We start from the raw sequence: 67,232 nt of genomic DNA, 5'->3' as shown, positions 1-67,232 counted from the left end.
AAATTGTAACCTAACAAGAAATACATTTTACCATGTACCTTCACCCATTCTCTTTCTGTTATATACACACCCAAAACGGAAGCAAAACTTTATTTAATTATTTAAAGATTTATTTATTTATTTGAGAGAGAGAGAGAGAGAGAGAGAGAGAGAGAGAGTGCAGGGTGGGGGGAGGGAGAGAGGGAGAGGGAGAGAGAGAATCAGTCCTCAAGCAGATTCCCGCTGAGTGTGAAGCCCTATGCAGGGCTCCATCCCAGGACCCTGAGATTGTGACCTGAGCAAAAAATCAAGAGTCAGCCATTTAACCAACTGAGCCGTCCAGGCGCCCCACCAAAACTTTCTTGAAATAATTCTTACCGTACTGTGGGTGATCTCTTCTCATATTTTATATTCTGTTCAGGTTCATTAAAAAACTATGCAAATTATCTCCCAGTACAATGACTAATGAGTCATGACTTGCTCTTTGAAAAACATAAACCCAAGTACCTTAATCAATGGTGTGAATATGCCCGTCACAGCAGAGGGACCTCAGATGGGGGTGAACTTGGACAAGAAATCCTGAGCTTCATTTCCCGCCTCTATAAAATAGGCATACCCACTGACCTGGCATGAAAGATGAGGGGCAAAGTGCTTGTCACATAATTGATGCTCAAAAATGGGAATTCCCTGTCCTGAGGCAAAATGTGCTTTGAATGGGGCTACGGACAAAAGTACCCCAACACGTCATCTGGTTTGCAGATCACTAGAGTCTGCCTCCCCTAAGACCATTTAGAGTTTCCCTGGGTACAGGTCTCAGACACTTTCCTTCCAGACTTACCTCCATGCCCTCCCACACCCATGCCCTACCCCCTGTCTCAGCGTCCCTGATGATGGTTTCTCCTGCTCCAGCTCCTGGGCATGGACTGATTCCAAGACCTCCCAGAGAGCAGGCCAATGGACAGCTGAGACATGGCTGGGGCTTTGGTCTCTAGGGGGTAGAGGCATACTCATTTGCTCTCCTCTCTCTTCTAGGAAGAAAGGGGGTGGGCAGTGCCAAACTAAACTGGTGCCAACTTCCTGCCTCTTATCTTCCAGATTCTTGGTGCCACCATCGAGAACTCCAAGATTGTCCTGCAGATCGACAATGCCCGTCTGGCTGCAGATGACTTCCGAACTAAGTGAGTATGTGTTTGCCTCAGAGGGCTGCGGAAGCCAGGACAGGGAAGGAGGGGCAATCCCAGACCCTTTGGGGGCTCAGTGCAGTGGGGGGACTAGACTCTGTCCTCACTTACCCCAGCTGGCCCGAAGCAACCCCCTCATGGACTCCTGAACCCTGGGGGAGATGGGGGAAGTCTTCAGGGGTTCAGAGGAAATTCTGGTCTGACTACACCTATTTCCTCTGAAAGGTTTGAGACGGAGCAGGCCCTGCGCCAGAGCGTGGAGGCCGACATCAACGGCCTGCGCCGGGTGCTGGATGAGCTGACCCTGGCCAGGACCGACCTGGAGATGCAGATCGAGGGCCTGAAGGAGGAACTGGCCTACCTGAAGAAGAACCATGAAGAGGTGGGTTTCAGGCTGGGCCTTCTGTTCATCCCACCCCAACTTCCCAGGGCTAAGGACACTTTTAATTTTTTTTTTTTTTTCTTATGTTAATCCCCATACATTACATCATTAGTTTTAGATGAAGTGTTCCATGATTCATTGTTTGTGCATAACACTCAGTGCTCCATGCAGAATGTGCCCTCCTCAATACCCACCACCAGGCTAACCCATCCTCCCACCCCCCTCCCCTCTAGAACCCTCAGTTTGTTTTTCAGAGTCCATCGTCTCTCATGGTTCATCTATCCCTCTGATTTCCCCCGCTTAAGGACACTTTTATTTTTTTTATTTTTTATTTTTTTTAAAGATTTTATTTATTTATTTGACAGAGAGAGACACAGCGAGAGAGGGAACACAAGCAGGGGGAGTGGGAGAGGGAGAAGCAGGCTTCCCGCAGAGCAGGGAGCCCGATGCGGGACTCGATCCCAGGACCCCGGGACCATGACCTGAGCCGAAGGCAGTCGCCCAACCAACTGAGCCACCCAGGCGCCCTTAAGGACACTTTTATATCCTGTATCCTCTTGACTGTGACCACACTTGCTGTACCCTTGATATGGCCCTGGGTGTGGAGCAGGGCTCCCAGGGCTCCAGCAGGGGATGGTGGCCACCTGGTCTATCTCTCGGTGCTGGCTCCGAGGTCTGCACCTGAACCAGCCCCTTTCCCGTCTGGGGGGTTGGGGAGTGACCTGGCCCAGGCCCAGCAGGCTCTGGGCTCTGACATGCCCATCTCTGCTGTGTCTTTCCAGGAAATCAGTGCCCTGAGGGGCCAGGTGGGTGGCCAGGTCAGTGTGGAGGTGGATTCCGCTCCGGGCGTCGACCTTGCCAAGATCCTGGGTGACATGAGAAGCCAATATGAGGTCATGGCTGAGAAGAACCGAAAGGATGCTGAAGCCTGGTTCACCAGCCGGGTACGTAGGGGGAAGTCCTTTGGAGAGGTGGCAGGGAGAGAGAGCTTCATGCCCTCAGGCAGAGGTCTGCCTCACTGCTTATTCCTTCTGCCTGCTCTCTTCTTGCAGACCGAGGAGCTGAATCGGGAGGTGGCTGGCCACACAGAACAGCTGCAGATGAGCAAGTCGGAAGTCACTGACCTGCGGCGCACCCTCCAGGGTCTGGAGATCGAGCTGCAGTCTCAGCTAAGCATGGTCTGTACCCCCGCCCTGTGGGGCGCACCCTGGTGCCCTCGCAACCTTGCGCAGCCTGGGCCGTGGCTGTGCCCTTGCCCTCTCAGGAACCAGTCTCCACTGAGTCTCTTTCCCTCTCCCTGCCCTCAGAAAGCTGCCCTGGAAGGCACATTGGCGGAAACAGAGGCCCGCTTTGGAGCCCAGCTGGCCCAGATCCAGGCTCTGATCAGCAGCATGGAAGCCCAGCTGAGCGAGGTGCGTGCCGACACTGAGCGGCAGAACCAGGAGTACCAGCAGCTCATGGACATCAAGTCACGGCTGGAGCAGGAGATTGCCACTTACCGCAGCCTGCTGGAGGGCCAGGATGCCCACTACAACAACCTGCCCACCGCCAAGGCTCTCTGAGTCCAGCAGCCTCCTGGGCTTCCTGCTCTCCTGCAGAGGGAATCCCCTGGGTAGGGCCATGGAGGGGAGGGACCCTACCCCTGTCTCTTCCCCCTGACCTGCCAATAAAGTTTTATGGCTCGAGGAAGGATGTTGGGTTTGTTTTTTCGGCCCATAGAGATGGTTCTGTTTGGGTTTTATTTGGATCAGAGTGCACCCTGTCCCAGGAGAAGGAAGAGAGGGTGCTCCCCAACTCCTACTGGTAGGCTAATTCCTGTTTGCAGAACTCTTCGTTTATCTAACCTCTTCCTTAAAATAAGCTTGTGAAACAAGCATTGCTCCCCCCTCCTTTCTTTTAAAGATTTATTTATTTATTTGAATGAGAGAGAGGGAGAGCTCGAGAACAAGCGTGCACAAGTGGGGGGAGGGGCAGAGGGAGAGAATCCCCAAGCAGACGCCCCGCTGAGCGTGGAGCCCAACGCAGGGCCAGATCCCAGGACCCATGAGATCATGACCTGAGCTGAAACCAAGAATCGGAAGCTGTTGAGCCACCCAGGCGCCCCGCATTGCTCCCTTTTTACCGAGGGGTAAACTAAGGGTCAGACAGGTGAGGTGGTTTGTTGTAGATTTAACTCTTCTAACATGGCAAGGATGGGATTTGAAACTGTGGGTTTTTATTTTTTTTTTCAGATTTAGTTTTCTCTCCACTTTACTCCCTCAAGGGTTGAAGTGTATTTGTGTGTCCGAAATTAATGTTTACTTGAGCACCTAGTATGCACCATTTGATCAAACAACCTTAAAAGCTAGTTAGTGTGAGTAACATCTTATAGAGCAAGAAACAGGTTCAGAGAGGTTGAGTAACTTGTCCGAGGTCACACAGTGACTTCATGGCAGAGCCAGGACCAGAAACTAGGTTTCCTGAAGGTGCCACCCTGTATGTACCCCATTCTCCTGGGATTGCTGCTTCTTTTTTTTTTTTTTAAGATTTTATTTATTTATTTGACAGAGAGAGACCCAGCGAGAGAGGGAACACAAGCAGGGGGAGTGGGAGAGGGAGAAGCAGGCTTCCCGCTGAGCAGGGAGCCCGATGCAGGGCTTGATCCCAGGACCCTGGGATCATGATCCGAGCTGAAGGCAGTCGCTTAATGACCGAGCCACCCAGGCACCCCAGGATTGATGCTTCTTATGCCAGGTCCTCAGTACCTGTCAGTCTTGCTCCAGGTGAGGGCTCAGGACTAGGATCCCCTGCGGCAGTTCCTTTCGATGCATTTCTCCACCTAACTGAAGGAGAGCCTAGGGCTTTGGGGGTCAGAGCCTGAGTAATGGGGGCAGGCATCCCACTCAGAAGGCTGAAGAGGGTATACCGGTCATTGTCAGTGTGTGTGCATGCACTAACACATTCATCCATCCCCGGGCAGCCCCACATAAGCCCCTTACGCCCACCAGCTCATACCTGGGCCCAGAGCCTGGAATGGGACCCAGCGGTGACCTGGACCTCCCGTACGGACCCCCAACCTGGCTTACCAGAGGCTGGTCCTAGGCCAGCAAAGGAACGTAAGTCCCAGCTTCCTGGTCTAACTCTGCCCTTGTGTGGGTATGGTCTTGCCCCTGTGGTTTACAGTTCAGCTGCCAAGAACTGAGGCCAATTAAAGATAAATAAGTAGTCCCACTTCCCCTTGGCTGAGAGGTGCAGGCTGAGTGGGTCTGTTAGGTCCCACGGATCTGCCTGATCCTGTGCTGGAGGGGGGCCAGCGAGGAGCACTCTACCCTGTGCCCCCAGAAGGACTGGAGGGGAACACGTGGCCGCCATGAGTGCCCAGCGCTGTGTGAAGGAGGCTGTGACCCAGTCATACCCTGTGCTAAGAATCCTGAAGGAGGTGCTCTTTCTGCCAGTTTCCTGTGGGTCTTAGAGACCTTCCTTAACTTGCTTCAGGTCACAGAACTGGGGAGCCCAGAGCACAGCGCTTCCTCCTCTCCCTGGGCCGGGAGCCCCTTCTGCCACCTCCCGAGCTATTCTGCTGTGGCCTCCAGCACCCACAGCCCCCCTCTCCCACTTAAATTTAGAGGCCTGGCTCACCCTCAGGCTGAGACTGCCCAGGGATTTTTGTCCCCTGTTCATGAAAGCCTCTGTTGTCACAGCTGAAACCCTCCCCTATGCCCCAGAGGCCCCTGGAAATGTGGCCATGGGGTGGGGTCTGGGCCCAAACAGGTGGGGCAGGTGACTGGGTCGCAGGTCTGGGTGTCAGGAAGGGAGCCTTCCTTTGTGTGTGTGTGTGTGTGTGTGGCATGGGGAGGCAAGGGCAGGGACAATTTTCTGTCTCAGGGAGCTGAAACCAGGGGTACTGTGTTAACAGAGAGGCTGGGATGGAGGAGAGGGAGAGGGAGGGAAGGAGAGAGAAGGGGAGAGGATTCACGGGGTGAGTCTTACCCTCCCTGCTGGTCCTTGTGACCACTTCAGTTCGCAGAGCATTTCCTGTCAGTCATAGGCACAGCTCCATCCCTGGGCGGCAGGCTGGGCAGGGGTTATTTCCATTTTCCGGATTGGTAGACTGAGGCTGAGAGAGGCGGCTGGATTACTAAGAGAGCCACATACCTAATAGAGGAGGAATTATCCAGGCCCCAGGGCTTGTGCTTGCTCCGCTCTGTCCCTAGCATCTCCCTGGGGAGCGGGGAGGTGAGGGGTGGATGTAGGGAGACCACACCCCCATGTGTCATCGGATGCTGTCCCGGACCCTGTAACAGGACTCAGTGTTAATGGCTCCATTTTTTTCTTTTTGTGTCTTCTGGTATAATACACACATAATTTACCATCTTAGCCGTGTTTAAGTGGACCGTTCTGTGGCATTAATTCCGTTCACCTTATGGTGCCATGAGCATCACCACGCGTGCTCAGGACTGTTTCCATCTTGTAAAACCGAGACTCTAAATCTGTTAAACGGTAACTCCTTCTGTGATTCTGACTACTCTAAGTACCTCATGTGAGTGGAAAAATGGCCCAATGTTAAGTTGGGAACCTGGCTCAGAGAGGTCGAGTCACACCCAGAGGTGGAGTCCAGCCCAGGCTTTTCCACTGGGCCGCACATCCCATCCCCTCCCATCCCAAGGAGAGAAGGCCCCGGGGACAGCCTGTCTGCAGCAGGCAAAGGACAGAAAATGGCACAGCGTCATGGGTGTGCTGCCCGGGGCAGGGCCCTGGGCTGCAGCCTGGGCCGGAGCCAAACAGAGCTGGGTCCCCCCCCTTGCCCTGCCTCCCCACCTGGTGCTAATGAGCAGGCACCAAGTGGCCCAGACCTTGAGCTCACAGGAGCTGTTTGCACTTGAGCTCACAGGAGCTGTTTGCTCACAGGAGCAGGGATTTGTGACTGGGGCAGCTGCTGCGCCTGCATGGGCCTGATAGCATATGAAAGCCACCCCTCGAGGGGCGCTGCAGGGGAGTCAGGGTGCAGAAGAGGGGCTGGCTGGGGCCCAGGCCTCCCTCAGCCTGGGGTGATGGCATGCGATTGTTCCCCTGTTAACTGCTGGGGCCATGATGTCTGCAGAGATTTTAATGAGCTGTGGCTGATCTGAGTTTGATTATTTTTCTTTCGGAAGAAAAGACAATACCCTCCTACCCACGAGCCGATCCCGCACTGTCTGTGCCCAGCACTCAGAGGCCCGGCTCATCCACCCCCATCCACCTAGGCCTTTGGTCCTTCTCGCACCACCCTGGCTCAGTGGGGAACCTCAGGTACTGAGCCCCACTGTCTGCTTCCTTAGAAGATGGGGAGGCAGGAGGAAGCAGGCTGGGGGCTCTCGGGCCTCGGGTGGAAGCTGAAAGTGCCCCTCGCCACGGGAACACGTCCAGGGTTTCATAGGCAGTAATTGATGGAGCCAGGATTTGAACCCGAGCCTGAGGGACTCCGGAGCTCCATTACCTCACTGTGATTCAGCCCTGGACTAGGTATCCTTCTGACTCTCCAGATTGGCCTTGCTTCCCTTCCCAACCCCCCCGCTCTCCCGAAACCCTGGAGCCCGGGCCGGAGGGCCAGTCTGTGTCTCCAAATGGCACTGCCTGCATGTATTACGTATCCCCAGAAGCCGGCCCCTGGGTTGGCGGCTGAGAGAAGGGCTCTCCTGAGTGTTCAGCTCCCCTCTCTGGCCTCAGCATCCTGCTCGAGAAGAGGTGTCTTCCCGTCTGTCTGCCAGGCCTCCCTGAATCCTCCTTCCCAACACTCGGGCTTGGGTCCCTCCCCGGTCCCAAAGCACTTGACAGGACAAGTTACTCTGGCCCTGCTCTGCAGGGACATGCCCTCTCTCTGGAGAAGGCAGGGGCTTTCTGGACTGTGCTCTGTTCTTATCTGCAGACGTTTGCCCCGACGTGTCCCAGGAGCAAGCAAAGGTCCAGTGACATGTGCATTCGGCGGGTGGTGGGATTATCAATCAGCCCCTTGTCAGCCCAGAGCCTCCTGGCCTTTGTGAGAGCGCCAGTGCAATGGGGCTGGGGGCTGGGAGGGAGCTGGGGGGAGGGGACAGTTGGGGGGACGGGGAGGCATGGAGGAGGAGGGTCCTGCCGCGTCAGGGAAGAGACAGACGTAGGCTTCTCTGATCACCTTAGCTGGAACTTGACTCATGACCCCCCTCTCCTGTCTTCAGCCTGTCCCCTGTGGGCCCTGCATGCCTCCCTGTGCCTCCGCCCCCTCCCCTCCCCTCCCCCCTGCCGAGCCATGGCTCTCCCTGGGCCCTGCAGGCTCACACGTGGGGTCTGTGAGTGGGACAACACAGAGCAGTGATGGGGAGTGGACTCTCAAACTGAGAGTGGGGAGCAGGCCGCCTTGGGGTGAGGGCCCTGGGCCGGTGGCAGCAGAGAAGTCCAGCGAGGGCAGATCTGTCTCGAGCTGCGCCCACCCTGCGGGCCGAGGCCTGGGAGCTGCGGAGTGATTGGGGTTTGCTCCCTGCTACTCTTGGTATTCTCCCAGAGCCAGAGATGAGCCTGCATTGGAAGTGTTAAAACCATGGCCCTGGGGCAAAACACCATTCATTCGGAATCATCTCTTTTGTTGCACTGAAAAAAAAAAAGAAAGAAAAGAGAAACTCCACACCAACCACGCAGAGGTGTGCAGGCAGTTGCGTTTGAACACAGGGGTGGGCTTCCCGGGGGGGGGGGGGGGGGGGGGAGGAGGAGACGTGGTCCCACAACACCCTCGGAGGGGTATATAAGGAGCCCCAGGCTGGGGGATGACCGGCGTGCTAAGCGCTCAGCCCAGCCTGCGCTGCCCACCAGCACCTCTGTGCTTGCGGAGAACTCACCCGCTGCCCGGCCATGAGCACCACGTTTCTGCAGACCTCTTCCTCCACCTTTGGGGGTGGCTCTATCCGGGGGGGTTCCCTCCGGGTTGGAGGAGGCGGCTTTGGTGGGGGGAGTCTCTGTGGGGGCGGTGGAAGCCGCAGTAGTTTGGCTTCTTCTGCTAGGTTTGTGTCCTCCGGGTCAGGAGGGGGCTATGGGGGCGGCATGAGCTGCAGCTTCGGTGGAGGGGCTGGTAGTGGTTTCAGCGGTGGGGGCTTTGGAGGTGGCTTTGGAGGTGGCTTTGGAAGTGGCTTTGGTGGGGGTTTCGGCGGTGGCTTTGGTGACCACAGTGGTGGCGATGGCAGCCTCCTCTCCGGCAACGAGAAGTTCACCATGCAGAACCTCAACGACCGCCTGGCCTCCTACCTGGACAAGGTGTGCGCCCTGGAGGAGGCCAACGGCGACCTGGAGGTGAAGATCCGCGACTGGTACCAGAAGCAGAGCCCCAGCAGCCCCGAGCGGGACTACAGCCCCTACTTCAAGACCATCGAGGAGCTGCGGGACAAGGTGAGTCCTCGGGTGTCAGAGAGACGGAGCAGGCGGCTGGTCCTGCACACGTCTGTAACATCAGTGCTCCAGCTGCCGCAAGGAGACCCTTTCCTGCCCGGGCCGCGACTGCCGGTGTGTAGCTCGGAGAGCAGGGAATGCTTTCCAGGTGTGATGCCAGCACATATCCGCTCAACTTAGCAGTGTGGGAGGATCCTGAGATTCTGGTCAGGACGGGGCGGGGGGGGGGGGGGGGGGGGGGGGGGGTTCCGAGGTGGGGGCAGTGACACACGCCCTGCAGGGCTCTGCATCAGGTGCCCCTTTGCTTCTTTTGCAAGAATGGTAAGTGTCACCTCAGGAGCCCTGAGTGCCAGGACCACCTGCCTCACCCTTTGAGGGTATCTTTGGTGCCAAAAGCAGTATTGGGACTCAGGACACCTCGAACTCATGATGTGCTCTGCCAGCCACTTACCCTCTCAACTTACCTGGACCGCTTTCCTCAGCCGTAGCGTGCCTTCCTGACCGGCCCTCCAGGTTCCTCCTGGCTGTGGGAGGTTCTGTGGGTCCATGGCTGTGTCCAGGTGTGCTGGAGGCCAGTGACCAGGGCAGGCTGGTGGACTATCCCCGGGAGGGCTGTTGACAGAGTTCACCAAACCCCAGCCCAACCCCTTCTGGCAATTCCCACAGGGGAGTCCAGGCACTCCGGGCTCCTTGGTCTTTCACGCCCTGGAGCCAGGAAGGGTGGCATGGGGGCAGACCTCACGTGGGCACTTGAGGGGGCGCTGAACTCTGCCCTGGGGAGCCTACAGGCTTCTGTTGCTGGTGTCAGCCAGGGGTCTGACCTGGGGCACAGGGTGGGGAGAGTAGCAGGGAGGACGGAACACTGCTCTAGGGGCTGACTCCCTGACTCCTGCAGATCCTGGCGGCCACCATCGACAACTCCCGTGTCATCCTGGAGATTGACAACGCCCGGCTGGCGGTGGACGACCTCAGACTCAAGTGCGCTCCTGCTTCCCTCTCCCCTTCTGGATTCCCCACCTTTTCTGGGCCTTCTCTCCCTCCTCCAGCTCCAACAGACCAGACCTCTTGCCCATCCTTACTCTGGGCTCCCTCTCTCTTCCCAGGTATGAGAACGAGCTGGCCCTGCGCCAGAGCGTGGAGGCCGACATCAACGGCCTGCGCCGGGTGCTGGACGAGCTGACCCTGGCCAAGACTGACCTGGAGATGCAGATCGAGAGCCTGAAGGAGGAGCTGGCCTACCTGAAGAAGAACCACGAGGAGGTGAGGGCCGGCAGGGGCTGCTGGTGGCGGGAGGCAGAATAGGGCCACTGGCACCTCCTCCTAGTTGGCTGAAGGGCTTAGTGGTTCAGATATGCTCCCCTCCACCAAAACAGGGGTCCCCATGGAGAGCAAGGGGTACTATCCTTTGGGGACCCAGACTCCTTTCCTTCTCAGATCCATAGCCAGGCCAGGTGGTCAGTGTGACCTGCTGTCCTGATTTGTTTCATGAGCTCAGACAAGGCCCTACTGTCTTGAAGTCCTCCTGTAGCACCTGGCAAGGAAGAGAGGCCCTCAGAGCCAAGGGGCCCATGTGATTGAACCTCTTCATGTTCAGTGGGGAACAGAGGCTGGGGTGGGTGTGCAGGAACGTGAAGCCAGGATGGGCCTGTGGGAGCCCAGGCTCTCAGCTCTCTCTTCTGCCCTCTGTCCCTAAATGGGCCTGCCCACCCTGCAGGAGATGAAGGAGTATGGCAGCCAGCTGGCAGGCCAGGTCAACGTGGAGATGGACGCGGCACCAGGCGTGGACCTGACCCGCGTGCTGGCGGAGATGAGGGAGCAGTACGAGGCCATGGCGGAGAAGAACCGGCGGGACGCCGAGGCCTGGTTCTTCAGCAAGGTGGGCCTGACCTCGCAGCCCCGCCCCAGCTCCCCAGGTTTCCCAGGACGCCTGTGGGCCTCACTTGCCTTGTGTGTGACCTACAGACAGAGGAGCTGAACAAGGAGGTGGCCTCCAACACAGAGATGATCCAGACCAGCAAGACGGAGATCACAGACCTGAGGCGCACGATGCAGGGGCTGGAGATCGAGCTGCAGTCCCAGCTCAGCATGGTAGGGCCACCTGCCCCCCAGCCCACCCCAGCCCACCCCAGCGTGGCCCGGCCTTTCCCACCAACCAGGGCTGGTTAAGTCTTGGGTTCCCAAGCCCCGTCCGAGGGGTTCTCTGCCCTCCATTCAACGTCGGTCCGCATGCCCGCGACAGCTTCCTTCCTGGCCTGACGGGGTGTCTCTTGATCTGTTGCCCCTCCAGAAAGCAGGGCTGGAGGGTTCACTGGCGGAGACTGAGTGCCGCTACGCCATGCAGCTGCAGCAGATCCAGGGGCTCATCAGCAGCCTGGAGGCTCAGCTGAGCGAGCTCCGTAGTGAGATGGAGCGGCGGAACCAGGAGTACAAGACTCTGCTGGACATCAAGACGCGGCTGGAGCAGGAGATCGCCACCTACCGCAGCCTGCTGGAGGGCCAGGACGCCAGGCAGGGGCGAGGGTGCAGGGGGAGGAATGAGGGAGGGGCCGGTTGGGGTTGGGGTGGAGAGTCATCTTACCCGGACAGCAGTGGGACAGCATAAAGGAAGCAGATGGGGTGTTACTGTGTATCAGAATCTGTCTGCTTAGGGGTGGCAGGTCTGGACAGGCTCTCAGGATGTCCCAGCCTCTAGAGAAATCAGATGTGCGGCTGGTGGTGGGGGGCTCTGGAGAGGATTGCTTAGCCAGCCACCGGGGCCTCCCTTAAGGAGCTCTGGGCTCACGCCCTTCTCTTATATCTGCTTCCCCTCTCTTTTAGGGTGGCTGGCATGGGCACCAGAGGAGGTAAGAAGGCTTCACTCTTCCTTCGTGGGGTGGCAAGGGGAGCTATTGATGCCACCATTCCCCCGGAATGGGCTGGAAGGAGAAAGATGCCAAACAAGCCAGTAGGGAGGGGACACACCCATTCTAGGCAATACCTCTTTCGCAGGGACCCTCTATCAGCCCCCGTAGAGTGGGGGCTGAAGATTTATTGAGAACCTTCCAGGTTGAGCAGGCTTTGTCCGGGGAATAGCTTACCCCAGGCCCCACCTTCCTGCACTTAATGGTAAGGAGCCCCCCATCACTTCCCGTTCACCTGCCGTTAAATCCCTGACTCTCTTGCTTACTGCGGGGCGTAACTGTTGCTACCACCGCCCACCTCTATGATGAGTGATTCAGCACCAGACCTCCTGGCCAGTGGCCATTCTCAGGGGTGCTGTCCAGTTCTCCCCGAGCTCAGCCAAGGTCCTGGCTGCCTTGGGAGGGAGAACAGCGAGGGCCCCCCGCTCTAAAGTCTGCTCCTTCTTTCTACAGCTTCCCTGGGAGGTGGTGGTGGCAAAGTTCGAATCAACGTCGAGGAGGCAGTGGAGGGGAAGGTGGTTTCTTCTCGCAAGAGAGAGGTCTGAGTGCCCGGTGCAGGAGAGACGTCCCTCGTCTCCTCCTCTCTCCCCAGGCTGGGTGGAGGACTGGCCAGAGGGGCCAGAAGAGCAAACCCCAGTCCCTGCTTTCAGAGGATCCAGATCTCTTTGTTGGGTGCTTGGCATGCTCCCCTTCGTGCTCCCCTCCAGCTCTCCCCATCCGCTTTTGAGCAGGGACGGGCAAGAAGCTGCTGGATCGTGTAACAAGCTCGTTTGTACCGTGTCTGTCTGTACAATAAAGAATTGCTTTTCCTTTTGCAAATATCTCTTGGTAGTATGTCCAGTTTTTCTTGTTGGGGGCCTCTGTAGGCCTAGGACCCACAGGTTGGCATCTCTTCTTACTTTGGCCCTTTTCTCTGCTTTCTCTTTGGGGTGCCCAGGGCACTGAGGACCAACTCAAGCTGCTCAGGTAACTTGCTGTTCTGGCTTATTCCATTCAGTGATCATGGAAGCAGGAGATGGGGATCTTCCTCAGAGCATTTTGTGTGCACCCAGCACAGTACTTGTCGCATTGAACAGTTATTTACCCAACAATTGACTGTATAGATATTATTGGTTCACCCTTGTGTGGCTTGGCACTGTGCTAGGCAACCCCACCCATGGGTCTTGTTTAATGTGACTGTGGGCAGTCAGGATTTATGATTCCCATCTGAGAGATGAGGAAGTCAGGGAGGTGAATGACTTGCCAGGGATAGATAATGAACAACAGGGCTGGGACTGGGCCCCACATCTGCATGATTCAAAGTCCAGTGCTTGTTCCGGGAGCCCAGGCCCTGGCCCTTCACAGCTCATTGCCAGGACCTTCCTCCTTATTTCTGGTCCTCCCATATGTGTCCCTAGAACTTCCCCTTTTTTCCAGTCCGGCACACCTGACCTCCAGAGTGGCTGAGCCAGGTAACATCTCTGCCTCCTGCAAAGAGGGACCTTATCCACCCCCTTATCCCCTGAAGCCACCATCTCCTTTCCAGAAGGCAATTAAAGTGCTCAGAGGGACAGACACCAACTCCAGGAAGCCCTCCCTGATTTCTGTAAGCTTAAATCCAAAGAAACATCAACCCCTGTTGCCCTCCTCACTCCAAACCCTGCTCCTGCTCCTGTCCCCAGCATCTCTGCCCTTGGGCTCATTAGGGCAGAAATATCCACACACACTTAATTTGTTGCCTCTGCTCTGAGGCTGGTTCTTCTGGGATTCATAACCCCAGACAGAGGGCAAGGAATGAGGAAGCAGAGAACTCTGGGTTCTGTGGCTGGACTGGGCTCTGGTGAGGCCTGGGGGGAGAGGGAAAACCGGTTTCTTAGTCCCGCTGGGAAGAGGAGGTTGGAGGTGCCTCTGTTCTCCTGAGAATCAGATCATTTGCGGGGGGAGAATCAAGCCCCCTTGAGGCACCTCCATGAGTCTTGCTGGATGAAGCTCCTTGCCCAGCAATCCTGGTTGGACAGAGGGTGGCGCCTGTTTTTTCTGAGGGAGATTTAATCTAGAATGTGTCTCCTGAGTACACACTTTGAAGCCAGACTTCTCTGGGGCTGGAGGAATGAAACAGAATTTATTAAGTGTCTATACTTTGCAGGGCTCTGGGCAGGGCATTCAGTGGATGGTCTCTCATTTACTCTCCCAGAGGCTTTGTAAAGGTGGGATCAGCCTACAGCATCAGTTTTCAGAGAGGAAACTGAGGCTCAGGAAAGTTCAGTAACTTGAATGGAGTCGCCAGCCGGGAAGCAGTGAGGTTGGGCCCGGGACTGGTCTCTCTGGTTTCAGACCCTTGCTTTTCCCTTGATGTCTCGAGGGTGACGGAAACCAGCAACACCTTTCTGAAGAGGGTGTGTTAATCTGAAACCCCTTTCTTAACCTCTGTGGGAAACCTGTTCAAATGGCATCCAGCCATTACTGTCAGCAAGAGTATTCTCATGTCTAACCATAGTTGCTCATACCAGGGCTTGAGCTCATGCTGAAGCCCAGGGCACAGGGACATCCTGAGAACAGCCAGGCCCCTTCCTCAGTCTCCCAGGCCCAACGGCCTGACTGCCACTCTTGCTTCACTGGCCTCCGGGTCTCTGTCGAGGAGTCTCAGGTCTTCAGAGCAACCCACAAAGGGTTTTCTCAGCCCACAGTTTGTCACAGTAACGTCTGCAAAGGTGCAGAGAAGTAAGGTGGGGCCCCCTCCTCATCCAGTGGGCCTTCTCTCAGGGCCAGACCCTGGGCTGGAGAGGGAATGAGCCCATTTCTGCTCTCCTGGAATTCTGGGGTCCGAGAGAGGTCCTTGGACTTGCCAAATCCTGTTTCCTGCCTGACCCTAGAGTGAGAAGCTCACACCCAGGGATCACTTGTTCCCGGCTCTGAGCCCTTTAAATAGTCTTTGGGCAGAGATGGCCCACCTTCTGCCTGCCCCTGGGCTGAGGCGGGGCTTGTTTCCAACCAATCTGGGAGGCAGGCAGCAGGCCTCCCTTATCCTTTAGAGACAGGCTAGCTTTGGGACCAGGGATTAGGGACTTGGGCTAGTCTTGGGTGAGGCTGGGCTTCCCAGAGCAGGCACGGGGCATGCCTACCCATCTCCCTGAGGACTTTGGCTGGACCCTGTCCCTCTCTGGGTCTCAGTGTCCTCACCTTTAAACTGGGGAACCTGGCTGGACCAGACTCAAGGTTCTCTATGACTTCATCTGTATCCTGGGACTTCCGAGGGGAACCTGGCCTGTGAGATCGGTGACACCACGGGCTGTGTCTCCTCCTTGAACTGCTGAGCCCTCAGAGTGGGAGCTACATAAATATTCATTGAATTAATGCATGACCTTGCTTCTCCTTTGCTTTCCCCCACCTTAGACATGGCTCCGGACATTCACTAGTACTTTGGGTGAGTATGCGCCTGGTGGTCACCTGTCCCTTGGCGGGCAGCAGGCAGCAGAGGGGGAGATCTGGAGCTGGAAGCTTTTCCCGTGAGATTTGCAGCTGGGATGACCCCATTGGATACTCCTCCTGGTCGTCATCCCCTCTCGCCTAAAGCCAGCAGACAGAGCATCCCTGAAACTGCTTCTCAGGCATTTGACAGCGTGCCAGGAGTAGTACTTGGGGGTACTCAAAGGCCTTTTCCTCAGGGAATGTAGAGCTGAGTTGGGGAAATAAGATAGGAATGCCACCGGGCGCCTGGGTGGCTCAGTCGGTTAAGCGACTGCCTTCGGCTCAGGTCATGATCCCAGGGTCCTGGGATCAAGTCCCACATCGGGCTCCCTGCTCTGCGGGGAGCCTGCTTCTCCTTCTCCCCCTCCCCCTGCTGGCGTTCCCTCTCTCGCTGTGTCTCTCTCTGTCAAATAAATAAATAAAATCTTTAAAAAAAAAAAAAGATAGGAATGCCACCAACTGTCACTTGTCTGGTCCTTGTGGGTACCATGCTGGCTGCAGGGACCAGAGATGGAAGCACAACAAACTGGCACAGAATGGAGGCCCAGGACAGGTCAGACCCAAGGATGAGCTTGAATTTCCTCATTTGTAAAAGGGAGGGCCTAGCAACCTCCTGCTTGCCAAGTTTTCCCGCATATCAGGCGCTTTTCACATGCTAACTCATCTAATGCCTGGTGTTCAGTTGTGGCCACCAAACCACTGAAATGCTGAGTAACTTTCCCGGAGTCACAGAGCCAGTCGATGGCAGATAGGGGGTTGAAACTCAGTTCCACCTAATTCAAAGCCTTTGCCGACCTCCCTGGGTTTCTGTGAAGCCCGGGCGGTATAAAGGATTTTAGAAAGCTGGGGACTATAGCCATGTAAGGACTCGGGGCATTGACACTGGGCAGAAGAAGGCTCCTGACTACTGCTTATGTGAAGCAGGGGTCTCTGAGGGTGAGGGGGGCTGACCAGACAGCCCAGGTCCACTGTCTGGGGAAGGTCTGCTTTTTATGAGAGGCTCCTTCCCCGTGGGGGAGCCTCAAAACCCTTTGGGAGGTGGGTCAGCTGTCCTGGGCTCCAGCCCCCATGTGGTCCAGGGAAAGAGAGAAGGAGAGAGGAGCCTGATCCAAGAGCCAAGCGAGGATCCCTGAATTCGGAGCTGGGGGACAGGATTTACGCCTCAGCTGTGCAGGCGAACAATCTGGCAACTCTGGACAAATCCTTGAGAATCAGAGCCTCAGAAAGGCATTGCTGAAGGAAACTCAGAAGTCACTCAACGTAAGGCCTACAGTGAGTTGGTGGTAGAGCGGGAAAACCATGTATTTCTCTTTGCTTCCCACTGCCTTGGGCCTTGGCATTCTGGGTCTCATTTTCGCCACATGTGAATGAGGGCATTGGATGGGAAAGTTCCTAGGACAACTCTGGCTTTGACATTCTGCACTGAGCACCCTCGCAAGTCTCCAAGCTTTGGTGCTCACACCAGGACAGACAGCAACCAGGCTGTGCCGTCAGGCCATCAGATGCACAGGCCCAGCCGCTGTTGGAAACAGGACCATCTACCGGCTGGGTCTGCAGTGGTGGGGAGCCTGGGAGCATGGAGGGCAACCGAGGACGCCCGTGCTTGGGCAGGGTGGTGCTGACACTGGCCTAAAGGGGCTTTGGCAGGCAGTAGCCAGGGTGCTGATCCTGGAGCCAGAGGTTTGGATCTTGGGCAAGGAATTTAACTTTTCTGGGCTTCAGTGTCCTCAGGTGAAAAGGGGATGTGACCAAAAGAGTAGTTCTTTTGCAGTGACACACGCAGAGTGTTTAACACTGCGTTCAAGAAATGTTAGCTCGTGTTAATATATTATCTTTAATAAATACAGAATGGAACACTCAGAGATCATATACTGAGCTCATGGTGAGACTCCAAGGCATCATCAGTTGGGGTAGAGAGAGCCAGAGATGAGGTTTGAATCTTGCCTTCATGGTGACCTTGAGCAAGTAACTCAGCCTCCCTGAACCTCAGCTGTAAAATGGGGCCAAGAAAACCCCTCTCCCGTTGTCGTGGGCACTCAGTGACAGTGTGTGAAGCCCAGCCTTGTTTGCGGGGGCTACTCAGAAATGTGGCTTTCCCTCCCCTTACTGAAGTCGGTGTGATTTTGTCAGAAAGCAAAGAAGGAAGCTGAAGACGTGTGAGCCGTAGAGCCTCCGCCCCAGCACTCTGTCCTGCCCCATCAGGAGCAAGGCCAGGAGAGGTGAAACTGGGGCCCCAGGATGGGTCTCTGCCCAGCTTCCTCAAGGAGGGCCCTGGGGTTCACCATGGGTCAGGGGAAGGCATTCCTGTGTTAAGGCACCATAAGCACCTGCTCGGGGAGGGGAGGGGCGTGGAGGGGACGGGCCGGGCCCTGACCCTGCGAGGGGAGGCATGTCATGGCCACCCTGTGTTTGTACTCCTGGGACTTTGGAGGATCTGTGGCATTGTTCTTCTAAGAGGCGTTGGTCTCAACCTGCTGTCAGCCCTGGGGGGGTGGGGGGTGGGGGGAGGATCGTCACTCCAGGCTTGGCAGGTTTTATTAATCACCTTTTTGTCAGTTTTGATCCTCTACTGAGAGAGAGAAGAGAAAGAAAGCTTGAGAGCTCTTGCTTTGGGCTGAATCACACAGCTTTTCAGAGAGAGAGAGAGAGCAAGAGCGCTGAGCTATCAATTTGGGGCAGGAGGGCTGGGCAGGGTCGGAAGTCAGCCTGAACCCCTGGCCTCCCCATCAGACCTCAAGCACACCCTGGCTCTCTCCCTGGTGCTGACACCCACTGGGTGAAACACAGGCCTCCTTCCCAACCTGCAGAAAACGAAGGGCAGGAAAGCCCTGACTCAGAGCCCTCTTTCCTGGCTTGCTGAGTCTGCGAAGGGGTTCTCAGGATAACCTCAAGTCTGGGTCACCCCACCCTAGTCCTTAGCTTGGTCCAACCCCCCTGGCTGCTGTGGGCCAGCAGGCTCACCCTGAGAGGCCCCTCATGGTAACCCTGGCCCCCTTGATGAGTGGGAGTCGGAGCCTAAGTCCCGAGTCCTCCATTCTTAGCCCTGGAAACTTCTCCTTCTGCCTTGGGCTCTGAGGGGCCACCTCTAGGCCCTTTGATTCTGGCCTGAGGCCTTCTCTGGCAGGGTGACTAAGCAGTCCCTGAGTTTTAGCTATGTCCCAGGCTGCTCGGCAGAGACCCTAGCCCCAGGCCCTGGGTCCCATCCTCCTATGTGGCCTCTTGGTCAAACGCTCACAAGCTGAGACAGGCATCCTGTGACCGGGGGTGCTAGAAGGAGCCATCAGGCCTTGAAGGCAGCTGGTATGATGGTATGATTGACCATAGGGGTCAGGCGGATCCAGCGCTTCTCAACCTCTACACTATTGACCTTTTGGGCTGGAGAGTTCTTTGTTGTGGGGGCTGTCCTGTGCATGCTAGGGTGTTTAGCAGCATCCCTGCTCTCTGTCCTCTCTCTCTGCAGCATCCCCCTGTTGTGACAACCAAAATGTCTCCAGATATTGTCAAATGTTCTCTAGGGAGAAAAAGAGCCCCTAGCTGAGATCTCTGAATCAATCTAGGGGGACAGAAGTGGGAATCGTGGTCTCGTTCGGGGCATAGGGTGTGGGTAATTGACTGGGAAAAGGTACGGAGCTTTATGGAGTGCTGGTAATGCTCTGGGTGCTGGGTGCACAGGCGAACACGTGCTTGAAGCTTCCTACATAGGTAAACATGCATTAAGCTGTTCACTAATGGCTTGTACAATTTACTGTACGAATTACATACCTACCAGACTTGGGTTTCAGTCCTGACTACCCTCAAGCCTCAGTTTCTCCGTGTGTAAAGTGGGGTGACTAGTAGGACCTACCTCACTGGGCGGCTGCAAAGATTGAGTGACACAGGGCGTATACTTACAGCGAGGGATCTGAGTGTGTTAGCTATTATGATGTGCAGGGTTGTTTGTTTCCATATTCTGTGCCTCAGTTTCCCCAGCTGTGTTAGATGGTCCCCAAGGTCCCCGCCACTGTGACTTTATCTGATGGTCTTGGAGCTTCCCCACCCCAACTCCCCAGCCTACACACTTTCAGGGTGGTCGATTCTACAGGACCAAGCCAAGTTTCTCATCAGAGTCGCTGGGAGCACTAGAGTAGGGGAAATGCTAACAAGGATGCAGAATATTCTAGTCCGAGGTTTTAGAAATAGAAAGAAGGGAGCTAAGGTCTGCGGTGACTTTGCAAAGCACAGGGCCACCTTGCAGCTCCGTCCCCCTTCTGGTACTGGGTGGAGCTGAGAGCCTGTGGAGTGAGCTCCCTAAGTGCAGAGCTGAAATGGAATTCAGCTGTCAAAAGGGCAGAACACTGTGCCCTCTGAATCATCCCTTTTGTTAAGGATTAAAAAAAAAAGCCACCCCCAAAGGCACAACCCACCTTGGAGAGCAGAGGTAACTGGGCTTGTGGGAAACAGCAGCGCAGTTGGCACCAGTCGGAGGGTGGGGTGGGGAGGAGAGAAGATGGGGCGATTGTCCGACCTCGTGGAGGGCAGTATAAAAGGGCACCGCTGTGGGGAAGAGCCGCAGTCTTCGGCCCAGGCCAAGCCCAGCTCCTGTGCACACCTGCTCCTCACCTTGCTCTCACCATGAGCTGTCGCCTGCAGAGCTCCTCCGCCAGCTATGGAGGTGGTTTTGGGGGTGGCTCCTGCCAGCTGGGAGGAGGCCGCAGTATCTCTGCCTGTTCAACCCGCTTTGTCTCTGGGGCATCAGCTGGGGGCTATGGGGGCAGCATGAGCTATGGCTTCGGTGGAGGGGCTGGTAGTGGTTTTGGGGGTGGCTTTGGAGGTGGCTTTGGAGGTGGCTTTGGTGGGGGTTTCGGCGGTGGCTTTGGTGACCACAGTGGTGGCGATGGCAGCCTCCTCTCCGGCAACGAGAAGTTCACCATGCAGAACCTCAACGACCGCCTGGCCTCCTACCTGGACAAGGTGCGCGCCCTGGAGGAGGCCAATACTGAGCTGGAGGTGAAGATCCGAGACTGGCACCTGAAGCAGAGCCCCAGCAGCCCCGAGCGGGACTACAGCCCCTACTTCAAGACCATCGAGGAGCTGCGGGACAAGGTGAGTCCTCGGGTGTTGGCGAGCTCTCTTTGGTGCAGGGCAGAGCTAGCTGCAAAGGCCAGGGAGCACGGTATCCCAAAGGACCAGAAGATGCAGCGTGGTGGAACCCTCACCCCGCCTGCAGAGGGAAATTCTCGTCTTTTACTACCAAGCAACTCTACTTCTGATAAGCTTTCTTATGCCACTGCTCCCCAAACACGTTCTTTCTCGCTATCCACTTTTACTGTTCTTACTACTCACGTCAACATTTTTACTGCTTCCCAAACAGTTATGTTATTAATGACTTGATCCCTAGAATTCCAATCCATGGAGCTGTTTGGAAACCATGACAGTTTTAAAAGCCGCTAAGAATGATTAAAATCAGCCGAGAAAGGGATACATGTTCATACACTGGTCTGGGAATACTAGTTGATTTTGTAGGGGTCCCATTTAAACTGTTATTCTCAACTGGCTATGAGGTGCGGGAGGAAGCTCAGGCAGTGCTAAGCTGAGCTGAGACTCCTTCTTCAAGGCCTGTCTGTCATGCTGGGGTCCCAGCTTGTTGGAACAGAAATCCACCTGCCTGGGCTGGGTCCCAGCTATGTGGGGTGGATTTTAACTGCTTCGGAATATGAGAGTTTAGATGAGAAGTTCAAATGATGGGAATATTTATTGGCTCTTCCTTCTGCTCAGCCAGGAGGCCAGCTCCAGTGAGGTTACTATGAGCTACGTGGACCCAGGCTGACCCCCTCCTGACCTTAAGGAGAAGGCTGTCACGACGGTGACCTAGAGAGGTTGCTAGTCTGAGGCCGTGAAGACATGACTAACCAAAGATGTCCTGGGCAGGGTCATTCCCCTGAAATGTACATTCCGATCTTCCCCATCACAACCAGGCACAGATAGGATGCCAGGGAGACAGAACCAGAGGAAGGACCTGCCCTGCCCCTCACTTCACCGAGGCCCGGAGAGCAGGGCCTTATCTGCTCACAGGGACAGTGTGGAGGCAGCCTGATGTCTAATGACAACAGTCCAGCCCATGTTTTCTCTTCCTCCTCCCCAAGCTCGTGGACCCTCCAGTGGTTACCCTTTGTATTTTGCAGATCCTGGCGGCCACCATCGACAACAACCAGGTCATTCTGGAGATTGACAACGCCCGGCTGGCTGCGGACGACTTCAGGCTCAAGTGAGTTCATTGTCCTCACTGGCCTTTCCAAACCGTCTTTTATTTGAGAGCAATGCTCATCTGAACAGTGAAATTGGAGCATCCCAGGAGTGAAGGTCTTGGAGAAGTAGCAGAGTCCAGTGCAGAAGTAGGGGAGGGTCTAATATCATTTCTGTGTTGCTTCTCCAATAAAAAAAAAAAAAAAAAAACCTTTAGGTATGAGAATGAGCTGACCCTGCGCCAGAGCGTGGAGGCCGACATCAACGGCCTGCGCCGGGTGCTGGACGAGCTGACCCTGTCCAAGACCGACCTGGAGATGCAGATCGAGAGCCTGAAGGAGGAGCTGGCCTACCTGAAGAAGAACCATGAGGAGGTGAGGGCCGGCAGGGGCCTGCCAGGGCTGAATCACCTCCAGCTAGAAAGGGGAGCAGCCAGACCCAGCCCTCTGCTGTGGGACCTGGAAGCGCTTCCCAGAACATGCTCGTGGCCCTCAGAGCCAAGGCGGGGGTGGGGTGCGGGGGGAGGATGAGGAGCATCACACATCTTCCTCTTCCATCCTTATAGGAGATGAAGGAGTTCAGCAGCCAGGTGGTAGGTCAGGTCAACGTGGAGATGGACGCAACCCCCGGCATTGACCTGACCCGCGTGCTGGCCGAGATGAGGGAACAGTACGAGGCTATGGCGGAGAAGAACCGGCGGGACGCCGAGGAATGGTTCCACGGCAAGGTGTCCGGCCTTCTTACCCCGTGGAGTTGGGGGCTGCCAGGGCCTTCCACGGGGCTCCTCCATAACCTTCTTCCTCCTCTAATTTCAGAGTGCAGAGCTGAGCAAGGAGGTGTCCTCTAGCACCGCCATGATCCAGACCAGCAAGACGGAGATCACGGAGCTGAGGCACACGCTCCAGGCCCTGGAGATCGAGCTGCAGTCCCAGCTCAGCATGGTACACCTGCTGCCCTGTGCCCGGCGGCCCCACCACCCCTAGGCCTCTGCCTGGCCTGGCTCCCTTCATCACTTCTTTGTTGCCCCACCAGAAAGCTGGGCTGGAGAGCACGGTGGCGGAGACTGAGTGCCGCTACGCCATGCAGCTGCAGCAGATCCAGGGGCTCATCAGCGGCCTGGAGGCTCAGCTGAGCGAGCTCCGTAGTGAGATGGAGTGCCAGAACCAGGAGTACAAGACTCTGCTGGACATCAAGACGCGGCTGGAGCAGGAGATCGCCACCTACCGCAGCCTGCTGGAGGGCCAGGATGCCAGGTAAGGCCTCTCAAGTCTCTTGGGAAAGTGACCACAGGACCCTTGGACAGCCGAGCAGGTGGGGCCTTAGGGATCAGGTCCTCATGGCCCCCACGGAAGGGGACCTTCTGAGCTTAAACAGACTGGATGCAGATCCAGGATCAGAGCTCCCTGTTTTCTAGAATCAGATTGTGGGGGCATTTCCTCAAGCAGGCTGCAGAGTCCGTCCCTTTAAGCTTTCTGGTTTGGGCCTCTGGATTAGACGGGCAGGAATCGGGGCCATGGACAGAACATCTCATATTGGAAAAACTATTACCTTGGGTTCAGGTCAGCTGACCAAAGCTATAAACATGGTGATTTAACTCCCTTCAGACCATTTGCAGGGACCAGGCCACCCTTGTGGGCTCAGGGGGAGTAGAGGTGGCTGGGGAGAGTACCAAATGGACCAGAGGGAGGACAAAACTTCTGGCAAACGTCCTGGATTTGGGGCGAATATTATCTCCTCCTGAGGCCTCACAGACAGCAGACAGACCTGGCAGGCACCAGGTGCTGCCCCTTGGGCTTGGGGCAGAGTTGGTAAAAAACCCAACTCAGGGGCTCTGAGTGATGATCTGAGTAGCTCCCTCCGCAGACAGGTGAGCAACTGTCCTCAGGGGGCCTTCTGCTCACATGACCTCTCTTCTCTCTCCCAGGATGACTGACATACCCTCCTCGGGAGGTAAGGAAACAACCTGGGGAGAGGGGCGAGTCCGGCTCCTGTTCGGCGCCCTGGGGGGCTGGGAGAGAGACTGTGCTGGACTCCCCAGTGTAGGGAGGGAGGGAGGGGGCTCTGGTGGACGTGGTCATTTGCTCGTCTGTTTTCTTTGCAAAATAGCTGGCTCTGTCCCACTGAGCCACTGGGATACTTTGGAGAGAGAGAGCCACCTTTGGGGACAATAACCTGAGTCCTTATCAACTAACCTCCAACCTGCGCCGTGGGGGCGAGGGGCGTGGGGCCCTCCCAGGGGACCCTGACCTGCCGAGGTTGGTCTTCTCCAGCTTGAGTATGTCTTGCCCCATCCATTTCTCAGGAAGCACCAGCACCGCGGTCACCACCACCACCTCCACTTTGGGTCGCCGCACTTCAGACACCCGTAGGCTTTAAATCCACTCAGCATCCTCTTCCTCTGTCTTCAGCATCCAGAGGAGAGAGCTGATGGGTCCCCGCAGGAGAGGGAGAGACCACAGGATGCTCCCCCGCCCCACGCTTTCCAGAGGGCGGGCGCTCCGTGCTTCTCTCCTTGTGCGCTTCCTCTTCTCCCTTACCTGGCTACTCTGCCTTCCCAGCTTCTCTACTAACAAGAAAAGATAATTCAATAAAGTTTCCTGCCTTTTTGCAAACGTATTTTTGATTCTGGCCTGGTTTCTGAGGGCAGCACCTGCCAAGACCCTGATTTGGGACGGTGGGAGAATGGGTGCCATTGGGTCAAGTGGCTCCCCCTGACAAGGTCTGGCCCAGGGAGCTCCCAGCTGGGAAGGACACAAGGCACCTGGGTCAACCATCAGGGCACAGACATGGGTGGCTCATGGATGAGGGTGCTCAGCAAACACGGACAAATGGAGCAAACTGGAGACGTGGGGGGACGCATGAGCCAGTTCAACACCCTGTAGGATGTATGGCAGCAACAGGGTTCTTGTAGCATCAGGTGATGGAAAGAGGTACAGAGGGCTCTGGGGCAGGCTTTGAGGGGTCAGTGCAGGGCTGATTTAAGGGGGAGACCCAGGACAATTACCCCAGGCCCAACCTGCTGCCTCCCTGCTTTCTGCAGAGCACCCCCCCTTTTTTTTTGCGAATGTCTTTTTTTAAATTTTTAAATTTTTTTATTCTTATGTTAATCCCCATACATTACATCATTAGTTTTAGATGTAGTGTTCCATGATTCATTGTTTGTGCATAACACCCAGTGCTCCATGCAGAACGTGCCCTCTTTAATACCCATCAGCAGGCTAACCCATCCCCCCACCCCCCTCCCCTCTAGAACTCTCAGTTTGTTTTTCAGAGTCCATCGTCTCTCATGGTTCGTCTACCCCTCCGATTTCCCCCCCTTCATTCTTCCCCTCCTGCTACCTTCTTCTTCTTTTTTTTTTTTTCTTAACATATATTGCATTATTTGTTTCAGAGGTACAGATCTGAGATTCAATAGTCTTGCACAATTCACAGCGCTTACCAGAGCACATACCCTCCCCAGTGTCTATCACCCAGTCACCCCCTCCCTCCCACCCCACCCCCCACTCCAGCAACCCTCAGTTTGTTTCCTGCGATTAAGAATTCCTCATATCAGTGAGGTCATATGATACATGTTTTTCTCTGTTTGACTTATTTCGCTCAACATAATACCCTCCAGTTCCATCCACGTTGTTGCAAATGGCAAGATCTCATTCCTTTTGATGGCTGCATAATATTCCATTGTATATATATACCACATCTTCTTTATCCATTCATCTGTCGATGGACATCTTGGCTCTTTCCACAGTTTGGCTATTGTGGACATTGTGCTATAAACATCGGGAGCACCCCCTTTTTTTAAAAAAGATTTTTTATTTACTTATTTGACAGAGAGAGACACAGCGAGAGAGGGAACACAAGCAGGGGGAGCGGGAGAGGGAGAATCAGGCCTCCCGCTGAGCAAGGAGCCCGACGTGAGGCCCGATCCCAGGACCCTGAGATCATGACCTGAGCCGAAGGCAGATGCTTAACCGACCGAGCCACCCAGGCGCCCCCAGAGCCTTTCCTTTCAAGATGATGGACATCCAGACCTTCAGTTGCCCCTAGCCCCCGGCCTACCCTAAGATCCTGCCATTCCAACCCACTCAAAGTGAGCTGACCTTCTTCCCCAATTCCCCTCTGCACCCCTGTGCCCCCTGCCTCTCTCTGTGTCCCAGCTCAGACTTACAACCTCCTCTTGCTTGGCTCGCTCCTTCCATGGAGTCTGGCACAGGCACACTTCTCTTTCTCCTTTTTACAACCCCCTTGGCTCGTCTGGGACATGTCCTTGGTCACAAGTGCCAATACATTCTGATGACACTCCAGGGAGGCCCCTCTCCTCCACACCAGACTCTCGTGCCCAAATGCACTGGCCATTGCCTCCTCAAATCTACTTGTCGGAAGGAGTGCCCCTCATTCTCCCAGATCTGTGCCTTCCTGACTCCCCATTCCAGAGGACCTGGAAACCCAAGCCAGGAGCCCAGGAGTCCCCTTGGCCTGCTCACTCCCTACTCCCCTTCCCGTCTATCCCATGGATGCTGTTAGCTATAATGTCCTCACAGCCTCCCTGGCCTTCCTGCCTCCAGTTTGAGCTTCCTCTGCATCCTTGCTCCACACTCCAGTGGGGACGATTGCTGGGAATGGAAAGTCTTCCTCCTGGCCTAGCGATGCTTTCAAAGCTACCCCCGGCCACTGAGGAAAACACCGACTCCTCCCTGGCAGAGGGGACCCTGGGCCTCTTCCTGCCTCTCTCCAGCCCTGAATTCTATAATCACTTCCTCTCACCCCCTGCAGTCTTGCCACTGCAAACCACTCTCGGTGACCCAGCCATGTGGCCGGGAACCTCCGGCCTTTGTTCAGTGAGCGACCTCAGTCTGACCTTCCTCCTCTCTTTCTCTCTGCACCCCCATCTTTGTGTTATTGCAGACTACCAGGTTTTAGTTCAACATTCAGACTGAGATGAACACGCCCCCTCTGTGGCCCTCGGGTAGTGTGGGTGTGTTCATGTGTGTGCAGGTCCGCGCCGCACAGCATTGACCATGTGCTTGGAGGGCGGGGCTGTCTTTCTGTCTCCGGGCCAGCCTGCCCCTGGGCTCAGCCCCGCGTACCGGAGGCAGAGATGGATGAATGAACTGGGCAGTGCCTGTCTGATGCTATCTAGTTTCTGCCACGGGGTTTAGGCCAGAGCATAGGTGGGCTCTGCCGCCCCTGCCAGCTTCCCTCTTTTCTGCCTCCTCATTTTCCCCCTCTCCCCCTCCCTAGGCCCCTGCACAGTTTGTTCCCCTCATTCTTTGTCCTCCTTCTCCTCCTCCAATCACAAGCCTGCTGTGGGCTCAGCTGGCTGGCTTAGTCCCACAGGGGTCACTCAGACATGGCCCACCTGGCTGACTAAGCCAGATGGTTCCAGATCACACCCCACGGCAGAACAGGCGGGGCTGGGTTCTAGCTCCCGTGCCCAGAACTGTGCTCGAGCTGAGGCGTCAAAGGGAAACAGGACCTGGCCTCCTCTCCCGAAAGCTTTGTACCTGTCTGTGGTTCGGTTTTGTCAGCAGCTGTTTGTTGAGTGCCCGCTGTGTGACAGGCACTGTGTGGGGGACCTGGACAGAAGGGCAAAAGGTGGCGTCTGTCTTCAAGGCGCTCACGGATGGACTGACGGACGGGGCAGAGGGAGGAGACACCCCCAACAATAAGTGATTGCAACCTTCAAAGCTCAGCTCATGCTTCACCCTCTCTGGTCTCCCCCCACCACTCCCAGCATTCCCAATCTGTCCCCAAAGCCTCCAGTGCCTCCATCTGTCCCCATGTGTTGATGACCATCGCAGCAATTATTGGAGAGCAGGGCGTGAGGGCCCCATGCTCTGGAGCAACATCTGTGTGTCCGGCTCTGCCACATGCTCTGTTCCTAACCCTGGCCAAGAGACTTAGCTCCTGGGCTCACTTTTGTCACCTGCCCAGCCCGGCCTCCCTGGGAGGCTAGAAAAGCAGTCCTCGGCACATAGCAAGGACTCAGTAAGAGAGCTTTCCGACTCTCTTCCCTAACCGTGAGTTCTTGCAGGGCAGTTCTTTGTAGTCCTCATCCTCATACCCAGAATGTTCTAGGAGCTCAATAAACCTGCTGGATGGAGGACGAGAGAGTGGATAAAGGTCAGCCATGGGGCTGAAAGAAGTAAGGAGGCACATTGCACTGAGATCACCCAGAGAAGGGGTGTCCCCCAGGCTGAGGGAGGGACCCGGGCCAGAGGAGCTCCTCAGAGCTGAGCCCTGTGGCTGGTCCAAGGCTTCCAGGGTCCATATCCCAGGCTTGCTGGGCCAGGAGCAGCTCCTCTCCCAGAGACCCAGGCCAAGGCTCTTTAGGGGGCAGCCCCCTCCTTTTCTGAGCTTGTGTTGAAGAGCCTAGTGGGGTTTGAGGTTAGTGGTCCATGTGGAGCAGTGAAACGAGCTGGACCCTGGGACCAGTGGGGGCTCTGGTCTGGGACCCTTTCACCCAGACCCCAGGGAGGACACTGAGAAAGCTGGGCTCCACCCAAGGGCTTCTGTGGCCCTATTGGGTGTCCCAGGGAAGCTGGGAGGGCAGCCCAGGAGGGGCTGCGCAAGCCAACCCAGGAGCCTTCCCGAACTGGGAGCAGGTGGTCACCTCAGTAGTGCTGTCTGAGGGGTGGGACTTTCCATCCGGGACTCAATTTTCTCCCCTGTCATCTGCAGGGGGTGGCCACTGGAGGGGGGACAGCTTTATCAGGGCTGCTGGGTCCATATTTCCCTCCCTGGTTCGCTAGGTGCCCCCACCCACCCCAGGCTCACACCCCTGCTTCCCAGCGCTGCGGCTATGAGCGTCCGGCTAGGCTCTCTGTCATGATTGCCACTGAGCACACGTGAAGGCAAGAGATGCCACACAGAGGGGGTAAAAATAAAGGGGGGAGGAACAATATGGCTAGCACTTGACTCTTTACAGAGCTCCTTTTCATTCTTTATTTCATCTTTCTAACAAGCCCATGAGTTGGCACCGTTGTGTCCATTTTACACATCTGAAGACTGAGGACCAGACTGGTGAAGTGGCCTATCGTGAGAGCGGGGATCCGTGTGCCAGTGTGCTTTCCAAGACTGTGGTTGGCCTTCTTTCAAAGTAGGCAATCAGCCCTGGGAATCTAGGGAAAGAAATGAGGCTCTCTTCTAAGCCCTGATGCTCAGGGGACAAAGGCATCAACCTTGGAATGTTCCTGTGGCGTCCCAATGCCCCAGAGCTGCTCAGGCTCTGGAGGCAAGCACCACCACACGGTAGGAGCTGCACAAGGGTGGCTAATTGCTGTGTTGCCTCCGTGGTTCCAGGGTCCCTGGGCCACCTTGCTCCTTACCTGCAGCAAGAGGTGCCTCCCTCTCCCTCAGGCTCCACCCCTTGGATGCGGCAGTGAACTTCTGCCCCTCCCTGATGGGGTTGCATGTCCTGCCTGGGCCCTGCAGGGGGCAGGCTCACCCCAGGAAGCAGATCAGCTCGTCTTCGGCCGCCTGCTGGGACCCATGGTGGAGGAACAGAGCCCTAGACCTGATCCTATCTGGGCTTGGTCTTGACACATGGCCCTGGCCAGTCCCCAGCCTCATGTTGGGCAGGTGGGCACTCTGGTGAACAGGGCATAGCTCAGGCTAGAACTGTAGCCCCGAGGCCCCTTGGAGGCCTCTTGTCTCTCTGCTTTGGGTGGCAACCTTTGAGGGTCCACAAAAGACCCAGAGTGTGAGACTAAGTGCCTGGGGCTTTCTGGGAAGGGGAATCTCAAGGTCCCTCCCAAGGGAAGCTTGAGGGAAGAGAAGGAAGGGGTGTCACAGGAAGGCTGTGGTCAAGGACGTGTGAATATGCACAGTTTCATCTTTCCCATGTCAGCTGCTGGGGCCCTTCTTGTTTCTCTGCCTGGGTCAGCACATCTCAGGGCTGCCGGGGGACCTGGCTCCTATTGGATGGTGTTCCTGGGCTGTTAGTGGCTGGAGTGGAGCAGGGTATGTGGGTGGCATCTCTTTGAGCAGTTCCTCTGGGAGGTTCTGCAAGAGCCGAGCACGCATCAGACTCCATCCTCCTACAGAGGTTGGGAGGGATCAGGTTGGTGGGCGGGTGCTGAGACCCATACAGGCACCTGTCGGGGGTGCGAATAGGGGGCAGTTGGCAAAGAGCTGGTATTCACTCTTCTGGCCCATTTTTATGAACAGCCATAACGACTCTGTGGCTTCTTTCATCCAAGGATCTCAGACTAGTTTGAAAGTGGAATCCACAGTATAAAGCATAGTTAATTACAACCTGGAGCCCACTGTCTGGTTTGCAGACGTGCTGTCATGAGGAGGAGATACTGAGACCAAGTGCACACCAGGCCCTGTAAATTCGGACAATGGAATCCAATTAAAGAGGGTGTTTGGGAAATTTGCTTTGTAGTTCAGTTAAGTGGCACCTGAACCAAGGGGACACGGAGACTGAGGTACCACTTCCTTCTCTCAGTGGGCTTGGCTGCGCATCTCCCACAAACCACAGGTTCCCTAGGCACATCGGGGAGAGCAGTGACAGCGCTGGAATTTTCCATAAAAGCTGGGTGGGGGGAGTTAGGGGCTGAGTGGATCTGAGCAGGAGGCCCTGGACTCTTTCAGATGGGAGCCGTCAGCCGACGCAGCTGTGGGAAAAGCTGGCTCCAGGTGAGGGAAGTGGGCCCTGGGATGCAAGAGGCAGAGCCTGGCGAGAGAGAACTGGAGAGGTATGGCTGAAGATGGGGGTCAGGGTGGCTCTCTGGGCCTCCTCCAAGGCCACAGCCATTTGGAGCAGAATCCTGACGCCCCGGGCAATTGCCAACATTATACCCCAGGGGGAGAGAAAGTACCTTTGTATCTTGGGGGGGAATGAGAGTTTTGGAAGCATTCTAGGGCTGGTGAAGTGGGAATTTCAAGGCCTAATCTGGGTGAGGTCAGGGCCATGCAAAGAGCAGCAGGCTGGGAAGCCACATCCCCAGGAACCCTGGCAAGCCCTTGAGTCTCTGGAGGAGCTACCGCTCATCAGCTCTCCCGAGGCCTCTGAGCATGGGCTCTGGGCCCTTTAGAGGGCAGTCAGGGAGTGGGGAAAGACCCCCTTGATCACTTAGGGTGTGTCCAGACTGTCCTGAGCCTGGTGAGGGTAGGCAGCTGCAGAGGGTAGGTGGAGGTTTGGGACTCAGGCCGGGGGAGTGGAAATGAGCAGGGAGGGACTTGCCAAATCTTGCCTAAGAAGATCTGAGTCACCTTGCTCAAGGCAGCTGCTCTGAGGGTGGAATGTCACTGAGGTGGCCAGGACGAGAGAGAGGACAACCCAGCAGGATACATTTGAGTCCTGCTCGCTGTTGCCTGTGAGGACAAAAATGGCAGCCCTGCCCAGTTGATTTGGAATTGCAGATAGACGATGAATAATTTTTTTTTTAAAGATTTATTTATTTATTTGAGAGAGCGAGAATGAGAGAGAGAGTACATGAGAGGGGGGAGGGTTAGAGGGAGAAGCAGGCTCCTCGCCGAGCAGGGAGCCCGATGCGGGACTCGATCCCGGGACTCCAGGATCATGACCTGAGCCGAAGGCAGTCGCTCAACCAACTGAGCCACCCAGGCGCCCCACGATGAATAATTTTTAGTACAAGTATGTCCCAATATTTTTATGCATTTTTATTTGCTAAATCTGGCAAAGATATCCTTAGCAGGTCTGGGAAAAGCTCTGAGTCTCCTATCATCAAGACTAAAGAAGCGAGACCTTTCTCTGATTCTTTGGACAAGTCAAATTGGTGGCTCAAAATGTCTTAATTGAAGTTTTTTTTTTTTTTTTCCCTCCCATAATGCTGCCTTCAACTTTGTGTACCTGTTACTGCATGTCTGCCCTAGAACCCAACAGCTGGAGGCAGATTTGGCATGAGCTTTTGATCTGGTTATTAGACACAGAATATATAGTAACTGTGCTTTTCGGGGGTGGGGGCAGGAATCCCAGGCACTTCGTTGCTTGAATAAATGGAAAAAGCAGTTGTGTGGGGGGAAGATATGAAGATCAGTGTGGGTCTCCCCATTTCTGGGTGGGTGGGTGCTGTTGTAGGGTCTAAAGAGTTGAAGCCTTGGGATCAGTATTTTTTTTAAAATTATTTTTATTAAAAATTTTTTCTTTAGAAATTTTTATTTATTTAAGTCATCTCTAAACCCAACGTGGGGCTCGAACTCACGACCCCGAGGTCAAGAGTCACGTGCTCTTCTGACTGAGCCAGCCAGGTGCTCTTAGATGCCTCTTATAGTGGGAAATTCTGCAGGACCTGTGTGTATGTGCATCAGAGATCAAGTAGGTACCAGGAGAAAGCCAGGAAGCTCAAGCTTAAGCCAGTAGGCCAGTCAGAGAAAGAGAGAGAGAGAGTGAGACATTGTGCTTCTGGAATGATCTTATTCCTTTGGGCGCCCATTTGTAGGTGACCTGGCTGCCCCATGGTCCATTGTCTTCTTCCCCTGATGTCTTTGGGGCACTGTGTGGTGGTGGCGATGGGCACCTTTTAACCACAGCCCCGAGAAGCAGGAAAAGAGGGACTCTGCTTTTGTCCTTGGGCACACTGTGATGGGCTGTGCCTGGTCCCTTCCGTTCTGAAAGGACTGGTCCACCGGGAAGGAGACTCAGGCTTGATTTCTTGGGTTGTTGCCCACGGAGAACCCTGGCTTTCAGATGGAAGCTCATTTGGGAACGGAAAAACGTCTTTTTACCAAAAAAGGACCCACAAACTCAGTGGTTGATTTTGAGCTTGGTGGCCTTCCAAGGTGGGCTTGGGAAAAGCCAGGGTGTTTTATGCTCCTGCAGCAGCATCTCCACTTCTCCTCTTGCCCCTGAAACTGGGGCCACGGTGGGCAGAGAGCATCTTGTCAGCTCTGTAGCTCTAAAACCAGCACTTTGTGCCAGCAGGAAGTGGGGGTGGCTTTGGAAGCTGCTAGAATAAGGGTCAGAGGCCTCATCTGGGGGGGGTCCCTGCTGCTCTGGACATAGTCCCAGCCACTGTCTTTCCTTGCACGACTGGGCTAGGCCAGTGTCCCATGAAACCAGGGCGAGTGGTTTGTGCCCTTGGTTATCGCATTTGACTGGGGCTGGACTAGATGGGTTCTTTTTTTTTTTTTTTTTTTTTTAAAGATTTTATTTATTTATTTGACAGATAGAGAGACAGCGAGAGCAGGAACACAAGCAGGGGGAGTGGGAGAGGGAGAAGCAGGCTTCCTGCCGAGCAGGGAGCCTGATGTGGGACTCGATCCCAGGACCCTGGGATCATGACCTGAGCCGAAGGCAGACGCTTAACGACTGAGCCACCCAGGCGCCCTCGACTAGATGGGTTCTAAGAACAGTTTTGATCTCTTAAATCCATGACACCCATTCCTATTTATCAAGCATGTGTCCATTTACTTCTTACGATCCCGTAAATGTGGTGCCTCTTGGGGAAATCTGAGGCTCAGAGTGACTGAGTAGCTTGAACTGAGGTCTGGCTGAATTCAGGCCCAGGACCCCCACTGTCCAGTCTGACACTATCCAAGCCCCTTCTTTTGCAAAGCGATGTCCTGGCTCAGTTGGCCAGAGATGTCGTTTCAGCTTGGACATGCTGGGATGCCCGCTCAACATCCTGGTGATGCTGTACCTCTGAATGGGGGCTTCTGGGGAACAGCCCCGGGAGGTGACTTAATGTGGCTTCTGCCTATGAGGGAAGGTCAGAAGGAAGCCCATGCCATAGCTCTTGTGGTGTGTAGGTGTGGAGGCAAACGGTGACCTGGGGTCCAAGGGAGTTTGCAGAGACAAAACAACAACGAGAAAAGAAACTGTGTAATGACTTGACAATCTGTAACTCTTCTTTACTCCTTTATTCTGTAGGTCAGTGGCAAAGAAGGGATGGTGGCTGTGGGGGATGATGAATGAGTCACAGACATGTCCAGGTGACTCCTGGCTCCCTGCACAGGAAATGCGTATAATGTCTGAGATGGAAGGACCTCAAGCTGGCCTTGTCTAGGCCCTTCCTGTTCAGACTGGGGCTCTGGAGCCCAGAGTGGACAGGGCTCACTCAGGGAGTTTGGGGCTGAGTTAGCCTGGAGTCCAGGCCCTCCATCCTTAGCCCAGTGTATTTTAGATTAACCTTAGAAAGAATGGTCTCGGAATAGGGACTCTATTTTGAAATAAAACCTGATGAGTGGGCACTCCTAGTTTCCTTAACACTGAACAGGTGGATTTTCTCCAGGGTTGGGCCACCAGGGGGAGTGGGGTGGGCAGATCCTTGGACCTATGCTGGGAGAGGAGCAGCTCTGTGAGTCCCGGCTTCTCTTCCCTGATACAGGTAGAGCATCTGTTCATCCTGTGGGCCTCACTTCATCCTGCGATGGTCCCGGCTCCTGTGTGGAAGAAAGTAGAGGAATTCCTCCCATGAGGCCCCCTTCACTTTTCCCTCTGAGAGAGTGGCCTTGCAGTCTACACCATGGAGAAAAGGCAGGGGACCAAGAGGGACCAAAAGCCCTTCTCTGGCCCTCTTGTCACCTGCTCCAGGAGAGGTATGTGCCTCTCTTCATAGCTTGGAAGACCCCTGCCTGGACTCTGATCCATGGTGGTCCTCCTGATGCACAGGCTGAGAGTGATGGGACATCCAGAGCAGCAGTTGCCCTGAAAGAAAACTAGCCTCATCTTCAGATATGGATGGCACAGTGGAAGGGCTTAAGAAGCCCAGAAAATGAGAACATTCATTTCCGATGCCCAGCAGCTCGACACCCCAGAGAAGAGCTGCGCCAGGGCTTAGTGATGGCAGCCCTAAGAATGAGCACCCTGTGTCATCAATGAGGTAAATCGAAGCCTGGGCGCCTTAAGGACTTGCCCAAGGGGGCCCCGGAAGGACAGGCAGACTCAGTACTAGTTTTCCTAGAAAGTAAAGGGGGTGTCTCTAGGAGGTCTGGTCAGAGCCCCATTCCCTGTCCTGATGGTCCAGTGGTTCTTAAGCGAGGGTGGTTTTGCCTCCCAGACATTTGGCAATGTCTGGAGACAGTTTGGGGTTCACACCTGGGGGAGGAGGTTGCTACTGGCATCCGGTGGTGGAATCCAGAGATGTTGAAAACATCTTACAATGCACACAAAGCCCCCACCACAAAGAATTCTGTAGTCTACGATGTTAACAGTGCTGAGGTTGAGAAACCTGGAGGCTCTGCTGGGAGAGCAGGGATGATGGGGCTGCTCTAAGAGCCTGAGGTCCCCGCTCTCGCTCCCAGGAGGGGCTGCTCTCAGGCACCCCGTCGAGGTGTCCCCTGCACTGGGCGAGGCGTGTGCATCACCGCCAACCCTCCTGAGTAATTCCAGAGAGAAGCTTATAAAGAGTTTTAAGAGGTTGCTAAATTACAACTTCAGAAGCACATAAATGCTTCCATAAACGCCAGCCTTGCAAACCAAGTCTGTGTGGGAGAAGAGCGAGCAGGTTGCCCGAGCCTTGGGAAATCCCACTTTGTGAGGCGGAAGAAGGAATTTACCTGTGGTGGTGAATTCTCAGGTGCTCCTCCCAGCTTGCTTAACTACAGTGCTTCGTTTGTTCTTATTCCTTCCCTGTCCAAAGAGTCTGCATGAGCCATCTCTGGTCTTCTGCATCGACCCATTTCTCAGGGACTGGGGGGTCAGTGTAGGCTGCCTCAGGATCCTGATTCTACTCTCCTAGGCTCAGAGACCTGCAGGTCACAAAGGAAACCACCCTCCAAAGCAGCCCCTTTGGGGGCTCACATTCATGATCCTCTGCTGGCCACAACCATAAACCATCATCAAAGACTGTCCCGTGTAAGCAGTATAGTGCACAATGGCTTTCAAAAACACTTTGACTTCTATTCTGTTTGATTCTCCTCGTATCTGTGTGAGGCAGGCAGGGTAGGCTGATGACCTCCGCTGTCCTGATGAGGACACTGAGGCATGCCAGAGAGTGACATATACTCACATCACAGGGCAGATGAGCCACAGAGCCACCATTTGGACCTAGGTCTCGGGTCCCTAAATTCTGTGTGCCTGCACTTGCCCTTGGTTTTATGAGAGAAGCGGTGGGACAAGAGTGTAGGATTTGGGGTCTGAGAGCCCTGGTCTCAGTTCCAGGCTCTGTCACTCAACTGCCTGTTCACCTTGAGCAAGCTTGTTTTTAGCCATTCGGCGTCTCTGTTTCCATGTCGGTGGAATGGAGACAGATTGGCCACCTCCCAGGATTACTGTGAGGTGTAAAGGACGTAACCAGGACTCTGGCACACAGTAGCCCCATGAATCGTAGCCCTCTTTGCTCCCTTTTAACCATCCCAGGGGCCCAGGCGTCCCTGAGCACCTGTGAGCACTGGGGAAGTGGATGGGGGTGACAAGTGGATGGGGGTGACAAGTGGGCAGACCGGGATGCTCAGGGGAAGGCACAGCAGAGAGAGCAGGAACCAAATGTCATTTGTGAGGCCACTCCCGATTTATGGGATCTGGTGCAAGGACTTTGAAGAGGCAATAAAATTCATATTCTGCCAGGAAATGACAATAGACAAGAGTCCTGACTTAGCAAACAAAATTAAAAAAAATTTTTAATAAGGTAAGAAATTCTGGATAGGTACCAAAAATCACATTCTAATGAGATTAGCTTTCCCAAGAGTAACATGCCAACAGCCCATGGAGAGTGTATATAAATACTCCAGAGAGGCCTTGAGAGCCTAGAACCTGAGCTCCTTGCTAAGCTGCAACCTTCCTCTGCTAGGATCATGGCCACCCAGGTCTGCTCCCCCGTCTTCTCCTCTGGATCTGCCAAAGGCCTGTGCGGCCCAGCAGGTGGCCTCTCTTGGGTGTCCTCCGTCTGCTCTGTGGGCTCCTGCAGGGTACCCAGTCTTGCTGGTACTATGGGGTCCGCCTCCTCCGTCAGGCTGGGCCTGTCCAGCCACGGGAGCTGCTTCCCTGGCTCCTACCTGTCCGCTGGGTGCCACCCCTCTGGCTTTGTTGGGAGTGGGGGCTGGTTCTGTGAGGGCTCCTTCAATGGCAGCGAGAAGGAGACCATGCAGTTCCTGAACGACCGCCTGGCCAACTACCTGGAGAAGGTGCGCCAGCTGGAGCGCGAGAACGCGGAGCTGGAGAAACGCATCCGGGAGTGGTACGAGTCTCAGATCCCATACATCTGCCCAGACTACCAGTCCTATTTCAAAACCATCGAGGAGCTCCAGCAGAAGGTAACGGGGACCCGGCCCCTCTCCAGCATCCCCAGCCCTGGGTGGGGGGGTTGTCATCCCAAGGGACTACCCACTGATGGTAGCTCTTGGGGAATTCTCTGTCCAGGGCAAGCTCTTCTGTCTGGGGTTCTGGTTTCCTGGGGGACCCAGACCTCTGTGTGAGTCTTTTGCTTGCTTATAACTATGCCAGCCATCCTTCTCCTCCCCTCACTGTCTCAGCTGTAGGAAGAGCAATAACCTATACTCAGCCCCTACTGGATGCAGGCACTGTGCCTGATGCTTTGTATCCATTGGATTATTTATTCCTCATCTTGGAGAGATGGGTATTACTGGACCCATTCAACAGATACAGAAGTTAAATATCAGGGAGATTCAGCCACTTGCCCAAGATTGCACAGCCTCTGAGTGCTAGATGCAGAATCTGAATCCGGGTTGACCTGTTCTTTCCGCCTTGCTCTGAGACAGCCCACTGTGTCACTCTGGGGCCTACTTCTAGGGATGCCCCTCCTGGACTGATGCTCCCTCCATACCTGGGCTCAGGGCTGGGGCTGCTGAGGGTACTGGTGGTTCTTAGATACATGGCCTCTGTGAGCTGGGTGATTCCCTCCCACCCACTCCACACTGCTGGGCCTTTCCTAGCTCATGGGTTGCCCCTTGTTCCTCAGATCCTGCTGACCAAGGCTGAGAACACCAGGCTAGTCCTGCAGATCGACAACGCCAAGCTGGCTGCTGACGACTTTCGGACCAAGTGAGTTTGGCCGGGGGATGCGGGCGCCTCCTCTCCCTGCACATCTTTGGGGGCAGCTCTCCGTTAGTTTCAGAGAGGCCTGGAGAAGCCCCCGCATTTCCAGGGCTTCCCCGATTTCTGTGCTCAGCACCAGCGCTCAGCTGCTGACCGTGCCCTTGCACAGGTATGAGATGGAGCTGTCCATGCGGCAGCTGGTGGAGGCCGACATGAGTGGCCTGCGCCGGATCCTGGACGAGCTGACCCTGTGCAAGGCTGACCTGGAGGCCCAGGTGGAGTCCCTGAAGGAGGAGCTGCTGTGCCTCCAGAAGAACCACGAGCAGGTGAGGCTGGTGCCGTGCGACCTTCCAGTGTTTCACATCCAGCAGGGAGCCCCTGGTGACCCTTGGGCACAATGACGGTGACCACTGCTCCCGCAGGAACTCCAGCTGGCATTTGTTGACGATGGCGTACTGCATGCCAGGAGCTATCTGAAACACTTTGCATTTTGTTCTCACTTCATTTCATCCTCACACCCGTCCCATTTCACAGATGAGAAAAATGAGGCACAGAGAAGTTAAGTCACTTGCCTAAGGTCACACAGATCCCACACTCCTGCCCATGACACTAAATCTCCCTCTGGATGCTAGTGCCTGATAACACTTATTCTATTTGCCTGACATTTGCATCATCTCATTTTACTCTCCTGAATCTGCAGAGGAGGTAGGTATATGTCCATGAGGGGACCGAGGCTCAGAGAAGTTAAGATCCTGTCTGAGGTTACACAGCCGGCCCCTGAGGGAGGAGGATTTGAACCCAGCCACCTGAACCCTCAATCCAGCTTCCTTTCCACAACCTTATGCCATCGTGCCTCCTCTCTGCAGGAAGTCAACGTACTCCGTTGCCAACTCGGGGATCGACTGAATGTGGAGGTGGATGCCGCCCCCCCAGTGGATCTCAACAAGATTCTAGATGATATGAGATGCCAGTATGAGGCCCTGGTGGAGAATAACCGTAGAGACGTGGAGGCTTGGTTCAACACCCAGGTGGGGCTGGGGCCACTCGGGACCACAGGCTCCTGGAGCAGGGGCTCTCCTTGAAAGGAGCTTCACTCGGTCTGACCGTGCTCTGGGCCCTCTTGTGTTTCAGACCGAGGAGCTGAACCAGCAGGTGGTGTCCAGCTCGGAGCAGCTGCAGTCCTGCCAGGCGGAGATCATCGAGCTGAGACGCACGGTCAACGCCCTGGAGATCGAGCTGCAGGCCCAGCACAGCATGGTGAGTCGCCTCTGCCTGAGGGACCGGCCACAGCCCCTGGCAAGCCCTGACCCACCAGCCTCAGCACAGGGCTTATCCTGGGGCGTGATCACGAGGGATATGCAGACACCCGGAGCTACCGGGCTCTGGGTGGGACTCCTTCCCATGAACAGCTCTTCCTCTTTTCCCCTTACAGAGGAATTCCCTGGAATCCACCCTGGCAGAGACCGAGGCCCGCTACGGCTCCCAGCTGGGCCAGATGCAGTGCTTGATCAGCAACGTGGAGGCCCAGCTGGCTGAGATCAGGTGTGACCTGGAGCGGCAGAACCAGGAGTACCAGGTGCTGCTGGACGTCAAGGCCCGGCTGGAGTCAGAGATCGCCACCTACCGCCGCCTGCTGGAGAGTGAGGACTGCAAGTGAGTGGCTGTGCGCCCCGGAGAGCGAGGTGTGGGGACAGGGCTTCCTGGACCAGCCCTTGGGGCCTCGGAGAGGGTGTCAGTCCCTGCAGAGGCTTTTGCGCAGATGACAGGGATTGATCCAAAGCCTTTCTCTAGAGATCCTTTCTTGTCCCAGCTTGGTCATCACAGGGTCACAAGCCACCCCCCCCCCCATAGTGTTTCCCCAACCATCGTGCTTGGCTGGGGGTTCCTCGTCCTCCTCCCTGCAGCCCTTGGGGGTTTCAGAGGCACTGAAGCCATTCGTTGTTGTCACCCACCTGTAATCACTCTATCCCCTAAATCTGTTGAACAGGAATCTCAGTCCCATGCCCCGATGCCAGATGCACTCTGATCTGATTTCATTTCCTCAGGCTGCCTGTGCACCCTTGTGCCACGGAATGCAAGCCTTTGGTTAGGGGACCTTACGTCTCAACTGGGCCCTGTGCTCCAGCTGGGCCCAGCGGCCCGGCTCCCCAGGTCAGCACCCAGATCCGCACCATCACCGAGGAAATCAGAGACGGGAAAGTCATTTCCTCCAGGGAGCACCTGCAGCCCTGCCCGCTGTAGCCAGCACACTGCAAGGACATGCCTATGGCTCTCGGCTCTAAACGACCCTCCATTCCCTAGAGGGGCTCCCCGCTCAGCAGATTTTTTTCTACCAAAATACTTCTTATATTGTGTTTCTGGACTTAACTGCTTTTATGCTATGCAAAACTAGGTTCCCCTGGACATAGACCCAATAAAGTGTGTTCTCTTGGCATTGCAAACTTGACTGTCTATTCTCGTGAGGTTAGTTAGTGGGGATGTTTGATCAAGCGTCACAGTAAAGCTACGGGTTTGGGTTTCAGGTCTGTCTTCTTTGGGTCTGAGTGGTAGGAAGTGACAGGATGATAACATATTTAAAAATAGGGATACCTTGGGCCCTGGCCCTCAGGAAGAGATGGACATTGTCATTACCCACAGGCTCAGCCCTGCCCATGGGTACCCACCTGGGGCGGCCCCGCAAGGGGCAAAGGCTCCCAAGCCAGGCCTCCTTCGTTGCCCTGCCTGGATCTGGGGGTTCCCTCTCCTTCCCTTCAGCTTCTCCTCCTTTGTCCCGCTTCCACCACCCTGCTGCCTCACCCCCAGGCCTGACACTGGTGACAGTTCAGGAGAGGGGTTTCCAGGACCAACCAGGGAGAGGCAAACCGCAGGCTGCCAGCCTGGGCTGACCACCTCTGGGAGGGGAGCTGGGCAATGAAGGCAGGAGGGCCAGGTGACTCCCTGTCCCCAGTGCCGGGTACAGGGCTGAAGTGAAGGGCGGCAGGGACAATGACGTGTGGGGGGGTCAGACATGGAGCAGGGGGAGGGAAGCTCACTGTAGGGCAGAGGTCAGAGTGCCCCAAATTCTACTGGCCGAGCTGTGACCTTCCAGGCGTCCAGCCTAACTGTGCCGGGCCCCGGACACCCCTCTGAGCAGAGAACCATGGCCTGTGAGAAGTCTGAGGGCCCCACGCCTTCTTTGTCCCCCTGATTTATTCTTTAGTGGAGACCACAGACCCAGAGAGGACAGCAGCTTGCTCCAGGCCATACAGCAGTGAGTGGCAGAGAAGAGGCCATTGTCCGGCCATTCTGATTCTGACGCTGGTGCTCTTCCCAGCACATCATGTCTCACCCCACCCCGCCAACCCGAATCATTACTACCTGCTGGACAAAGTCAGAGGGGCAGCCCTACCCGGCCCTGCTTCTCTCTGTGCTCCACACTCCTGCTCTGGGGCTTGAGGTCTGCCTCTCCCCATTCTGGCCTGAGGCTCCGGAGGGGAGGGGTGGGCGGCCGGGGCTGCACAGAGCGCGTCCCACCCGTTTGCTGGTGCATGGAGACCAGCCAGGGATGGGGCCGTGACTGAGCCTTCCGACTACCACTCAAGCTGCCCTCCTCCTGCTGTTGTAGGCAGACAGACCGCGCAGGGTTGTGTCCCGACAAATAGTCACAGTCAACTCCTCCCACTGCCCAGCGCGTTCCCTTTGTGGGCGCACTCGACAGTGTATGGGGTGCCTCATCTCTGCCCCGTGGGATTGTGGGTGCTTTCTTTATGCAGCTTTGTCTAGGTTTTTATGAAATTTTTAGAGTATCTGCGCTGGTTAAGGAAGCCCTCCTATTCTCAACCTCGCACCCACCCTTGACTGGGTTCCAGCTTAAATCGCTCACTGCTGTGCAGACCAGACCTTAGCGCTGCTGGGGGCCTGCACTTGGCACCGTGAGTGGCAGGCTTAGGACGCCCTCTCAAGCCTTTTGATGCCCATGTCATTGCTCTTTTCTTGAAGGCAAGAGAGAGATGATATAAAACATTACATTTTATCAAATTTCTCCAGAGTGAACATAATCCTTTCTTTCAAGGTGGTTCTGATCTTGTTTATATACTTTGCCAAGATGCCATCTGGCTCATTGACACACACTCAGATCAATTAGTCAGTCAACAGATATGTACCGAGCACCCCATGCATGAAAAACCCTGTGCTAACGCAGGGGCACGTCTAGGGAGAAGTGGGGGTGCCCGGGAAGCAGCTGGACCCAATGTGGGATCACAGGACTTGTCCTCAAGAAACTGATGGCCCAGCTGGCCCAGGCATGGCAGGTGTGGGTATGGCGCAGGCTCTCAGGTTCTCAGGACAGGGAAAGGTCACTGAGAGCTAGGGATTTCGGGGAGATTTGGAATTAATGGGGGCCTTGAAGGATGGGCAGAGCAGGAAGGAGGAAGGCAAAGGGTATTTTAGAGCATGGCCATGGCATGTTCTGGGGACAGTGCAGACCCCATCTCAGCAGAGTGCACAGGTCCTGGAGGGAAAGTAATTCGGATACTTACTAAGCAAGATTGGTTCCTGCCGATAAGGGGTTCCAGGTAATTATTTCATCCTAATAAAAAGAGTGCTAAGGAAGAATGGAAATAGCCCAGAATGATTTAGAGGCTACTTCATAGCTTTAAAAATATTACTTATATGTTTTTTTAAAAGATTTTTTTATGAGAGAGAGAGCACGAGCAGGGGGATGAGCAGAGGGAGAGGGAGCAGAGAGAGAATCTCCAGCAGACTCCCCGCTGAGCACGGATTCAGATATGGGGTTCGATCTCAGGACCCTGAGATCATGACCTGAGCTGAAACCGTGAGTTGGATGCTCAACTGACTGAGCCACCCAAGTGCCCCTAAAAATATTACTTATATGTTTTATAAAATTACCTAAAAAAACTTACCAAGAATTTTTACCCATGCCCTCAGCATAGAATCGGCTTATGGGCCTGTCTCCCTCTGGCAGAATTGCTTTTGGCCCAGAGAACAGTTTGTTAGTGTTAGTGTGGGTGGGCACCGCTCCCCTACACAGAGCTGCCTAATCTCTTTCCATCTCTGAGCCTCAGTTTCCGCATCTATAGCAGTAGGGATAGTAAGACTGACTTTGGAAGTGTCTTTCTCTTCCAGCTCCCTACCCACTTTTTTTCTCCTTCCTTCCTTATTCCCTTGTTTTTTTAATATGTTTCCCTTCTCTGAAAATCCTTTCTTTGCTTTCTTACTTAGCACAATTCACCACAGGTGAGGCATTCATTCATTTGCCCTTTCCTTCTGAGACATCTGGAAGCCAGAACTGTGCTTGAATGATAGAGATTTCCAGAGAAATAGGAGGTCTGTCCTTGCCCCCAAGAATGTACAAGTCTCCCTGGGAAGATAGGGCTCAAACACCAGACAATTTGAGGACATCAGTGAAGGGAGGGCCAACAGATCAACCACCAGTCATTGCCATGGGCGTTCAGAGCCAGGAGGGCAAAGCAGGCCTGGAGCAGGGGTAGGCTCCAGAAACATTCCAAGCCTCAGTTTACTCATCTACTAAATGGGGCTATTGGCAATGCTAGTCTCATGAGATTGTTGTGAGCAGTGAATGAGAGAATGCCTAGAGAGAGCTCAGCTCGGGGCCTGGCAGTCCTAAGTACTTAGTGACTGATGGCTAGTACCATTAGCCTTGTCCTTAATTGGGCTGTGTAGGGGAGAAAATACCGTTCTGGTCAGCACAGGTGTGGAGCCCTGCCTAGGAACCCATGTGACCCCCCAGGGCTGTATAAACAGCATGAGGCTTCCCAGGCCCTGGCTGCTGTGGCTTTTCTGGGTCCTATGGATCCAGGGTAGCCCTCACTGAGCCCAGAGCACAGGAGGCTGCGGCTTAGCAGGGCTTGGGTGGAGCCCTGTACTCGTATGGATGGGAAACATGAACACCAAAGGAGGCTCATCCAGGCTCTCAGCTCAGCTGCGTCCTTTGCACTGGGGCATGGGTTTCCAGAGAGAAGGTGAGGCAGCCAGTGGGCCCTGGGATTGTGTTGGGTGGGTGCTGGTCACACCAGGCTCCCGGGTATGGGAAGGGCATGGTGACTCATGAGAGCTCTAGATCTGAGGGCCCCCAAACACAGGCACCTGGCCTGGGGGATGGTGGCCTAGGTGCTCAGAGCCCATCTACGCTCCCCAGTGACAGCTGCTTAGCCTTGTCAGCTTGAGTATGGCTACATTCCGCCCATGTGGGGACTGGTAATCCTAGTTGTTGCCGTTCCTGAGCACTCACCATGAGCAGGTGCTGTTCTAGACGTTTCCTCAGCTCTGAGGTGGGGGTGACAAGCCTGGGCTCACAGGGCAACATGAAGGTGAAGAGACCATGCATGGCAGAGCAGTGAGGCCCACACCGGGAAGGTTGCTGGCACTCAGCTCACAGCTGTTCTCCTGACGGGAAGGTAAAACCCGTCTCTAGAAGAGTAAGCAGGACCCCAAACGGCAGGGCTGACTGGAAAGCAAGTCGCACGGGGCTCCAGCTGATGAGGCCCCATCTGCAGCACCACCTGCCCTCTGGCTCAGCTCTCGGCCCTTCTCCCAGGCCTCCTCCCTTGGCACATTGGGTTTCCAGGAAAAATAACCCACCCTTGTCAAGCTTTCTGGACATCAGCCCGGACAACTCTGGTAGCAGAGATGAAACGGAAGTTCAGACTGTGTCTTCTGAGGAGGCCTGTGATCATGCCCCCATACTCGGCCTCAGCCCCCAGGCAGCCGGCAGGAAGGGCTGCCCCACTTCTCAGCCAGGGCCTGGGGAGACATACCTTCCTACACATGGTACGTGTCACCACGGGCAGGTGCTCAGGTAGCTGACCTCTAGTCGTTTTGGCTGATGTTGGGGCTATACAACCAGCTAGATTTCCTGGTGAGGGAGGGAGTTGGGGGAGGTCTGTCCACCAGGGCTCTGCTCTGTCTGGGGCAACCAACTTTCCCATTTTGTGTGGGACTGAGAGGTTCCCAGGGTTAGGGGGCTTTTGCCACTAACACCAGAGCAGTACTGCAGAAACTGGGATCGTTGGCCACCATGGCCCTATTTCCAGGGCCATTCTAGAGCCTTCTGTGTCTCCTTGGGCATGAGGTCTCTGCTTCTTGCAACAACCGGGCTTGCTCTTCCATCGCCCAGGGGCCAACCTGGAGGCCTCCTCTACTCCCCTGAGCCCATAAAAGGAGATGATGCTAGAGAACGTCAAGACTGGGGCTGTGGGTTCCCACACCTCCTAAGGCGGAGGCTGAGATCTGGGCTTGGATGACAAGCCCCTTTGAAGAACTGATGGATACTTGGTCTTCTCGGCAACACGGGGCGGAGGAGACGTCTCGATGTAGCCATCAGTTCAACGGGGCTCCTGTTTTACGAGGCCAGGAAATGTTCATGGGAAGCTAAATAACAGGGTAATGAGGGGTTCCTATAGAAAGCGGTATTAACTTTAATGAGGAGAAAACCCTTTGTAAAGGGCAACGCCCACTGGGGCAGAGATATAAACCCGGGGTGAAGAGCTGCTTCTCTGCATTGGGGGGCGCCTAGCCTCGAAGACCCATCACTTGTGTCTGGGCTGCCGAGGCCATGGCTTCCAAGGGCCTCAAGGCCAGCTTCTCTTCGGGGTCTCTCAAGGGCCTGGGAGGGGCCGGTGGGGGCTCTGCTCGAGGGTCCATGATGTACTCCAGCAGCTCTTGCAAGCTCCCGAGCCTCTCCCGCGGGGCCCGGAGTTTCTCTGCGTCCTCCGTCGGGCTGGGCAGGAGCAGCTGCAGGGCGGCCAGCTGCCTTCCTGCTCTCTGCCTCCCGTCCGGAGGCTTTGCCACCAGCTACAGCCTGGGCGGGGGCTGGTTTGGGGAGGGCATCCTCACCGGCAGCGAGAAGGAGACCATGCAGTCCCTGAACGACCGCCTGGCCAGCTACCTGGAGAAGGTGCGCCAGCTGGAGCGCGAGAACGCCAGCCTGGAGTGCCGCATCCAGGAGTGGTGTGAGCAGCAGGTGCCCTACCTGTGCCCCGACTACCAGTCCTACTTCCGGACCATCGAGGAGCTCCAGAAGAAGGTAGGAGGTTCGGAGAGGCTCTGGCTGCCCAGGAGTCTGATGCCATGAGCCCTGGACTGGAAGCTGGAATACCTGTGCCAGAAGGCCTGCTCCCATGGGGCACGTCAGAGGTCATGGAGCGTGTTCACATCTCTGGCCTCGTCTGCTCCTCCCAACGAGGGAGATATCGTTAGCCCATTTCACAGATGAGAACACCGAAGCTCAGGCTGGTTAAGTGACTTATTCTAGCTGGTCCAGCTGGCAGCTGCGGGAGCCAGAGCCGGGCTCTATGAACTCACTGGCTGCTAGCATCGTCTATCTCTATGAGTTTTAATTTCTTCATTTCTTTTTTTAAGGTGAGGGGATTGAGCTTGACTTGTTTGGTGCAGATCAGGTTTTCTGTAAAGAACTCAGGGAAGGAGAAGCCCATAGCCCACATCCCCTGAGGGTCCCTGCTGGTTCCTGGGAGGGACCATTTGCGACCAAGGAATCACAGAGTACTCTTGTTCATGACCTGCCCTGAGCCCCCAGTGGCCTGGGAGACGGGAAGACAAGAGTTAGCCACCATGCCAGTTTTTGCTACAGCATTTCCACACTCCCCCATTCTATGCCAGGTTACGGGTCCCAGAGGCACTGCACTGGGAGGGGCTATAGAGGCTTCCTGGTCTGATCCCTACTTTGTGCCCGTAAGCCTCATGGAGCCTCAGATGCCAGGAATCCAGGGATGGTTGACTCCCTCTCTCAGGAGGTGGCCCTTGCCAGCTTTGGGGAGCTCCAGCCAGCAGATTGTCCTTCCTTTCACTGATGTCACTTCTTTATTTCCCCAGACCCTGTGCACCAAGGCAGAGAATGCCAGCCTGGTGGTGCAGATCGACAACGCCAAGCTGGCCGCAGATGACTTCAGAACTAAGTGAGTGTCCTGCTCGCTCCTTGGTTAGGGGCTGGTAGAACTGGACATTGGTGATGCCAGGACGCAGGGTTTTGGCTGCACTAAGTCCCTGAGGTATTAAGGTGGGACACACAGAACCAGGGCAGCCTGGGGTGGGATCTGACTTGGATGTAAAAAGGAAACGGAGCTTCAAGCATCCTGTTATGTACCTGCCAGATACGAGATGGAGCTGTCCATGCGGCAGCTGGTGGAGTCGGACATGAACGGCCTGCGCAGGATCCTGGATGATCTGACCCTGTGCAAGTCCGACCTGGAGGCCCAGGTGGAGTCCCTGAAGGAGGAGCTGCTATGCCTCAAGAAGAACCATGAGGAGGTGAGCATGGGAAGGAGGTGAACATGGGGAAGGAGGTGAACATGGGGAAGGAGGTGAGCATGGCGAAGAAGGTGAGCATGGGGGAACAGGTGCACATGCGGGAGCAGGTGGACATGGGGAGCAGGTAGGCATAGGGGAGGAGGGTGAGTGAGGCAGCCAGCTGGGACAGTTAGCGCTGACCCTGATCTGTGCCACAGGAAGTGAACTCGCTGCGCTCCCAGCTTGGTGACCGGCTCAATGTTGAGGTGGACGCTGCCCCACCTGTTGACCTGAACCGTGTTCTGGATGAGATGAGGTGTCAATATGAGACCCTGGTGGAGAATAACCGCCGGGATGCTGAAGAATGGTTCAACACTCAGGTAGGTAGCTGGAGAGAGTCAGTGTAATAGAGACACAGGGTGGGTCAGACAGAATTGACCTTGGGGCTCTGAATCAGGAAACTGAGTTTGAGCCTCAGCTCTGTTTTGACCTTGCTGCGCACCTTGGGCAGGTTGCTGTCCTCTAAGCAATAATGTCCTCAAAGATGAAATGAATGGGTTGGACTGGGTGTTCTGGAAGGTCCTTCTTGGCTCATGATTCTGTGCGGCCTCTGTAGACCTCTGAAGCTGAATCCCGGTGTTCCTGACCAGGTCCTGTGTGTGTATGTTTCAGACCGAGGAGCTGAACCAGCAGGTGGTATCCAGCTCAGAGCAACTGCAGTCCTGCCAGGCGGAGATCATCGAGCTGAGACGCACGGTCAATGCCCTGGAGATCGAGCTGCAGGCCCAGCAGAGCATGGTGAGCCCGAGGCTTGAGGAGGGCTCCTGGGGGACCAAACCCAGCAGCACATGAGCCCCCTGGGCCTCCATGCTCTGACCACACAGGCAGGCTTCAGGGGTTCAAGTTCTTGAGCATCAGGGACTTTTTGTGTAGGGTGGAATGAGGTCCCAGCCCCCATTCACAAGTGTCCCAGGGGTAAAAGACAGGAGACCTGTGGCAACCGACATGTCCCAGGGCAGCAGCTCTGTGTACTTGTGTAAGTACATTCATTCTGAGTAATTATCACGTCCTCAGGGATATCCTTAGTAGGGGAGATACTCTCTAGATCAGGGAGGCTATAGGGGCTAATTGGCTATCTCAAATGAGATGTCCGATTGTGGTTCATCTGGGTTCAAAGTGATTCTCTGAGCTTCTGTTCTTGGATTCTGAGGACTTGCTGCAACCCAGATGGATTAAGTGCATCTTCTCCGACTTCTCACCTTCATCTTTTGCTGTCACAGCGAGATGCTTTGGAATCTACCCTGGCGGAGACTGAGGCCCGCTATGGCTCCCAGCTGGGCCAGATGCAGTGCCTGATCAGCAACGTGGAGTCCCAGCTGGCTGAGATCAGGAGTGACCTGGAGCGGCAGAACCAGGAGTACCAGGTGCTGCTGGACGTGCGGGCCCGGCTGGAGTGCGAGATCAACACGTACCGAGGCCTGCTGGAGAGCGAGGAGGGCAAGTGAGTGGCATTGCACGCTCGCTCGTCCTCCTGATGCAGTCTACAAAGTTCTGGGGAGACCCCATGGTGCCTGGGAAGAGCCCAGCATTTGGAGTCAGGAGCCCTGGGGTTTAAGTTCTGGTCTTATTACAAATTCATCATGCAACCCCAGCAAGTCCTTTTTCTCTCTGGACCTCTGTTTTCCCATTGGTAAAACAAGGGGGCAGGACTGGGTGATTTTTAAGGTGCTCTGAGTTATTGAAAACAGTAACTGGAAAATCACAGTAATCTGAACTTTCTCTTTCTCTTAGGCTTCCCTGTAACCCATGTGCTCCTGACCACTCGTCTGCCAAGTCGTGCCTCCCCTGCCTTCCTGCAGTCTCCTGCGGTCCTGGTGTGGTCCACACCACCTGCAGCCCCCGCCCTATGTGCGTGCCCTGCCCGGGGGGCCGGTTCTGAGAGTGACTGGCCCAGAAAGTCCAGGCCAGTATCCAGGGCCTGGACTTGGCCTCTATTCAACCCTAACCCTAGAGCCTGATCCCCTCTCTCTGTGCAGAGCGTGCTGGGGCCTGGCTCTGAGAGGGCTCACTGCAGATGCATCCCTCCAAGTCTCTCCAAGCCTGTCACGAAGGCTGGCCATCCCTGAAAGCCTTAACTCCTCATCATTTCAGTGGGTGCCAGCCAGACTCTCTGTTTTCAGGCTGCCTCTGGGGTCAGGTTTTCCTTCCAGGTGCTGTTTTAGTGGGTTCTGGAATGCAGTAGAAGGCTTCTGTGGGCAGAATAATAAAGTGCATTTGGCTTTGGCTCTCTATGCCTAATGGCACTGTTCTGGTGTCCCTGTTGTATGTCTCTGTTGGGTGAAGAGAGGGGTGACTCCTGGGCAGATGGATAGGGATGTTTGACTGCGTATGACAAGGGGATGACAGGGTCCCTGTGGCCCTGTTTGGGGTGACTAAGGGCCTCCAATGGGGCTTTTTGCTCAGCAGCTCAGCTTTCCTGATGAAGACGCTTCTCCAAGATTCCCATGTGGTGACCCGTATTACCAGACCTCTTCTACTTTGCTCCTTAGTCTATATGGCCACCCTGGGATCCCAGAGGAGGGTGGATAAAGCCAGGGCCAGTACAAGGTGAAGCATTTTAGGCTCCTTTTCAATTCATGCCTCTGGTTCTCATAAGAGAAGCAATGCGGACATCCCACACCGGGGTATTTTCATTTCATTCCTTCCACTGCGATACTTTCACACAGCCCTCCAACTCGGCAGATCTCCCCAAAACCTACACCCCTGCAGGTGCAAGAGTGAGCCCACCATTGTGACCTCCACCTACAATTCAGATATTCTTGTCTGTAAGAGACTCATCATGTTCTCTGTGCCTTTGGCATCTGATGCTGCACACAGAGCCTTTGGGTACCAGAGCATTTCCGCATGGAAGTGGGAGCTCCCAGCCTCTTGGCCCAAAGATTCTGGTTTATGTCCAGACTGTCCTCCCCCAGTAGACCAGGAAAATGCCAAGCTCCATGGATTCCAATGGGAAATGGTGATGAAGATAAAACTTTCTCAGGTAGAAAGGAAGGCAGGTTGTCTCCAGATAGCCCTGTGCTCCTTATAAGATGCCAAGAGCACCACTATGGAATTTTAGTGATGTTAGGGGAGTTGTAACAGCACACAAGGTGGAGAACAGATTGGGGAAGGACAGGTGACCAAGTGGGCCTGAGACCCCCACCCCTTAAGGGGGCCTGGTATCATTCACCCTGATTCAACTTTAGAGTTGTCCCTTTAATAACCCCCCATAAAGGAGAGCCTGGGGCTTTGGTTTCTCCCAGCCCCCTTGCTCCTGGCATCCTGCACTGCCTTGGCTTTGGTCTTCTTGGAACACCTTGGCTGGTTTTGTTGAGGCTCAGTCACTGGAAGAAGATGATGGTCTCATGATCATTCACTTCATTCAACAAACCTTTGCCGAGCACCTTCCTGGGCCAGACAGTGTGTCAGGTGCCAGGAGCAGGATTGACCCTTGTCAGAGGGAGGCCTTGGGGTGGGAAAAGAAGGGCACCCACTCCCTGCCTCAGTGGTAGGAGGAGGCCTGCTGAAGGGGCCGTGGCGTTAGCGTGATGAAGACAGGCTCCGAATGTAGAGTCAGACTGACCTGGGTTCAAATCCTGTCCCCAGCACTTACCGCCTGTGGGAGCTTTAGCAGGGGGTGCCCCATTGCTGAGTCTCACTTTCCTCATCAGTAAAACAGAAGCCATGACACTAAACGTACTCTGAGGTCCGTACTGCTTTCCCGAGCATTTGCTGGGCCTTTGAAAATGGCTCAATATTGTTGACCGTCTATCCTAGCTGGAGGCCTGGATTGCCCTGAGGCTGGGCATCTGCCTCTTCCCTGTCCAGACTTTCATTTCTGAGCTTTCCTTCCAGACAGCAATGCCTAGCAGCCAAAGTAGAGATGCCGTTCTGTGGCTTATCTTTTCTGATTCGGAGAAAAGTCAGGCTTGGGGGACCTGCAGTCAGCAAGCCGTGCAAGGGTTGAGCACACAGCTCTAGTTAACTCCATGTCCCATCAGCCACACTTCCTCCTTATGACATCCTTTGTGGTCCAAACCCCTTCCAAACCCATCCTACTTCCCTCCAAGATGCAGCGAACCAGATCCTGCAGAGCCTTGCCTCTTACTATTATTTACGTCATCTGCTTGTGCTCTTTGAATGTAATGCTGTTCCCATTAAGTCAGAGATTCTCAACCTTGGCCGCACTTTGGAATGACGAGCATATAGATCACTGGTCTGACGCCCAGCAACCCTGACTTAGTTGGTCTCGGATATGGCCTGGGGTTGGGGGTTTAAAAAGCTCCCCAAGTGATTCCAGTGCACAGCCAGGGTTGGGGGTTCCTTTGTTGGTGGGGAGGACCTTCCGGCTTGGCAGCTGGGGCCTCAGGCAGCTCTGCCGTCGCCATCATGCTGGCGGATCCCTGACGGGTGCTTTTGACTATCTCTCAGCTCTGGCTTTTTTCTCTCCTTTAATCTCAAACATCCGCACTGAACTTGAAATTTCAGTTATCATATTTTTAATTCCAGGGAGTTATTTTTTTGTTCTCTGTTCCTCTTTTATAATATCTATCATGACTGCCGGTTCTTAACTCTGAGGTCATTATAAAATACACACACGTATATATATTAGTGTATTAATAGATTGTTTTAGAGTCCGCGTTGTTTCCGTTTCCCCCAGTTTCCTCTTAACTGTTTTGTTTATTTGCTTGTTTTGTTGTGTCTCTGTCTGTGATGCTGGAAACTTCTCTCAAATGTCTGGGGATCCTTCTGCTTATGTTTGATGACACAACACTATGGACGGGTTGGCAAACTGGCTTTTGGATGGTAGAACTACCTAAATTCAGCTTTGATAAATCTTTTGTCTGGGGTCGGTCTGGTTTTTCAAAGAATGGAAGGAAGGAGACAGTCTGGGGCCAGGCCCCTGCTTGCAACCTACCTATCCTTGTTTATTTTTATTTTTTAAAAGGATTTTATTTATTTGAGAGAGAGAGAGCGCGGGAGAGAGAGCACAAGCAGGGGGAGCGGCAGGCAGAGGGAGAAGCAGGCTCCCTGCTGGGCAGGGAGCCCAACGCAGGACTTGATCCCAGGACCCTGAGATCATGACCTGAGCTGGAAGCAGACGCTTAACCGACTGAGCCACCCAGGCACCCCCTACCTACCCTTGTTTATTTTATTTTTATTATTATTATTTTTTAAAGATTTTATTTATTTATTTGAGAGAGAGAGACTGAGAGAGAGAGAGCATGAAAGGGGGGAGGGTCGGAGGGAGAAGCAGACTCCCTGCCAAGCAGGGAGCCCGATGCGGGACTCGATCCAGGGACTCCAGGATCATGACCTGAGCCGAAGGCAGTCGCTTAACCAACTGAGCCACCCAGGCGCCCCCTACCCTTGTTTAAATGGGCCCTCCACCCTGGACACAGTCAGCCCCCAGTTCTCACTGGTGTTTCTTCCGCGTTTGCTTCCACTTCCTTGCCCTTCTCTGAGTGACTTTCCCTTCTCTCCCTTTTTCAAATACACTTCTTTGCCCAGTAGCTGGCTTTGGCCTCAGAGGTGTTGGGGTACAGTGGATAGGCTTTGGACTCAGACAGAACTGAGTTTGAGAACAGGCTGCACATGCTCCTGCGCTGGGTCCACCTGTCCCTGTCCCCATCCTTCACCCGGCCGGGGCTTTGAACAATGCCGTTTTCCTTTTTCACACACACTCTCACGTGAGACCCAGTCCTTCCTCTGTCATGTAAACTGATGCTTATGCCAAGAGTTTGAATTTAGTGGATTTTGCTGAAGGTCTCGCGAACACCACAGAGTGGGACTGCACTCCACAGCATGGCCCCTCAGCTCCTTCCTGGTATCTGTCCTCCTCGCTCCTGCAACCCTCTCCCCTTCACCCCTTGCTTCCATGATTGTCCTGGGAACTTCCAATTCTTCTCCCTTTTCTCCCTCTGATGTCTTGTCAGCCAACATCCAGGCACTTGGGGTCCCATCTTCTACCCCAAGAACTTAGTGTATTTTTTCAAGTAAAGACAGCTCTGGGACGCCTGGGTGGCTCAGGTGGTTAAGTGTCTGCCTTCGGCTCAGGTCATGATCCCAGGGTCCTGGGATCGAGTCCCTGATCAGGCTCCTTGCTCAGCGGGAAGCCTGCTTCTCCCTCTCCCACTCCCTCTGCTTGTGCGTGTTCTCGCTCTCTCTCTCTCTCTCTGGCAAATAAATAAAATCTTTTAAAAAAAAGACCGCTCAAATAAGTCAAACAGAGAAAGACATGTATCATATGACCTCACTGATATGAGGAATTCTTAATCGCAGGAAACAAGCTGAGGGTTGCTGGAGTGGGGGGTGGGGTGGGAGGGATGGGGTGACTGGGTGATAGACACTGGGGAGGGTATGTGCTCTGGTAAGCGCTGTGAATTGTGCAAGACTGTTGAATCTCAGATCTGTACCTCTGAAACAAATAATGCAATATATGTTAAGAAAAAAAGAAGAAGAAGAAGAAGGTAGCAGGAGGGGAAGAATGAAGGGGGGGAAATCGGAGGGGTAGACGAACCATGAGAGACGATGGACTCTGAAAAATAAACTGAGGGTTCTAGAGGGGAGGGGGGTGGGAGGATGGGTTAGCCTGGGTGGGTATTGAGGAGGGCACATTCTGTATGGAGCACTGGGTGTTATGCACAAACAATGAATCATGGAACACTACATCTAAAACTAATGATGTAATGTATGGGGATTAACATAAGAATAAAAAAAAAAAAGACCGCTCTTTATGCAAGAGGAATTCTGGTGGCAGGTATTAAGATCTAGATGCTCCTCCTATACCTTAGTGGTTCTCAAGCCCGCCTGGAGAACTCATTTAACACAGATGGCTGGGCCCCACCCTCAGAGTTTCTGACTCAGTTGGTCTGGGGTGGGCGTGAGGAATTTGCATTTCTAGCACGTTCCTGAGTGATGCTGCTTTCTGGAGGCCACACTTTGAGAACCACTGCTATACCTTCTTTTTTTTTTTTTTTTTTTTTTTAAAGATTTTATTTATTTGAGAGAGAGAATGAGAGACAGAGAGAGAGAGAGAGAGCACATGAGAGGGGGGAGGGTCAGAGGGAGAAGCAGACTCCCTGCCGAGCAGGGAGCACGATGCGGGACTCGATCCTGGGACTCCAGGATCATGACCTGAGCCGAAGGCAGTCGCTTAACCAACTGAGCCACCCAGGCGCCCCTACTGCTATACCTTCTTACAGTAATAATTATTTTACGTTTTTTTGGGTGAGGATTAAGTGGGCAAATTAATGCCAAGCACCCAAAACGGTGCCTGGTACTTGTATAGATTCAATAAATGCTGGTTATGATTTTGTAGGCTGGTCCAGTGAGTCTCATTCCAACTAGTTGGTATCATCATCATAACCTCCTTCCATCTGATGCCACTGTCTTCTCTAAATAGTTAATCCAGACAAAAGAATTGGAATTTATGGTTGGTGCAACAAATTTCAGGGAACCGGGCTACATGGCATTTCCCCTTCCCTGGCCCTCTGCCAACCCTTCTAGAAATAGATGAAAAAATAATACAAGTACTTACACCCCAATATCATATTGAGAAGATTAATGAATAAAAAGTGGCTCTCTAACCCCACATTTAAACATGTGATATGTGAGCCCACAGGTATTGTAGGCAGGACTGAAAACCACTGGTCTTGCCTATTGCCAATTTTTTTTTTTTTTTTGAGAGGGAGTGAGGACAAAGGGAGAGGGAGAGAGAGAATCCCAAGCAGCCTCCATGCCCAGTGTGGAGTCCAACTTGGGGCTCAATCTCACGACCCTGAGATCATGACCTGAGCCAAAATCAAGAGTCGGACGCTTAATCACCTGAACCATCCAGGTGCCCCTTGTCTGTTGCTCTCTTAAGAAATGCCCAAGGCTTCTCCTGGCTTAGCTCACCCCAGGGCTGCAGAGGGTCGCTTCTTAAGGGAGCTGATTCACACTGCTCCCCGTCTTTGAGATCTAGATGCTTCTCCTATACCTTAGTGGTTCTCAAGCCTGCCTGGAGAACTCATTTAACACAGATGGCTGGGCCCCACCCTCAGAGTTTCTGACTCAGTTGGTCTGGGGTGGGCGTGAGGAATTTGCATTTCTAGCACATTCCTGAGTGATGCTGCTCTCTGAGGTCCCGAAATGAGCCCTGCATGGCAGAAAGTAAAAATAGAGCCTGCTGCAGCGGGTCCTCCCCTGTCCTTCAACAAACAATCCTCAGACTGTCGACGTCTGTATATGGAGCAGTGATAATGAAGGGAGGATTCAGAGATGGTCAAGATAGAGCGTCTGCCTCACGGGGATGGTCCTGAGACTGATTTCCTTTTCTGAGAGAGGGGTCCTCACGTCTCTCTTTCTGACTAGCATCCAGCTGACGAGATGCCCCTGATTCTTAGGCTTTCTGTCTGTGTCTTGAGTTTGTTCTCTCCTCCCTGACATCACTTCTTCCCCTGGGTAGGAGGATGATACAGGTGTAGAAGCCTCCGAGGTTCTGTTTCCTATCTCCCTGGATTTATACCACTGAACTATCCATGCAGCTTCTAGCACCCACAAACTTCCTCCTTGGGGGGCAGGCCTCTCCCCATAGGAAATGCTCTCATTAAAAGGAACAGCTGCTGCCCCACAGAACCACGGCCTTTCTCAGGCCCGAGCAGGCGGGGGTGCAGTGGGCAAGACCATTGGTGGCACAGGGCCAGGTGCTGTGGTCCTCTGGCAGCCCCGCCCCGGTAATGAGGCCCCGGACACCGAGCTGATCCTTTGAAGATGTGTTCTGAAGCTCTCCCCTGGTGGTCAATGACAGGAGCCCAGTGTCCTGCTTTAGCCAAATGACTAGCTTCGCCTCTTTTATGGGGAAAGGAACTCCTTATTGGAAACCAATTATGAATTAATTAGCAGCTTCCTCTGGGGCTGAGCAGCAACATCAACACCACCCCATGATGACTTCCTAGAGCGAACCCCCTCATTCCAGGGGTATAAAAAGTCCCAGGCAGGTTGGGGTCTGCAGACACTGGCAATCCAGGTGACTACTGCTGAGGAGAAGGACCTCCCCGACATGCCATCCAACTGTTCAGCTTCCATCAAGAGCTGCCCGAGGCCCTCCTCCGGCTGTTCCAGCAGCCTGAGCTGCCGGCCTGAGCTGTGCCTGGGTTATGTCTGCCAGCCTATGGCCTGCGTGCCTTCTGTCTGCATGCCCACCACCTACCGGCCCACCAGCTGCCTCTCCAAGACCTACCTCTCCGGCTCCTGCTGGCCCAGCAGCTGCCGGCCAACCAGTGGCATCTCCAGCTCTGTGGGCACCTGCAGCTGGTACTGTGAGGGCTCCTTCAATGGCAACGAGAAGGAGACCATGCAGGTCCTGAATGACCGCCTGGCCAGCTACCTGGGGAAGGTGCACCAGCTGGAGCAGGAGAACGCAGAGCTGGAGAGCAAGATCCAAGAGGCATGCCAGTCTCAAGTGGCCACCATGTGTCCCGACTACCAGTCTTATTTCAGGACCATTGAGGAGCTCCAGCAGAAGGTGAGGGCAAGTAGTGAATAGACTCACTGGGAAGGCAACCAGAAGAGCAGAAGAGCTAGCATTCCGGGTTTGAATCTTGTTAATTCATTAAGCCACATTCAGGGGAAAGAGATGTCCCTAGAGCATAGGATTAGCTCCTAATTTGAGCATTCAGCTAGAGCCCTTAACATGGAAGAAGTCTGGGATTTAGTCTCCATTCTACTGCTGCATGACTTTGGGAGGGCCCTGCCCTTCCCTAGACCTCAGTGTCCTCATCTGTAAACTGGGGATAATAAGAGTTCTCACCTGGTGGGGCTGTCACAGGATTCCACGAATCGAGGCAGGTGAAGTGTTTAACACAACCTCTGGTACATGGTGAGTTTTCAGTAAATGTTAGTGGTTGTTAAGGCCCCGTCTGTCCCATGAATGACTTCAGACTTAATGGGATTCTTTCCTTCCACATTGTTCATTGCAACCAAATGGGGCAGTTGGATTTATGAAGACCTAGGTGCTTAACAAATAAATCCCATGTTCTCCAAGGACTAGCAGTTCACCAACTATTCCCCAGGGCTCTAGGGAAGAGGGGCTTCTGCAAGGATGACTCCCAGGCTGCTGAACCCTCTCAGCTACTGGCTTCTCACTTGGGTTCTTTCTCCTTTTTCTTGTCCTGAATTAACCCCCTCTTGTGCATTGGCCCCCAGGTTCTGTGCACCAAGGCAGAGAATGCCAGGATGGTCGTGCACATTGATAATGCCAAGCTTGCTGTGGACGACTTCAGGACCAAGTGAGTTTGGCCGGGGGCCTGCACATCTTTGGGGGCAGCTCTCCGTTAGTTTCAGAGAGGCCTGGAGAAGCCCCCGCATTTCCAGGGCTTCCCCGATTTCTGTGTTCAGCACCAGCGCTCAGCTGCTGACCGTGCCCTTGCACAGGTATGAGACGGAGCTGTCCATGCGGCAGCTGGTGGAGGCCGACACGAGTGGCCTGCGCCGGATCCTGGACGAGCTGACCCTGTGCAAGGCCGACCTGGAGGCCCAGGTGGAGTCCCTGAAGGAGGAGCTGCTGTGCCTCAAGAAGAACCACGAGCAGGTGAGCCCTAAAATCAAGCTGACGTGGCCCTGGGAAGCTGAGTGGGAAGAATGTGAGGTTTTGGGGTTGAAATTCCCAGGGGTGCCATGTCATGTTTCTGGGACTTGCCCAATTTACTGAACCTTTCTGAGGCTCCTCGTCTGTAAAACAGAGCAGCACTAGCACACAGGCTGCTGTGAGCTTTAAGGGAGTCCATGGGTGTGAAACCCCTGTCACTTGGTCCGTGCTCAGAGAGGCGAGCGACCTCCTCTTCTGCATCGTGGTCTTTTGTGACTGCCAGATGCTTGCGGTGACTGCACGTGTTTTTCTCATGCAAGCATTGAGAAAACATTCTGGGGGTGTAGTGGTCCCTGAGTGCCCGAGGGGGTTGTGTTCCAGAACTCGCAAGCAATGGCCTGTCCATCTCTGTCAGGCTCGGCTGTTGGGGTGACCCCCATCCTTCCAAGGGAGGGTTGAGTGCGGTGGTTTTCTTTTTTCGGTCCCCACCCTGTTCTTCCACTCTCCTGTTTGCATATAATATACTTGATATAAAAGTCACAGGTCTTTATTTTCTGATTTCCCCCCTCATCTCCTGCAGGTCCTCGGAGGGAGATTCCTCCACCCTGGGCACCCGAGTGTTGCAAAGCCCACCAGAGCTCTGGTGTCTCCCCGCCCACCCCCCTCTCTCAGTTGACTCTCAACCCCTTGACTTGGGATTTGAAAGAACAAGGGTCTCTGAATCCTGGCTGGGTTTCCTTAGGCTTAAATGTAAAGTAACAATCAGTTACCGCATACTCACTCAGTGCCCTAAGGTAGCTGACTCATCCTATTTAAATCAGAGAGCTGGGGACCGCACTGGGAGGCCACTAATGAGGCATCCTCACACACCCCGGGGCAGCCTCCGAGACAACTTTCTCTCCTTGGCAGCCAAGCCTAGGGAGGCGCCTGCTCCACTCGGGCCTTGAACCAAGTAAAGCCAGACTCCTGCTGCCCTCCGTCCCGGATGAACACGGGCTGGGAGGGTGGCTGGGAATGCAGGCGCACGGGTTTCGCTTTGTAGCCCAAGGAGATCAAACAAATCCCGACGTTGCTCTCGGCTTCTGCCAAAGTGACAGGAAGAGCGATGGGGTGCTTCTGCCCTTATGGGAGTGTCCGGCCGGAGCTGGAAGACCACAGGGCACGCTGCAGAGTGGACTGCAATCCTCAAAGGGCCCCTCTGACATAGACATCTTAGCATTTTTGTTCCATCATTTTATGTCTCCCTGGGGTGGTGACCCTGTGACTTCATGCTTGTGCCTTTTCAGGAAGTCAGTGCCCTCCGATACCAGCTGGGGGACCGCCTTAACGTTGAGGTAGATGCTGCACCCCCCGTGGACCTGAACAGGATGCTGGAGGAGATGCGGTGTCAGTATGAGACTGTGGTGGAGACCAACCTCAGGGACGTGGAGGAATGGTTCAACACGCAGGTGGGCCTCTCACAGGCGGGGCCGGCCTCCCTAGTGTCCCTGAGAAGGTACTCCTGCCCTTCTTCTGTCTCCCCCATTGCAGATGGAGGAGCTTAATCAGCAGGTGGCCACGAGCTCCGAGCAGCTTCAGAGCTACCAGTCAGACATCATTGATCTGAGACGAACTGTCAACACGCTGGAGATCGAGCTGCAGGCCCAGCACAGCCTGGTGGGTACTGGATCCCAGGTGGCATTGCATTTAGGTGCAGGCATCCAGGAGGGAGGAGGAGGCCCAGATTCAGACACCATGGTTGCTTGCCCAGCTGATGTCTCCTAGAGGGAGTTTCTCCCCAGACCCAGCACAGAGATCAAAGGGGCATGTCTCACATCTGACATGGGGCAGGTGGCCACTTGTTCTCTGCTTGGTCTGTCCTTCCAAACCTATGCTGCCTATTGGAGTGATAACACATCCCATGCTCAGGTTCCTCTCCGGATGAGTGAAATCATAGTCTCTGGAGGTGGGGCCTGGGCGCCAGGATTTTCTAAAAGCTCCCATGTGACTTTAATGTGCAGCCAGGGCTGAAGACCATGGATCTAAATAATGCCATAGGGGATGAGCCTGGTGAACCTCAGATCCAACGTGTAAAGCTAGACTGAGGATGAAGAAGGAATAAGGGATTTAGGATCACATGGACCTGGGTTCAAATTCTAGACTTGTTACCGACCAGCTGCTTAAGTTTGAATAACTCACTCAGCCTTTTTGGGGTTAGTTTCCACAGTGACTTAGGTGGGGAGGGGTCATTCCCAACCCCAAAGAGAGAGGTGGCTCTTCTTGAGCTCTTCTTTGTGAACCAGGAAAATACATCTACTCCTCCACTATTTTGTCTTTCCCTTTGTCTTAGAGGGACTCTCTGGAATCCACCCTGGCAGAGACTGAGGCCCGTTATGGCTCCCAGCTGGCCCAGATACAGTGCCTGATCAGCAACGTGGAGGCCCAGCTGGCTGAGATCAGGTGTGACCTGGAGCGGCAGAACCAGGAGTACCAGGTGCTACTGGACGTCAAGGCCCGGCTGGAGTCAGAGATCGCCACGTACCGGGGCCTGCTGGAGAGCGAGGACTGCAAGTGAGTGGGCCCCGCTGGGGCTGTATAGATGCGGGCAAGGGTTGGAGGAGGCCATGGGAAGCAACTGGGCCTACCCATGAGTTAGAGCCCTCTCATGATTAAGAAGCAGTTGGAAAGCTGCTATGACCCAAAGAAAGTCAGGCAGGTGTTCATGCTGCCATCCCAAACCTGGCCCATTGGGGAGACCATTGTGTTCCTTTCTGTGTCAGCAAACTCCTTCCAAGGGCTTCCCAGGTGCAGGGCATCATGGGGGACGTGGGGCTAGATGGTGACAAGGCCTCTGCTCTCAGGTTGTTTCCATCTGTTTAGGGAGATAGGCAAGCAACTGGAGCTCATACTTGGGGGGAAAGGTTTTCTGCACTTGGGAGGACACGGGTAGCTTTAGTGTGATCAAGTTGTGGTGGGAAGGAGGACAGGAAAGATTGGTGAGGCCCATCCCTGAAAACCATGAAGGCCATGCTGGGGAGGGAGGACCTTCTTTCTTTCTTTCTTTTTCTTTTTTTTTTTTTTTAAAGATTTTATTTATTTATTTAACAGAGACAGAGATAGCGAGAGCAGGAACACAAGCAGCGGGAGTGGGAGAGGGAGAGCAGGCTTCCCGCTGAGGAGGGAGCCTGATGCGGGGCTCGATCCCAGGACCCTGGGATCATGACCTGAGCCGAAGGCAGATGCTTAACGACTGAGCCACCCAGGCGCCCAGGAGGACCTTATTTCATAGGCAATTGAAAAGTCTAATTTTTTTGGTGGGGGGAGGAAATGATAAAATTTGCTCAACTGCCTATCTCCCCAGTGAGATGGTAAACACCTAGAACTCAGAGACATTATAAATTCTTTTTATCTCCTGCACCTGGCACATAGTAAATGCTCAGTAATGTTTCTTGACTGAGTCCGTGAAAGCTCAAAGCTGCTCTTTAGGAAGATGGTACGGATGGCTGCAGGATGGACAGAGTAGAGGGAAGAGGGTCCAGGCAAGGAACGTGTTCAGGAGGCCATGGCCATGGTCTGGGTAAGCAGTGGGGAGGGTTGGAAGCTGGGCAGTGCAGATAGGCTCAGTAGGGCCTGGTGGTCACCTGGGCGCAGGACACCTCAGGACAGTGGACACCTGGTGGGCTGATTGCTGTTGCAGGCAGTTTCTTATTCAGCATTCAGCCTTGCTTTTCTGTCATTCGCTCTTACCCTCCGGGGCAAGAGTTGCAAAGTTAAATACTCTTCAAGGAGCAGGCTGTTAACGTGCATGAGTGACACGGCTCACTGTGGGGCTGTGGAGGACCAGAGAGCTATGCCTAGTCCAATGAGGGCACTGCCCCCACCCCCCAAGGCTGTTTCTACCGTGTGAGTTGCAGATCCAGTATGGTTGGGTCTTTTGATTGTTCAAGAGAAGCTGGGGATCTGGACGTCTTTTAAATATTAAATTCTTCTGATTTTTAAGTATCTTCAACAAATTAAAAAAAATACAGTGCCGTCCATATGAAACATATTTCAGGCTGGATGTGGTCCCTGGGCACCTGTCCAGTTTCTGGGCTATTTGGCTCCCATCTACTGTCCAGGGTGTTTCTGGTTTTGAGCCCACACCTGTCGGTCTCTGAGCTCATCCTTTCTCCTTTTGCCATGTATTCCTTCTGTATGAATTACTTAGTTCCTCTTAGTCAACAACACTCTTATGACACGCCTGCTCCTGGCCGGGTTTGCAGGGTGCGCATTCATATGCGGCTGCTGACCTCACTGTTCAATGGGGAAACGGACCGTGACAGAATAACCACCAATCACTCTGGGAGGAGTCACAGGGTACCCCTGGGGGACTTGATACAGCGAGATCAGGGAGGGCCTCAAGGAGGATGTGACAGTTGAGTTGAAGTTCGAAGCTGTTCTTCATCATGGCCCATGTGGAGTCACTGAAGGTTTTAGGCAGGGAGGGGCATGCTTCTATTTGTGTTTGTAGAAGATGGCGCTGCCCTCGAAGTTGATAGTGGTTAGGAGGGGCAAGAGAGGGGCTGGGGAGACCAGTGAGGGGGCCACTGGGGTCATACAGGCAAAGGTGATGGAGGTGGGACTAGGGAGGCTGAGTGGAGAAGGTGAGCAGTGGGTGAATTTGAGAGGCATCTGGGGGGCAGAACCACGGCACGTGTTGCTGAGTTGGACTTTTTTCTAATCCTGCCCCACGTGCCTTTCTTCCACAGGTTGCCCTGTAACCCATGCTCCGCTCCCTCCTGTCCCCCTTGTGCACCTTCCCCCAGCATGCCTGGCACCATCTGTGTGCCCCGCACCGTCTGCGTGCCTTGTGTGCCCTGCCCTCCGGGCCGCTACTGAACTCCCTCAGCATCGATGGATCCAGGAGAAACCCGAGCTGGGTGCCTGGAGCCTCCTCAGGCAGAGTCTGACCACGGTCAGGGGCCAGCAAGGAAGCCCTCCAGCAGCTGCCCTGGGAGGTGGGCTGCGTGCAACATGCTCTGATCTGCAGGGGGTGCCCTAGCCCCCACTTCTTAGAAGCTGCTTCTCACTTCCACCTGCCCATTACTCTCTTTGCTGATGTTTCTGGTTGTCTCTTCTGCCTCAAGAACATATTCTTTTAACTGGAAAATAAAGCCCCATCCAGTGGCCCTGCAAGCATATCTTTCTCTGTTTGTCGCTTTGTTGCTGTATCCACCAGCCAGTTCTACTCAGTTGGGCTCAAGAAGAATGTGCCCAAATTCTATATTTATTTTTATGCCCCGTCTGTTTCCACAGAGGCTTGGGAGGCACTCGCTAGAAAGTCCTACATGCCATAAACTAGTTAAAGCCAGGTAATTGGTCCAGAGCCAAGTAATAAAAGAATAAAGAGAAGAGGGAGATAATTATGCCAGAAACCTAGGCCAAACTACTGTAATTGAGAATAATACTGTTATAATCCCACCCCTCCACCTCATTACAACTGGTACAATGGGATCATTCATTCATTCATTCAAATAACCTTCACTAATGGCCTCCTACGTGCAGATTTGGCATTAGGGGCTGGCTAAGCCCTGGGTAGTCCTCCAGACATTTTGTTAATGCCCCATTTACACCTTGCAACAATCTGCGACAAAGATACCATTATTTTCTCTTTGTAAATGAGGAAGCTGAGACCCAGAGAGGTTAAGAAACTTGCCCAAGGTCACACAACTAGTAAGAAATAGACCCAGGACTCAGTATAGGCTGTTAGGCCCCAGGGAGATTCAAGCAATTCATAATTCTGAGTCCTCATATTTGCAAACTACAGCTGGGTGCAGGGGCTACAAAAAAATGCAAGGGATCCCAGCTGTCCAGATGCCGAGGATTGGAGAGGGGGCTGAGGCCAGTGTGTGTAAGACACCACTCTTCCTCAATAAGGGCCAGATGATGATGATGATGATGATGATGATAATAATAACCATGACTACCACTTACTGAGCACTTACGATGCACCTGGTACTGTGCTGAGCATATTATATAAACCAGCCTAGAGCACCTTGCACAACCACCGTGTAAGGGAGACATCGTGTCCATTTTAGAAAAGAGACACTGAGGAGTGGAGGATGGGTTAGCCAGTTGCCCAAAGTTACATGCAAGGACAAAGATTTGAACCCAGGTCCATTTGCTTCCACTGAAGCATCTATTCGAACCACTCTGCTAGACGGTCACATTCCTACCTAGAAAGAGCACACACTAGCAAAGACTGGGAGAAAGTACTAGCGTGGGGAGAGCAGGAAGGGCCTCACGCAGCTGGTGGCATTTGAGAGGGGCCTGAATGTCTACAGAGCAAATGAGAGGTAGACGTGCATGGAGCCTGCATGGAAGCAGAGGTCCTGCTCAAGAGGCCTTGAGTGGCTAGAGCAGCAGGAATCCCTGTGGAAGCCTGGCTGGAATAAAGCTCATGTGGTAGGAAGGTATCAGACCATGGTGGGTGGTCGGGTACCCCACAAAGAGCCTGGACTCCATCCTGAAGGCAGCAGGAGGGCTGCTGCGGGTTTTGAGCCCCAGGATGGCATGGCCGGAGTGATATTTTAGAATGTTTCACCAAGGAGTGTCAAAAGGATGGCTGAGGGGCAGGGGGAAAGCTGATAGGAGTGTGTGGAAGAAGCTAAGGAGACCTCAACTCAGGTTGTGACAGTGGGAAGGTCAGTGTGAGAGGCTCAGTAAAGGACCCGACTTGGCAAGGCTGGCCACGGCAGATGAAGAGGAGAGTGCCAGAAATGGGAATCTCGCACACCTTTCTGAACCTCAACTTCCAAACACACTGTCCTTCCTTAATGAGCTGAGGTGATGTTTCTATTAAAGATCTGCCCTCTGGACTTGCCAAGAAATGATGAGAGACGGATTGGCTCCTGCAGCTGCCTGGGGCTCTCGGGACATGATGCTGCACGCAGGCCTGGCAGGCAGGGTCGTGAGCCTGACAGGAGACACAAACACACTGCTTAGCCAGCTATGGTTCCTGAGTGTGGAGGTGAGGGTAAAATTTCAGTGAGCTGGGATGCCAAGGGAGAAGAGCTTCTGGCCAACTGGATATTCTCATAACTGAGTACCAACCAGCGGTCCTTCTTGATTTCAAGCCCTGTGTAAATTTGCCTAGAATGTGCTTAGCTTGATAAACACAGTAGACTGAACAGAACCAGATCTTGGGTTCTAAAATCCTAGGACTGTTCTGTCCAATATGGTAGCCACAAACTATAGGTGGCTATTGAATTTTTAATTAAATAAAATGGAAAATTCAGTTCCTCAATTGTACAACCCACATTTCAAGTGCTCAATTACCTACATGAGGCTAAGGGTACCATACTATAGAGTGCAGATGTAGAATATTTCCATTATTCCAGAAAGTTCTATTTGCCAGCACTGTCCTAAACTGTCAGAATCATAAGGAGTCTTCCAGATGATCTGGCCCAGCCTCTTCCATTTACAGATGGGGACTCTAAGGCCCAGAGAGCTGGAAAGATGTGCTCATAGACATACAACCAACAGGTGGGAATCGAAGTCTAGGGGGTCTCTCTGAGCCCTTTATGTTTTTTCCAAGCACCAAGGTTTATTTTTATTTCAGGCAAATAAATATTTTTCCTTTCTCCTCCTTCCATGTCCTTAAGAACAGAGGCATTTTCTCTGAGATGCTGGAACTCCATCCTGGGACTATATTTCCCCTTTAAAAAAAATAACTGGAAACCACCAAACTCAGAATCTCCTTATCCTTGGAGCATGTGGCTCAGTAAGAGCACAGGCCCCAGGCTGTGGCCAGAGCTGTAGCAATCAGACAGGGGTTGCAGGTCAGGAGTTCAGGCCCCTGGGTCCTTTGGGGACTTCTGCAGGCTCCTTTTCCCTCAGAGCATACTGTCCAATCCAACCGGGTCCCTCTTTCCACCCTTGTGTGTCATCTGACTTGCCAAGACCTGTCTGACCACCGAAATGCCTGTTAAATCTTTTTATATGATACCAAGCTCGGAGTGCTGCCCCCTCTGCTGGACATGGATGGCCACCATCTTCTGTGTTCGGATGGTGCTTCCAAGCGAGAGAGGTTTCGAGTTATCCTCCTGCCTAGCCCATCTCTCTTTTCTGTTGGATGAAAAAGCCATGGGTGTAGACTTTGGGAAATATTTATGCCCACCAGCACCAGGACCTCCTGGAAAGTGGACCCAGTGCCACACATATGCGGATTCTCAGAGGAACTCTGTCCTCATATCAAAGTATTTGGATTTAATTAACTCCAGTTTATAGGAAAACTTAGGCAGGACCACACAGTAAAGTAATAAAACCGTTGGCGTATTTTGATGTTTGAGAGGAACTCCCACAGGTAGCAGGATCTTCCCTGAGTGGGGACTGGAAAAGTAAGGACGTATGTTTCAAAGATGTGACTTCCCCTGAGGCCATTAAGGAGACTGGTGCACAGCGTTAGGCCTGCCTCTCACTGCCCTAGAGCAAGGCCCCCTTCACGGGGTCGGAGTGAGGGCCAACCAGGGCAGAACTGGCTTCAGGGAAGCTTCCAGAAAAGTAAAGCCCAGTGGTCAGACACATTGACTGGGAGAATAACCAAGATAGTTTGTGGACTGAATGACACTGAATGGGACCTTCCCTATGATATTGGAAAAACTTCTGCAATATGATCAGGAAAGGAGATGCTGGGTGAAAACTGGGAAGATCATGAATAAGAACAAAACAATTCTTTGTGTGTTTCGTAGATTTCAGCACAAGCACGCAATGATCTCAATTTGGCTAAATAGAAATTTCCTAAGGTAGTCTGGAATTCAATCTTCTTGAGCAATTGGTCAAGGTAAATTCGTTTCCAAAAAGTCCTCTCTCTAAGCCCTAATTAAGTAACCAAATACACCAACGAGCGTCTTGCCACAAGGGAAACCACAGCAGCGACTTTGGCTTCACAAAACCTGCGCTGGGATCCCAATCCCACCGTCACTAGCAGTGTGATTGTGGCGGGTCTCCTAACCTCCGTGCATCGCAGTCTCCTTCTGCCCGTGGAAAGGCGGGTAGTTCTACCTCCTTCACAGAGTCAGTGGGACAGAATGCATCTCAGCCGTCCACCATGATGTCTGGCATACCCTAAGGGCTCAATTAATGTTGGTTAAAGAAAATCTGCGTTGGCAACAGGTGCCCCTGTCTATGGAAGCTGAGTCATTTTTCAGCGCCATTTCACACACAAATTTCAGAAAGAACAGGGGTAGAAGCACCAGCAACACCACCACACCAGCCACCACTGTCTAGGCCCCTTTGCTTTGCTCTGAGGTTCAAGAGCATCTGGATGGACTTCCGGTCTCCATCTAAATACTTCCGTGCAGTAGAGGGTCCGGTGTCCAAGGTCCAGTGTCCACCCATGTGAGGCCCTTCCCCTGCCCCAGCCCTCTGGCTCCAGGGCGGGCCAACATGCTCCCCACATGCTCTGAGGGATCCAATTTTTAGGCCTCATTCATTGTGCTGCGTAGAGCAGGGTTGGCAAGCGACAGCTCACAGGTCACATCCAGCTATTGCCTGTTTTGGTCATTAACGTTTTACTGGAACACGACCCCACCCCTTTGCTTCCATACCATCTAAGTCTGCCCTGTGGCACAATGTGGAGTTGAGCAGTTGTAGTGCAAACAGCCTGCATGGCCTGCAAAGCCTGAAATATTCACCATTTGGCCTTTTAATAGGAAATGTTTGGTGTAGAGGAAAGAGAATGTGCTGGAGTCAGGAGTCCTGGGCCACAGTCTGGACTCTGTGGCTGATGTGCTCTGCACCCCTGAGGAGCTCACAGCCCCTCTTGTCTCTGGCTGAAGCAGGAAGGGGTTGAAGTCACTCTAATTTTTCTTTAGTTCCAACCCCTTTGCACCCCTGTGTTCTACTGCTTGGTCTTTCTGGGGCTCGGGCGCTGCATATCTGGGTGGCAGAATGTCTTCAATCCACACACCACTCCCTCAGGCAACACACAAGGGCATCCTGTGACCTGTACCCCACA

General features: G+C 54.1%; 6 protein-coding genes across 6 annotated transcripts in view; all 6 read left to right on the top strand.

Annotated features, from left to right (window-relative positions):
- The window catches only part of KRT19 (keratin 19), a 4,662-nt gene extending 1,436 nt beyond the window's left edge, over positions 1 to 3,226 (top strand). The window contains exons 2-6 of the mRNA XM_035027426.1: positions 1,075 to 1,157; positions 1,386 to 1,542; positions 2,325 to 2,486; positions 2,595 to 2,720; positions 2,850 to 3,226. Coding sequence (XP_034883317.1) covers positions 1,075 to 1,157; positions 1,386 to 1,542; positions 2,325 to 2,486; positions 2,595 to 2,720; positions 2,850 to 3,104 — 783 coding nt within the window. The 3' untranslated portion in view covers positions 3,105 to 3,226. The remainder of the gene's footprint in view (positions 1 to 1,074; positions 1,158 to 1,385; positions 1,543 to 2,324; positions 2,487 to 2,594; positions 2,721 to 2,849) is intronic.
- A 5,156-nt stretch (positions 3,227 to 8,382) lies between these two features.
- KRT15 (keratin 15) lies at positions 8,383 to 12,634 on the top strand. The gene is made up of 8 exons (XM_035027424.1): positions 8,383 to 8,913; positions 9,809 to 9,891; positions 10,017 to 10,173; positions 10,628 to 10,789; positions 10,876 to 11,001; positions 11,201 to 11,421; positions 11,731 to 11,756; positions 12,267 to 12,634. Exons 1-8 carry the CDS (start codon positions 8,383 to 8,385, stop codon positions 12,356 to 12,358), a joined length of 1,398 nt encoding a protein of 465 aa, XP_034883315.1. The 3' UTR covers positions 12,359 to 12,634.
- A 7,237-nt stretch (positions 12,635 to 19,871) lies between these two features.
- Positions 19,872 to 23,910, top strand: KRT13 (keratin 13). The gene is made up of 9 exons (XM_035027478.1): positions 19,872 to 20,342; positions 21,422 to 21,504; positions 21,700 to 21,856; positions 22,048 to 22,209; positions 22,298 to 22,423; positions 22,515 to 22,735; positions 23,407 to 23,432; positions 23,785 to 23,847; positions 23,891 to 23,910. The coding sequence occupies exons 1-9, from the start codon at positions 19,872 to 19,874 to the stop codon at positions 23,908 to 23,910; spliced, it is 1,329 nt and encodes a 442-aa protein (XP_034883369.1).
- Positions 23,911 to 36,182: 12,272 nt separating this feature from the next.
- KRT36 (keratin 36) lies at positions 36,183 to 39,624 on the top strand. Its single transcript, XM_035027423.1, has 7 exons — positions 36,183 to 36,641; positions 37,307 to 37,389; positions 37,553 to 37,709; positions 38,250 to 38,411; positions 38,515 to 38,640; positions 38,816 to 39,036; positions 39,429 to 39,624. The coding sequence occupies exons 1-7, from the start codon at positions 36,183 to 36,185 to the stop codon at positions 39,622 to 39,624; spliced, it is 1,404 nt and encodes a 467-aa protein (XP_034883314.1).
- Positions 39,625 to 44,956: 5,332 nt separating this feature from the next.
- On the top strand, positions 44,957 to 48,586 carry LOC118025088 (keratin, type I cuticular Ha5). Its single transcript, XM_035027422.1, has 7 exons — positions 44,957 to 45,427; positions 46,234 to 46,316; positions 46,512 to 46,668; positions 46,866 to 47,027; positions 47,320 to 47,445; positions 47,928 to 48,148; positions 48,439 to 48,586. The coding sequence occupies exons 1-7, from the start codon at positions 44,957 to 44,959 to the stop codon at positions 48,584 to 48,586; spliced, it is 1,368 nt and encodes a 455-aa protein (XP_034883313.1).
- Positions 48,587 to 55,729: 7,143 nt separating this feature from the next.
- KRT32 (keratin 32) lies at positions 55,730 to 62,235 on the top strand. Its single transcript, XM_035027421.1, has 7 exons — positions 55,730 to 56,194; positions 56,875 to 56,957; positions 57,103 to 57,259; positions 58,543 to 58,704; positions 58,787 to 58,912; positions 59,586 to 59,806; positions 61,984 to 62,235. Exons 1-7 carry the CDS (start codon positions 55,730 to 55,732, stop codon positions 62,111 to 62,113), a joined length of 1,344 nt encoding a protein of 447 aa, XP_034883312.1. The 3' UTR covers positions 62,114 to 62,235.
- The last annotated feature ends 4,997 nt before the right edge of the window (positions 62,236 to 67,232 follow it).

This window comes from Mirounga leonina, unplaced genomic scaffold, assembly GCF_011800145.1.
Source record: "Mirounga leonina isolate KUSES-001 unplaced genomic scaffold, KU_Mleo_1.0 Mir_200, whole genome shotgun sequence".
In the NCBI taxonomy this organism is placed as follows: Eukaryota; Metazoa; Chordata; class Mammalia; order Carnivora; family Phocidae; genus Mirounga; species Mirounga leonina.
This window is presented reverse-complemented; position numbering and strand designations above follow the sequence as displayed.

Coding starts and splice junctions, on each gene's coding strand:
- KRT15 (XM_035027424.1), top strand. CDS start 8,383: ATGAGCACCACGTTTCTGCAGACCTCTTCCTCCACCTTTGGGGGTGGC. Junction 8,914..9,808: donor TCGAGGAGCTGCGGGACAAG/GTGAGTCCTCGG, acceptor TGACTCCTGCAG/ATCCTGGCGGCCACCATCGA. Junction 11,002..11,200: donor TGCAGTCCCAGCTCAGCATG/GTAGGGCCACCT, acceptor TTGCCCCTCCAG/AAAGCAGGGCTGGAGGGTTC.
- KRT13 (XM_035027478.1), top strand. CDS start 19,872: ATGAGCTGTCGCCTGCAGAGCTCCTCCGCCAGCTATGGAGGTGGTTTT. Junction 22,424..22,514: donor TGCAGTCCCAGCTCAGCATG/GTACACCTGCTG, acceptor TTGCCCCACCAG/AAAGCTGGGCTGGAGAGCAC. Junction 23,848..23,890: donor TCGCCGCACTTCAGACACCC/GTAGGCTTTAAA, acceptor CTCTGTCTTCAG/CATCCAGAGGAGAGAGCTGA.
- KRT36 (XM_035027423.1), top strand. CDS start 36,183: ATGGCCACCCAGGTCTGCTCCCCCGTCTTCTCCTCTGGATCTGCCAAA. Junction 36,642..37,306: donor TCGAGGAGCTCCAGCAGAAG/GTAACGGGGACC, acceptor CTTGTTCCTCAG/ATCCTGCTGACCAAGGCTGA. Junction 39,037..39,428: donor CTGGAGAGTGAGGACTGCAA/GTGAGTGGCTGT, acceptor TCATTTCCTCAG/GCTGCCTGTGCACCCTTGTG.
- LOC118025088 (XM_035027422.1), top strand. CDS start 44,957: ATGGCTTCCAAGGGCCTCAAGGCCAGCTTCTCTTCGGGGTCTCTCAAG. Junction 45,428..46,233: donor TCGAGGAGCTCCAGAAGAAG/GTAGGAGGTTCG, acceptor TTATTTCCCCAG/ACCCTGTGCACCAAGGCAGA. Junction 47,446..47,927: donor TGCAGGCCCAGCAGAGCATG/GTGAGCCCGAGG, acceptor TTGCTGTCACAG/CGAGATGCTTTGGAATCTAC.
- KRT32 (XM_035027421.1), top strand. CDS start 55,730: ATGCCATCCAACTGTTCAGCTTCCATCAAGAGCTGCCCGAGGCCCTCC. Junction 56,195..56,874: donor TTGAGGAGCTCCAGCAGAAG/GTGAGGGCAAGT, acceptor ATTGGCCCCCAG/GTTCTGTGCACCAAGGCAGA. Junction 57,260..58,542: donor TCAAGAAGAACCACGAGCAG/GTGAGCCCTAAA, acceptor GTGCCTTTTCAG/GAAGTCAGTGCCCTCCGATA.